The sequence below is a fragment of the Diabrotica virgifera genome, chromosome 5 (assembly GCF_917563875.1).
Source record: "Diabrotica virgifera virgifera chromosome 5, PGI_DIABVI_V3a".
Lineage (NCBI taxonomy): Eukaryota > Metazoa > Arthropoda > Insecta > Coleoptera > Chrysomelidae > Diabrotica > Diabrotica virgifera.
Window position 1 is genome coordinate 22,702,498 of NC_065447.1, and position 72,089 is coordinate 22,774,586.

General features: G+C 33.2%; 2 protein-coding genes and 1 long non-coding RNA gene across 3 annotated transcripts in view; 2 read left to right on the top strand and 1 right to left on the bottom strand.

The window, feature by feature from the left end:
* Positions 1 to 6,998: 6,998 nt before the first annotated feature.
* Positions 6,999 to 9,672, bottom strand: LOC114336285 (uncharacterized). The gene is made up of 3 exons (XR_007698209.1): positions 9,220 to 9,672; positions 8,967 to 9,161; positions 6,999 to 7,180 (listed from the first exon to the last, which is right to left on the bottom strand). It is a non-coding gene; the product is annotated as an uncharacterized LOC114336285 (long non-coding RNA).
* A 2,076-nt stretch (positions 9,673 to 11,748) lies between these two features.
* Positions 11,749 to 36,734, top strand: LOC114332984 (farnesol dehydrogenase). The gene is made up of 5 exons (XM_028282786.2): positions 11,749 to 12,051; positions 18,062 to 18,314; positions 21,591 to 21,799; positions 26,840 to 26,989; positions 36,556 to 36,734. Exons 1-5 carry the CDS (start codon positions 11,944 to 11,946, stop codon positions 36,595 to 36,597), a joined length of 762 nt encoding a protein of 253 aa, XP_028138587.2. The 5' UTR covers positions 11,749 to 11,943; the 3' UTR covers positions 36,598 to 36,734.
* Positions 36,735 to 53,971: 17,237 nt separating this feature from the next.
* Positions 53,972 to 72,089, top strand: part of LOC114332986 (farnesol dehydrogenase) — a 19,069-nt gene continuing 951 nt past the window's right edge. The window contains exons 1-3 of the mRNA XM_028282792.2: positions 53,972 to 54,249; positions 66,013 to 66,474; positions 68,510 to 68,656. Coding sequence (XP_028138593.2) covers positions 54,142 to 54,249; positions 66,013 to 66,474; positions 68,510 to 68,656 — 717 coding nt within the window. The 5' untranslated portion in view covers positions 53,972 to 54,141. The remainder of the gene's footprint in view (positions 54,250 to 66,012; positions 66,475 to 68,509; positions 68,657 to 72,089) is intronic.

Consider the following 72,089-nt stretch of genomic DNA (forward strand, 5'->3'; position numbering starts at 1 on the left):
TTATTTCCCACTCTATTTTCAAGTATATTCAAATGGGAAATAAGCCACAATTTTACCTAAAAATGATTTTATTAACGTTTCGACGCCCAAGTCGGGTGTCGTCGTCAAAATACAAAATAATATTAAATAAACAAAAATGTTGTTGCTTAGTAAAAAATTCTTCTAATAATTTATTTAATCTGACTCATTTATATCGGCAATTCAGACACGTATTATACATTTTAAAGTAGACGACTTTAAAAATGATATTGCCAATATTGATGAGTTGCGTTCCTGGGACGACTTTACTAAAAGATAGTTCATTCGATTACATGAAATCAATCCCAACTCAAGAATAGCCGCCACAAAAAATCATAGCATGTGATCTGTCTTTAAAAAGACAACCAAATGCAACGGTGGTACTGAAATTCTCGCGTTAGAGATTCCATAATAAATCACCGTTGCATTTGGTTGTCTTTTTAAAGACAGATCACGATTTTTTGTGGCGGCTATTCTTGAGTTGGGATTGATTTCATGTAATCGAATGAACTATCTTTTAGTAAAGTCGTCCCAGGAACGCAACTCATCAATATTGGCAATATCATTTTTAAAGTCGTCTACTTTAAAATGTATAATACGTGTCTGAATTGCCGATATAAATGAGTCAGATTAAATAAATTATTAGAAGAATTTTTTACTAAGCAACAACATTTTTGTTTATTTAATATTATTTTGTATTTTGACGACGACACCCGACTTGGGCGTCGAAACGTTAATAAAATCATTTTTAGGTAAAATTGTGGCTTATTTCCCATTTGAATATACTTGATTATAAAAATGCCACAAGAAAATAGCTTCAGAACAACTCTATTTTCATTTCGGTAATGTTCAATAATGTGCTGAACTTTGATGGACATTTATTTACAATTTTGGATATGTCTGTTTGGATATATTTATTTCCATGGCAACTAATAATTAAATTTATTTCACAAATCATAGTTCAAACAAATGAAATAGAAAATGTGGAAAAATCCCCTTACGAATAACTCACATATCCACTATTTCTGGCTGGGAAAAATTTTTCGAATAGAATCAAATTTTTCCCAGCCAGAAATAGTGGATGTGTGAGTTATTCGTAAGGGGATTTTTCCACATTCTCTATTTCATTTGTTTGATTTCGTACGAGTGGTCGTTAAACCAGTACCTGTGGATCTTTTGATCACTGAGTGTGTTTCAAAAATCATAGTTCGGCGACCCATTCTTGAATAATTCTGTTACTTGCCGACTAATAAATACTTTGAAACCTCAAATTAAACATAAAAATAACTGCAATATGAATTTAACGCAACGCCTACTTAGCAAATTTTAAATTGATAAGTTGTGTAATGTTTCATCTTACCTGCATCATTTTAGCTGTGACATAAAAATCATACATGGTGTATTTGAAACCCAAAAAATAGCTTATGCTATTTTAGAAAACTTCTAATAACTAAAATAACTTAATTTCAGTATGTATTTTTTTTTAATAAATATTGAGCATCATTTAAGCTGTGAGCCACTTTATATCGGTGAAATTAGGAAGTTAAGATGAATGTGAGATAAAGGGTTTATTTTGTGATTAAATAATGATCATTAATAAATAATACCTGCCGAATTACTGAAATGTTTAGACGATGAAACTCTACCTGTACTACTGGATCTGTTTAATGAAGTATATAAAACCGGAAAAATCCCTCAGGAATGGTTGGTGTCCACCTTTGTAACAATACCAAAAACAATATATGCCAAAGATTGTTCGGACTATAGGACAATATCATTAATAAGCCATACCCTCAAAATATTTCTAAAGGTGATTCATGGAAGATTATACAGAATGCTAAAATATGATATGGATGATACCCAATTTGGGTTCCGCAAAGGACTTGGAACAAGAGAGGCATTATTTGCGTTTAATGTCCTCTCTCAAAATGCTTTGATATGAACCTAGATATTTATTCCCGTTTCATCGACTTCGAAAAAGCGTTTGACAGGGTCCGACATGAAAAACTAATAGAATTATTGAAAAACAGAGATATAGACAGACGAGATTTACGAATTACAATAAATCTGTATTGGAATCAAAAGGTCAATATAAAGATAGAACAACAAGAATCCGAGAATACTGATATGAAGAGAGGGATAAGACAGGGTTGTGTTCTGTCGCCGCTACTGTTTAACCTATACAGTGAAGCCATATTTCAGGAAGCAGTAGCGGAATAAGTGATGGAATCTCTATAAACGGAAGAATCGTAAATAACATAAGATTCGCTGATGACACCGTTATAATGGCAGACACCCTGGAATCGCTACAAGAATTGCATTGCTAACTAGAAGTAACGATTATTGCATTCGATATGGACTAAAAATAAACAAGAAAAAAACTAAATTTATGATCGTCTCAAAAACAGAACATGGAAATGAAAGGTTAATGATAGAGCAAACCCAAATAGAAAAAGTAAAGACATACCAATATCTGGGAACCTGGGTCGATGACAAAAATGACCAAAGTAAAGAAATTAAAGTCCGAATTGAAACTGCAAGGCTAGCATTTATAAAAATGAAGACACTGCTTACAAACAAAGACCTTCAGTTGCCTCTCAGATTGAGGGCTCTAAGATGCTTTCTATATTGCTATACGGAATGGAAGCTTGGACATTCCAAAGACAACACATAAGAAGAATAGAAGCGTTCGAAATGTGGTGTTACAGAAGAATATTGAAAATTCAGTGGGTTCAAAGGATTACCAATGTTGAAGTGCTACGACGTTTAAATAAGGAGTTAGAAATTATGAAGAGTACAAAAACTAGAAAACTGGAATATTTGGGTCACATTACCAGAGGAGAAAAATACGAGTTGCTGCGAATGATTATGCGAGGAAGCATCCAAGGAGGAAGAAGCATAGAAAGAAGACGCATCTCCTGGCTGAGGAACCTTAGAGAATTGTTTAACTGTAGTTCATTACAACTGTTCAGAGCTGCAGTAAACAAAGTGATCATAGCCATTATGATATCCAACCTCCGATAGGAGAGGGAACTTTAAGAAGAAGAATGTATATTTCAAAAGTCTCAAATTGACTCTTTTGTTGGCCTCTAATATTAAACACAATTTGAAATACTCAGATTTAAACATTTGAAATAACAGTTTAAAATCTCTTGAAATGACACATACACAATCTATTACAAGGTTACGAATTACCATATACACACAAGACAATATGTGTAGTAATTCTACTAATAGGCTATATTTAAAAAAGGAAGACTACAATGAGAAATTAATCAACTTTTTTAACTTCCGTTTTACTCTTGACACTATGTTATTAAAAATAAAACTTAATGCAACTATTATTTTTATAATTAACTTTATTTATAATTAGCTTAATTATCTATCAAGGGCGGATCCAGGACCGATTTTCGGGAGGGGCCATGAACTAACTTTTTGGGGAAGGATACCGGGGTGTCAGGGAGTAATTTTTAAAAATTAGGGATACAATGGTGAGTTTGAAGGCAGTTTTCACACTTTTTTGAGTGCCATAAAGGCATTCAAATCTTATCGTTATTAAAGTCAGTACCGACTCATATACATTTCGTCCAAGTGCAGTTCTTTCAACAAGTTTAAACCTATTTTTCTTAATGCCTCTCCTACCAGGCCTTGTTCTTCCCTCTTTCTTGATTTTTACTAATTATTTTTATGTTCTCATAAGTGTCAATGAACTTGACAAAGTCTTCACGAATGTTGTTATTGTGTATGTATGTATCTCAAATTTAGAGAAAGCTGTTCCACGTGGGATCGTTTTGTCAAATATGACAGAGCAATAATTTGCACTTTGAACCTGATTCATTATTTGTTCACTTTTCTTCGCCATAACATGTTATCAATATATTTTGACTGGTGCTATTAATGTATGTTGCTCAGGAAGACGCTGTGGATAGGTGTTGTTTAAGAGTCTTATCTCCTGTGGCGATTTTAAATCTTAACAATTCCCCTCATTGCTAGGTCCCATCTTCGTTTAGACGCAGAAGTCCATCATCACGATGGCCTCTTAGAGGAATATTTTGTCGACCTCAGAACACTGTAGACTCTACTATTGGTCGTATATGTTCTTGAATTCCTAAGTAGAGCATATAGCTTTAGTGAAAACGCGCCATCGGGTTCTATTTTGCGCTAAGGCCTTCACCTCATTCCAAGACTTTCCTTGACCTCTTATCTCTTCCATGATGAATCTCCAAGTTTGTACTGGACGACCTTTTTTTCTTCTTCCTTGGGTATTCCACTCTAGGGCAGTCTTTGCAATACTGGAACTATCTTTTCGGAGTGTGTGGCCGATCCAACCCCTCTTTCTGGACTTTATTTCATTTTCTAACTTCTTTTGTTGGGTCAGGTTTAGCAGATCTTCGTTTCTGATGATATTTGGCCAGAAAATACGGAGAATTCTTCGTAGACAGTTGTCAATAAAGACCTGCAATTTGTCTGTAAGGGTTTTTGTCACTTTGCAGGTTTCACAACCATAGAGTAGAACAGATATGACATTTGACTGGAATATTCGGATCTTTGTCCTTGTAGTATACTCGCCAGACCTCCAAACAAGGTTGAGCAGGCTGAATGCTTGTTGAGCTTTTCGTGTCGTCATACAAATATCGTCTTCTGTACCTCCGTTTTCTGTTATGACACTTCCAAGATACGTAAAAAGTTTTCTAGATTTTTAATCTGCTTGTTGTCAATAGTATATAGATAGCGTGTTGTTCCTTCCATTTATTCTCATGGATGTGGTTCTATTAATATTGATTTTTAAACCTATTTTAATGGCTTCAGTGGAAAGTGTTTCCAATTGGTCGTCCCCATCTTGGAACCTTTGTCCGAACAGGCAGATATCGTCACAAGAATCTACAGGTCGAGCAAGTCTCGTAAATTTCACGATTGCGAGCCACGCTTCACGCAACCGTGTTTGCGTACTTGTGTTTCGAGTTGCGTGGTCGTGCGGAGTTATATTTACCAATTCGCGCAATCGTACTTGAGACGCTGTGTCAGGTGAGGTGTTTGAAAATTTGTGTAACTTGATTGCTTGATTCTGTAGTGTGAAGGTGGTTAAACTTTTGTTTTATTTTTTTTTGTTTTGTGTTTTTTGAAGATAACACAGAAAATACAAGAGGGCAGCATACTTTGCAAAACAACTGTTACAATTTGAAATCAACAATTTGTTAAGTTGTTGTCTTGCAGGTAAAAAAAGTGACTTTTTAAAAAAATTATATCTTGGAAACTAAAAATTATTTTTATTTATAATTGAAACATGTAAAAGTATAGTACTCTCAAAAAAATTTCAGCCAAAAATATTCATTTTTGTAGAGTTGACTGCAATTTTTCGACAACAGCCCTTTTTTGCAGTGAGCAGCATAACAAGTCCAGTCTCATCTGAAATCAAAGTTTCTTGTAGTTTATACCTCTGGCTAGTGAATGAACAAAGGATTTTTTATTAGATGAGGTCATTTTTGTTTTATAAAAAAAACTACTTTAAAAATGAGAAAAATTGGGGTCAAAAATGTGTTTAAACTTATGTAAAATCTTCAAATTTCATTTTTTTTAATTCCTTCGTTCATATTCTAGCCAGAGGTATAAACTACAAGAAACTTTTTGATTTCAGATGAGACTGGACTTAGTTATGCTGCCAATGCAAAAAAACTTCAACTCTACAAAAATGAATATTTTTGGCTGAAACTTTTTTTGAGACTACCTTAAGTACTATACTTTTACATGTTCCAATTATAAATAAAAATAAATTTTAGTTTTCGAGATATAATTTTTTTAAAAAGTCACTTTTTTTACCCACAAGACCTATGTAACCCCTTAAAAAAATGTTTGGAAGAATATGTTTGATGGCCAAGATGCATACATATATTTAGAAGGAAAGTTCCTGATTTCTGTAGTATAATACATAATACCGAAGAGGAAGTAGCCCTAAGCGCCGGACTCCACTTGCGATTTGTAGTTGTGAAGATTGAACACATTCTTTCAAATAGAAGTCAATCCATGATTATTTAGTCACAAATGGATTGACTTGTATTTGAAACAATGTGTTCAATCTTCCTGATTACAAATCGCAAGTGGAGTGCGGCAGTAATAACACCAAAATATTCCATATAGGTCCATACAAGGTACACAGACATTGAAAAATTCCTGGAATATCCCCGAAAACATGTTCCCTGAACATCCCAGGAAAATCCTGTGTCAGCATTTTAAACATTACCTGAATGTCTTATTGGAACATTCCATGAATGTCCACGAATGTTCTCTGGAGATTCAAAATATATTTTGTAGACATTCCCTGGATATACCAGAAATACAGTGATGAGCGCTCTAATAACCGGCAAAATAGCACAAAAGATGTATTAAGTAGTGAGATAAAAAGACATGAAACTAGTCGAGCTGGGAAATTTAGCGTTATTAACTTATACATTTAGATTGTATTGATTGTGTACCACCTTCAGACGTATCAGACGAGTTTGGAAACTACCACTGTCACAGTGACAGTTTTAGTTGACATACTCCTCCGATATGTGTAAAGGTGGGATCAATATAACGTAAATTTAAAGGTTAATTTCGCTAAATTTCCCAGCTCGACTAGTTTCATTTCTTTTTATCTCACAACTAAATATGTTGCCCATATTTTGCCGGTTATTAGGGCACTCATGACTGTACATCCTTGCTGATGTGACAATACCTCCTATCTGTTTTTTCATGAGTTTTGTATGAGTGATGGAAAAACATGTTTTAAGGTCACCTCCTGTGTTCATATGTAAGTTTTGACTTGTTTTGTAGTTCATAGATAGTTTAATTTACTACAAAACAGGTCAAAAAATATCATATGAAAACAGGAGGCGACCCTAAGACAAGTTTTTAGTCTCTCTTACAAAACTCATGAAAAAACAGATAGGATGTATTATTACATCACTGACGATATGTGGCCATACCAAATAATACATCCTTGATAAATATAAACATTTTTATTGAACAAAATCTTTTCATACATTTTTTTAATGCAATTTACTGATATTCCTAAATATTTCAAAAAAATGTGTCACATTTGCTTTGTAAACCTTTCTTTTGCCTTTCGTAGCCACATATTCCGTTTCCTTCCTGGTTTTTTGTAGACCACTTCTCTCAGCTGATTCTAAAAAAAATAAAATAAATGGTAATTTTTCTATCCTTTACAATTAACAATCAGAAGAAATATTATTTACAGATAATGATATGCATAATAATAATAGGTTTGTTCTAGCATCAGTTTGAAACCATCAGCGAATAGTGGACCAGCGCGAGTAGAGGGGATCGCACTGGTGACTGTATTATGTTCTTTTACTGACCAACTGTTTGCTGATGGTTTTTGACTAGTTTGACTGTTTGCTAGAACAAACCTAATAATAATGAATATTTTGTATTTTGACAATGACATCTGATGTGGAAGTCAAAACATTAATAAAATTATTTTTTCAAGTTAACTTTCACATGCGGGTCTTAAAATTGTACTTTTAATACTTATATCATAAATAACTATTAAAACTATCTTAAGAGGAAACAGTATCGATCAACAGGTAGCGAAAATGTGTTCCAAGATTGCGGCTGTAATTTTGAATATTTTTTCGAGATATTTGGCACACATATTCGTAATATAATAAAGAATGGCGGTACAGAGCCCAATTTGAAAAATATATTAATATGTGGAAATTACTCTCTAATTAAATACAATATAAAAAAATGAGCTTGTACCGCCATTAAGAAGAACAAAAAAATACACTTTCTTCAAATACAACTTTTTTATCCGATTTTGTGTTATTTTGGAACTACTAAAATTTTTTATTTCATTAGTAGTTCCAAAATTACACAAAATCTAGGCATCGGATAAAAAAGTTTATTTGAAGAAAGTGTATTTTTTTGTTCTTCTTAATGGCGGTACAGGCTCGTTTTTTAAATATTGTATAATTACAGAGTAATTTCCACATATTAATATATTTTTCAAATTGGGCTCTGTACCGCCATTCTTTATTATTTTACGAATACGTGTGCCAAATGCCTCGAAAAAATATTCAAAATTACAGTGACAATCTTGGAACACGTTTTGGCTACCTGTTTATCGCTACTGTATTACCTTAAAACATTGTAATTTGCTAAACCAGTATATTTTACTCTACTACTACTCTACTAGCTACCTCATTTTCCACTGTTTCTAAAGACTTGTTTACATGGGTAGAGTTTTGAGGAGAGTAGAGTAGCGGTAGTACTCTTCCAAAAATGGCTTGATACCATTCACATGAGGAGAGTACAAGTATAGTACTGATGCTAGTATAGTGAAACCGATTTTTGTATTTTTAAACACTCTTGATTATAAGTGCACCTTAAATTCTTAATTTTTTGCTTAAGCTCGTTTACTCCAAAGCCCCCTTTGCCATTCTTTCGACGATTTCATCCTCCGCAGCTTGCTGCAAACTTTTATTTCTGTAGTATACACTACCTAAATTCCATAAACACTGGTATTCGCCGTATTATAGCTCTACAAGTTTTAAAGTTTCATCTTCGGTGAACTTCATTTTCACTATTTACACAAAACACAATTCCAGCCAGAATGACAGCGCCCCCATGTACTCTCCTACCTACTCTATTCTGCCGTAATTGAGCGTGTTCCATGGGTAGAGTATGTAGCCGAGTAGACATTTTGGCAGTAGTGGTGGTCATAGAGTAGTTACTTTGCCATGGGTTGCTAGTCACTCTACTTTAACTCCAACTATACACTCTACCAGCTATTCTACTGTGCTGAGCATTTTTACAGGAAGAGTTACTCTACTCTATAAAGTACTTGCATCATTACTCTACCCGTGTAAACAAGTCTTAAATCTACTGAATGAAAATCTACTTAATCTTAATCTACTCTTAATGAAAAATGTCTAAAATCATTTACCCACCTAGTATTACTGTAGAATTTAAGACAGTCCAGTGCCTTATAAATAATTTCAATATGAATATTTTTTCCTTTAATTCTCCTTTGATACCACTCCATTTTAGATTTTGGGGAACTTATTTCATTGTGTTTATAGCCCATATTTATTGAAGGAACCCAATCTGGAGATTGTTATTATCGATTAAGTCGGCTGGTTTTCCTATAAGATTAAAATGTTAACATCTTCAAAAATCGTTACTGTTGTAATTGTAACTTACCAGATATAAAATGATTACAGCAGACAGGACAGGAAAATTTTCATTTCGCTAGTAAAACCTGTACATTGTATTGCATTTAACCATTGTTGTCTCTCAGATACCTTATTTAGTTCAGTTTAAAAGTGAACTTTATCACAATTACTTTGCATTTCACACTTCAAAACACAACACCAATGAAGCATATTATCTTTCTAAATTAATACTTCCAGAGAAAATGTTAAATTAATCTTTGTACAACACAAAATTACAAAGAAATACAACTAAAATTATCTAAAACTCATTAAGAACAGATAGAATAAGATGTATCTTTTACACCCAGTAGCCATATTGACATATTGATTTAATTTTGACAACTCCGCACGACCACGCAACTCGAAACACAAGTACGCAAACACGGTTGCGTGAAGCGTGGCTCGCAATCGTGAAATTTACGAGACTTGCTCGACCTGTAGATTCTTGTGATATCGTCGGCGTATTCTAGATCGCTTAGGCGTGTGGTTAACTATTGGTCGTAGTATTTCTTTATTTTCTTGTATCTGTTTAGATCTTTGAGACTCTATCTGGTTAATTACTGACTTTTGCGAGTTGCGATAACTTTGTAGAAAATCCAGCTCAACTTAAACGCACTCCTTGTGGTATGATGTTTGTCATGGGTTTTTATGGCTCCGTTTTTGCCCATGAGTTTGCCGAAAGATATTAAATGTTTCATGACAAGGCTTTGGGCTTTTATCCCTTTATTGTGACCATATTTTTCATTAGAAAAATAAAGCGCAATACTTGTAAAACAATGGCTTTTGACTGTGCGAAAATACCAACCAACTTCTTTGTTCAAGTGCTGGTGACCCAAGTAACGCTTCATTTTTTTGATGATGATCAACATTTTGATTTATAAAACATACTATTTCATTATTGAAGCTTCCGTTACTGCTTTTATTAAATTTTAGCCCAGGAAATATATGTATCCCTTGTTTTGCACATAATATATAGGGTGAGGCAGATAACTGGACTATTAGAAATATCTCGAGAAATAAAGGCAACAGAATCATGAAAATTTGAAATAAAGGGGTTTTGAAGGACGATCTATTAAATGAAAATATTTTCATCTCTTTGCAACTTCCGGTTATACCGGAAGTTGCTTATAACTTCGTTTTTTTAAATGGGACACACCGTATATTTTTACATTTTTGGATTCTCTTCGATGTCTTCTTTCTTAAAATATAAGGTTTTGTAATATTATACAGGGTATTTTAAAAGATAATTACGTTTTTTTTTATTAATTTCGTAGCAAAATTCACACCCTGTAGAATTGTAGTAGTTTGACATCTAAAACTCTACTATTGTTAAGAATCATTAGTATAGCTAAATTTTTAATTTTAGTATACAGGGTTGGTCGAAACTCGGAATGAGTATTTTCTGAGTTTTCTTAAATGGAACACCCTATATTTTTGTATTGTAGTGAAATGATATTTTATAGTACTTTTTTTATTTCTTAAGCATTCCCTATACCTAACTGCTTTAATTTGTGAGTTATTGGTGATTCAAGCTAAACATTAATTGCAACAAAAAATACGTAAAATTTTATTAGGTTGGCCGTGAAAATACTCAATCCCAAATAATTTTTCAGAAATAAATACATATTAATCCAGACCGGTCCTTAAAATTACCAATAATGGTTTAGCTATCGAAATACCTACTTAGTTAAGATTGTTGGCGCGATTAACAATTAAGCACAAATTAAAGCAGTTAGGTATAGGGAATGCTTAAGAAATAAAAAAGTACCATAAAATATAATTTCATTACAATACTAAAATACAGGGTGTTCCATTTAAGAAAACTCAGAAAATACTCATTCCGAGTTTCAACCAACCCTGTATACTAAAATTAAAAATTTAGCTATACTAATGATTCTTAACAATAGTAGAGTATATTAAAAATCATTTGGACTTAAGTAGAGTTTTACATGTCAAACTACTACAATTCTACAGGGTGTTAATTTTGCTACGAAATTAATAAAAAAACGTAATTATCTTTTAAAATACCCTGTATAATATTACAAAACCTCATATTTTAAGAAAGAAGACATCGAAGAGAATCCAAAAATGTAAAAATATACAGGGTGTCCCATTAAAAAAAACGAAGTTATAAGCAACTTCCGGTATAACCGGAAGTTGCAAAGAGATGAAAATATTTTCATTTAATAGATCATCCTTCAAAACCCCTTTATTCCAATTTTCATGATTCTGTTGCCTTTAGTTCTCGAGATATTTCTAATAGGCCCTTTATTTGCCTCACCCTGTATATGTGTTTGAAACTAAAAACATTTGAACTGCATTTATTTAAATTTTTATTTTTTTACATTCTCAGAGGGGGCCATGGGCCCCATGGCCCCCTCCCTGGATCCGCCCATGTTATCTATCTACTTAATTCATTTTCCAAGTATTCTGTCTCTAAATGTATTACCCTATACTTAAAATCCCCTCTTCGCATCTATCCATGCGCATAGAGTTTTCTTCTTATTTTATTTATATCACAGCAAATTAATCTTAACAAATTAACAACTATATTGTACTCGTAATATTGTTGATCGTGCAACTTCGCGCGGATCAGTGACCTAGACCCCACTTTTAATCCTGTTAAGCAAATTGTTTATCATCCAAACATTTTGTAATTTGTATACAGGTATAATAGTTTTATATAAGGACGTAATCCCTAAAATAGAGAAAAATGGTTCTTTCAATGGACAGATGGGTCGGCAAAGTGGCTGTTGTTACAGGAGCTAGTGCGGGAATCGGAGCAGCTATTGTCAAACAGTTAGCAGAAGCTGGTCTTCTGGTAAGTGTTACTTATCGTTATTAACCCTCGTAAGGCGGTGCTTAGATTATTACGTAAACAACGGTGCGGGGTGCATTTGCACCCCATCTGTATATCCATTTTTTTATATGTGAACGTCGGGGAAATTAATTTGACAGATAATTAGGACTTATTTATTATAGTACAAAACATAATTTTACAAAAAAAGTATCTACCCATTTCTTCTTAAAAAAAAATTATTATCTTCGCAAGACAAACACATGAAATTTTTCACAGAATGAGCAACACAAAGTTTTTACACGCAATATAAGGCGCGTTTACATGTATCCAGTAACTGGCGCCAGTCGCACTGGAACGACAGTGCTGGCATGGTAGTGGCATCATGTAAACGCTTTTTTGTTCCAGTCCAGCGCTGTCTGCCAGCGCTGTCTCGAATAGAAGGCTGGTCTATTTTTCATGCCAGTGGCCTTCGTCCGCGTCCCCTCTAACCCCGTGCCAGTGGTTGTAGACACGCGTTCCAGTCGCTGGCGCTGTCGTACCTGTGGTTTCAGTGGCCGTATTAGGATTTTTAATAAGAGTGCCAGTGAGATTGGCGCCAGTTACTGGATACGTGTAAACGAACCTATCCAGCGCTGTCTTAGTCAAGCACTCGCATTCCAGTGAGACTGGCGCCAGTTACTGGATACGTGTAAACGTTACTTTATGCCGGGACTTTTTTTTCTCTGACATAAGCAACATCGACCTTGCCCCGTAGCTCTGTTAGCTCCAGGTGGAACATCAGAAACGTCCAATTCAGGATATTATGAAATTTTCATCATTTGCACCCTACAGTCATTTTTCCAAAAAAAGCACGTAAACGCAAAGAGTTTTAAATGCTGTAGTGGGTGGAATACGTTTAGAATTGAATTTAATACGAATAAAAATGGACAAAAATAAAAAAAAAAGGTATTAAAAAAGATAGGTGGGAAAAACGAGGTCTGGGGTGCAGCTGCACCCCGCACCGCCTTACGAGGGTTAATCTTAAAACCTCATATTTTTTAATTTTTAATCTAGCATTATTGTTCCAATTATTAAATTAAACATTTACCCAGCAGTACCGGCGCTATTTATTTTCATAATATCTGGAGCCTAATCAATATGACTCTGCAAATACTTGACCTGGGCAATATGACCCGGCGCTAAGATCTGTTTGTTACGTTAATCACTATATTGTATTCTTGGACATCATATTTTGCTCGTATTAGTTATCTTATTTACTTAAGGGGGTAGGCGCAAAATCTTGGTCCTATGCTATTTAAATGCATTCATTTTTTTCAAGTTCAGAGAAAACTAATAAATATTTTTGAAAAATTTAACCGCAGAATGAAAGATTACATTATTTCCGATGGTCGAAAGTCCCTTAGAATAAACAAAAAGTTTCTTTATATAAAATTTTTTTTTAAAAGTCAGATCAGTAGACAATTACAATGGTTTTGAATCGTCGTCATGGAAACCAATATTGTCGTCGTGGTAAACCCATATTCAGGGCCCCCGCTATCATATGTGCAAAGTGTGCAATGCACACGGGCGCCATCCTTTAGGGGCGCCAAAACCCAGGGTAAAAAATTGTAAAATATTTGAAAAAAAAAACAAACAAAAAAAAAACAAAAATTAATTTTAAAACAAAAGTTGAGAAATTAAATAGGATTACGTATAAATAGAAGAAAAACATAAGAAAAACAGAATACTTCGGCCATATAATAATTAGAGGACCTATATTCCATCTACTTCGCCTTATAATACAAGAAAAAGTGGAGGGAAAGAGATGGATTGGTCGAAATTAACTTTTATGGTTGTGAAATATTAGATAAAGAAGACGAATGTATAATAAATACACACAAAATTTTATTAGTAGGTATATCATCCAGTTACTACAGATTCCTATATTCAAGACCATGTCGGAAGTCAGTCATTTTAATTTATTTTGTTATGATTTTATTATGTTTGTTTCATTTTGATATGTTAGTCTACAAATAATAGTCCATTTACTCACGGTTTTTGCTGTGAATTTTAAAGAACCGCTTGCATTGACATGAAATACACATTGGCATACACATAATACACATAACTATCAAGTCAAAGAAAAAAAAAGTGATATTGTGCCGATGTGTGTTTTTGCACTGGGTGTGGCTTCCACCCCTTCTCGGGGGGTGAAAAACATACGTTCAAAATAAGCCTGGAATTGGATAAACTGAGTAATTCTAAGGAACTTTGATTCTATAGAATTTTTTCACTAATACTTTTCGTAATACTCTTTTTTATCGTAAAAAAGTAACTATTTTATCGAAAAAAATGCTCTTATCAAAAAAATAGCTTACAAAAATTTTAAAAAATGGCTGGCATATGAAGTCTGTAAACCCAGTAGAAGCACAGTTGTAGCTAATGAAAAGTAGGTTCTTATTCTTCAAATTCCAAATCGAATATTTCAATGTGAAATAACCAAAAAATGAATTTCGGGAAAAGCTCATTAAAACTTCTTTGAAGTGTTTAAAACAAGCTTTATATTTGTTCTTTAAAAAAGTTTCTAGCATCAAAAGTAAGTAAGTTATGCTCAAAATAAAGTTGGTTCCTTTTTTTTGGTAAAAGAAATCTTTTGGACAAAATTTTTTTTATCTTGAAAAAATTGCTTTTTTTAAATAGCTTAAAAATTATTGGTGATACCAAAAATCCCAAGCAGTAAAAAATGTAGGTTTTTCTATTCTGAATATTTTGGATTTTTTGTTTTCCTGTAAAACAAAAATTTGTTAAGATATGGCTGTTCAAAATTTGCATACACCCGTGATTAACGACTCGTTCAAGCCTTTTTAACTAGAACAGCCTTTTTAAAAAAAGCACTTGGAACCGATGAAACTTAAGATCAATATAAACAATACATAAGTACATAACTTGTAGTGAAGTGGTAACGATTAATTTCATTTGAGACGCTAATTAGGGGGTGATTCTCATGATTTTTTTTTATCAAAAAAGGGCCCATCAATATTTTTAGCGTAACTTACTTAATTTTGAAGTTAAAAACTTAAAAAACAAAAAAAAAATGTTACACTTTCACTTTCTTATAAGCTTTATTTTTGGTAAAAACATTTTGTTCGATAAAATACTTACCGAACTTACTGAAAAAACTCTATAGAATAAAAGTTGCTTTAAATTAGTCATTTTATCCAAATCCTTTTTTTAACGTTTCTATGTTTTTTACCACCGAGAAGGGGTGAAAATCACATCCAGGGCAAAAGCACACATCCACATAATATCACTTTTTTTATTTGACATGTTAGGTATACTACATTCGCTCTCGCGAGATTTTTTTTGACACTGACGTTAGTAATTTCTTTTTTGAAAAATTCAGTTGTCAGAAGTGACTGGAAATTACTACAAAACCAACGCACCTACTCATATCCAATATTATTAATAGTAAACAGACATAAAAATAACATAAACCTTACGCCAATCAATATTTATTTATTTAAACCATTATAATGTATTGATAGCAAATAAGAAAATTATTTATTGTACAAAATAAAAATATTTTGTAGAAATAAACTTCACAAAATTTTATGAGATTAGTAGACACTCCCACTATTTCTAATAATTCTTCTTTTTTTAATGAAAGATTAAGTTGATTTGAGTTGATTTTAGCAGTTAATAGTGTGAGGTAGGAATTTTTGTGTTGTACGTTTCCTATTCCGAATGTCTCAAAAAAAATCTCGCGAGAGCGAATGTAGTATATGTGTATGCCAAATTCCATGTCAATGAAAGCAATTCTTTAAAATTCGGAGGTTTTGCAATGTTTTACCGTGAGTGATTGGACTATAAGTATGACTTCTAAAGTTCAGTTTTTTGCTTTATTTCAAGAACCTACCTACCTACCTACCTTCAAAAAATAAATAGAAAACATGATCCAAAATGCCTTCTTCTTCTTCTTAAGGTGCCTATCCGTTCCGGATGTTGGCGATCAGCATGGCTATCCTAACTTTGCTTGCTGCTATTCTGAATAGTCCGGTTGTCGATGTATTAAACCACTTTCTCAGGTTTTGAAGCCAATATATTCTTCTTCTCCCAGATCCTCTCTTTCCCAATACCTTGCCTTGAAGAATGAGTTGCAACAAGCCATATCTCTGTTCATTTCTCATAACATAGCCAAGATATTCTAGTTTGCGCTTAAGGGGCGCCAAAATGCCTTAAGGGGCGCCAAAATGCTTTTTTTGCACACAGGCGCCAGTTACCCTTACGGGGGCCCTGCCCATATTGAAAGTTTGGTTTTGACAACCTTGTCAAAGAATAAATTTTTGTATTTTCACTTTTAAATAAAAATTGATATTGTGGCTTTTTTCCAAACGTACGGCCCTAGAAAAAATATTGTTCCTAACTCATGCGGAAAGTGTCTTCCCCGTACTCGACTACTTGCCCGAACTCCGCTATCGCATCGTTCGGGTCAACGGCAGTCTCGTGCGTGAAAGTATCACTTTCCGCACTAGTTAGGAAATAGCTATTTGTATAACAAGGGCAGTTATACAGAAAGTTTACTGCCCGACGCGTAGCGGAGGGCAGTAATCATTCAAGGGAGGAAAAGGCACTTTACTCCCATGTTATACATATGATTTTTCCACCTTCCTCAAATAAGTCATTTTTCAATTTTACTTAATTTATTTATGTAACTAACCAACAAAATTTATTAGAACTAAAACTAACAAGTAGGTACAATATAACTGTCAACTGTCAAATATAAGTCAAATTATTAATGTAAACATTGTTAAATCAAAATAACAATTTACTGTTTTTTACCATTCTGCAAAATACAGGATGTTTTATAAATAAACGTTAAAATGTATAGATACTTACGTAATAGAAAATAGATATTGTACAGGGCGTCAATAAATTATATTTCATGAATGAAATACCATGACGTCACTTTTACTTTTCCTCCCTAGGGAGGAAAATATTTTCCTCCCTAGGGAGGAAAAGTACAACTTTGCTCCCTAAAATCAGGTCCGGAAAAGTATACTTTCGGTAGAGGTAGGTGGAAAATAACTATTACACGTTTACAGCACATAGAAATTCTATAAATAGCGAATGAAGCGTAATGACGTCCATCGAAAAAAATATAGTGTCGTTTCCGCCAAAGGTGCGTATACGCACCCATCGTATAAACATGCAATTATAGGCCTTATTTTTAAGAATAAGTAAATAAGTTTTAGAATACTAAAAATTTCAACATATTTATATTTATAACTACAACATACAAAATATGAATTATGTTTATAATTAGTTTCGGAAAAAAATTGTGTATGAAGATGTGCATAAATCATTAAATTTTGTAAAATTATAATATGTAATCTTAAAATATTTAAAAAGTAATATTTTTGTTAGAAGAAAAAGGGTACTATATACCTCAATCTATTGAGATGGTATTTAAACAAAAAGAAAACATTAAAAAATTATCCTCTGGCCAAAAAAAATTAACAATGAAGGTTGCGTCTATGCACCTTTGGACGTAAATGGGTTAAAGTTCCATCTCCTATCGGAGGTTGGATATAATGGCTATGGTCATTGTGTTGGCTGCTGCTCTGAGTAGTCTGTAATGAACTACAGTTAAACCATTCTCTAAGGTTCCTCAGCTATGAGATCGTTTCCTTCTTATGCTTCTTTTTACTTAGATCCTTCCTTGCATAATAATTCTCAGCAACTCATATTTTTCTCCTCTGGTTATGTGACCTAAATATTCCAGTTTTCTTGTTTTATACTTTTCATGATTTCTAACTCCTTATTTAAACGTCGTAGCACTTCAACACTGGTAATCCTTTGAACCCACTGAATTTTCAATATTCTTCTGTAACACCACATTTCGAACGCTCTATTTCTCTTATGTGTTGTATCTTCAATGTCCAAGCTTCCATTCCGTATAGTAATATAGAATAGCATACCGTACATAATATAATAATGTAATATATAAACTTTTAATCGATAGTTTTTTTAAACGATCATCTTAACTTTGTAGGTTGTGGGAATGGCAAGACGAAAGGAAAGAGTAGAAGAGATGGCAAAATCGCTCGGTGAAGTAAAAGGTAAAATTTACGCATACAAATGCGACATTACAAACCAAACAGAACTGCAAGACGCTTTCAAATGGATAACTAAAAACGTTGGTCCTGTTGCTGTATTAGTAAATAATGCAGGCGTTCACTTCAGAACAAGTTTGGTAAATGGGAATATAGATGCAATAAGAAAAACGGTTGACACTAATGTTCTAGGTAAGAAATTGTATTCTTATGTTAAAGAATTTTTTCTCGCCCCTCTGTATATCATGAAAAAAAAATTGCTACGGTTTAATTTGCGTCTTACAAATCTTCGAAAGAGAAATATTTAGAATTTCGAACAAGAGAGCATTCTTTAATAATAGTGCAGTCACTGAAGGTTTTCAACTCCGATTTCGTTGAACCTCCATCGATTTTCATGAAAATTGGTGAGTAGTTAGAGAATACCTCAAGGAACAAAGGTGACATGATGCCAACTTGCGCTTTTACCCTGGGGGTGGTTGCCACCCCTTCTCGGGGGTAAAAATTATTTTATTAAAAATAATAAAATAAATCGATAAAGGGACAAATTCTAAGCAAAATTTGTTATATAAAGTTTTTTTTTGTTTTGGTTCTGGCCTTGGTTTAGAACCTTTAGCCCCTTATATAATTATATAAGTGGCTAAATATTATTAATATATTATATTTATATTATATTTGTTATAATATAATATAATTATTTATTATATATATTTTATATTATATTTATTAATACAAAGCAATACTTTTTGAGTTATTACAGATCAAAGATTTTATTTTTTTTTTGTAAAAAATAAATGTTTTCACTTATATGTCAAAAACTGTAAGCTTTGACAAAAAATTTAATATTACCAAAATTGAAGATAATAAAAAACTGAAAAAACTCCCCACTTAAAAAACTAAACTAATGTTAAATGAAAGTGAGTTATGGGTAATAATTGAATGTATATTTTTTCGACCAGTGCTCAAATCTAAGTATTCAAGGTTAAATAACGGGAGAACCATGCATTTTATAAAATATACCTGCAATACACTTGTCAAAGTACTTTAAAATACCTATCAAATGAGCTCCAGAAGAAGTTAATGGCATCAAAAGTGAGCAAGTTATGATGAAAATAAGAGAACCCTTTCGATTTATTTAGGAAAAGTGAAAAATAAAACATACGCTATTTCCACAAAAATTAAAATTTATAGTAATCCTTACAAGAATTTTATCATATTAGCATAAGTAATGAATATTACAATTTTTACCGGTTTAGAATGCATATTTTTGAAAAAAGATACAATTCAAAAAAATCAGAATTTTTAAAATTATCATAATTTTCATTTTCTTTTGATAATAACTCAAAAAATACTCAATATACGTAAAAATTATATATAACCAAATTTTAGTCTTTTTTGTATCAAATAGTTTACCGTTTTTACTATTTCTCATGGGTAAAAAATAACCGAGATAGAAACGTTTAAATCTTAAATTTTGTTGCGAGGACTATGTAACCCAGGCAATTTAACCTTTTATTTAAAAAAAAGTAAGGGGTTTAGAAGTATAAATTTGACGTGGTTTAATAGCCGTTGGAATTAACTTTCAATTGGTTTTTAGTTGAACCTAATGTCGTAAAAATTGACAGAATTATTTAAAAAAACAACAACATTTTTTGAAAAAATTTTTAAAACATAAATTTTGGATAATTTTTGGAGCATAAATTTTGTACTTTGACAAATATTTAATAAGTTTATGTTATAGAATGCATTTCCATTTCATTTTTCATTTCATATTTAAGCGTGAATACTTAGATTTGTGTTCTCGCCGAAAAAAATATACAGTCAATTACCTATTATTCACTTTTATTTAACATTAAGAGGTTTTTATAGTAAGAGGTGTATTTCACTTTTTAAAAGCTTCAATTTTGGTAATAATAACTTTTTTGTAAAAACTTGTAGTTTTTGTGTTATTTATGAAAAATCGGTTAAAAACATGCATTTTTCTCAAAAAAATTAAAATCTTTGATGTTTAATAACTAAAAAAGTATTGATTAATTTTAATAACTTTGTATAACAAATTTTACTTAGATTGGTACCTCTATCGAATTAGGGGGTTATTTTTAATAAAATAATTTTCACCCCCGAGAAGGGGTGGCATCCACACCCAGGGTAAAAGCGCAAGTTGACACCATGTCACCTTTGTTTCTTAAGATATCTTCTAACCACTCACCAATTTTCGTGCAAATCGATGAAGGTTCAACGAATAGCTCATAACCTCCTTCAGGGACTCCACTATAATTGTTTATTTATAGTCTAAATTTACTCACTCCGTGACGTTACAACCATTCGTGAGTTTTTTTTCGACTCAATTTTATGGACTCATATCTCCACTCTTCTCTGTTTTGAACAATCTCTATCCAATTCTCCACGCCCATAGCTTTCAGGTCTCCTGCTATATTATCCCGCCACCGGAGTCAGAACGTCTTCTGAGGTGCCCTGCCCATTGGAGTCTTCTGGACTTTATTTCTTTTATGATGTTGCCGTCTGTTGGCCTTTTGAAGGGCATAAAGGTATCTGTGGCCGGCTTGTATCCTATTCTTCATTTCTTGTGATCCATTCCATTGTTTTCTTCAGTTATTGTTCTGACCGATCCTGTCTCTGTTTTGGTTATTGTGGCTCGTATAAATATATTTCGCTTTATTTTAATTGATTAGGAGCCCCATCTTCCCTGCTTCTTTTTCGAACCTGACGAAAGTCTCCTTCATCCTTAGTCTGGCGTTTCCCATTAGACCGACATTGTCTGCAAATTCCAACCGTAAGTTTGGTTTTTCTAGATGAAATACTGTAGTGGGTTTTTGAACGTTAAGTTTGGTTTTTCTCGATGAAAGTCTGTAGTGACAGATCGAAAAACTAAAAAATACGTGCTCAATATTTTTCAAAAATCTATCGAATGATATACAAACACGACCCCCTACGGAGGTGGGGTAGGGGGTTATTTTAAAATCTTAAATGGGAACCCCATCTTTTATTGCAGATTTGGATTCATTACGTAAAAATAAGTAACTTTTATTTGAGACATTTTTTCGAATTATGGATAGATGGCGCTATAATCTAAAAAACGATTATTGGAAATGGAAAATTTAACTAAAAATGGAAAGTTTTCACTAAAATGGGAAACTTTACTTAACTTTTTTTGGTTTTAGGACCTACTCTTCACAACCCAGCTCGAATGACTGCACATTTAGCATACTTTGATCCTATACTAATAGTAAATCGACCCGGTCTAAATCCTCATTGATAATCCCCAACTATTTTTCTTCTCTGTATGCTTTGGTTCTTTCTAGCAGGATGTTTGCAAGGAATTTGTAGGTGGTATTTAGGAGTATTATTCCACGCTAGTTAATGCTTTGCATTTTATTTTGTTGGGTTCAAAGTAATTGAAAATAGAGTGTACTAGATTTAGTAGTACATATTAATTCGCATTCATTTTAGCTTTGTGTATCGCAACTAGAGAAGCCATCAACATTATGAAGGAAAATAACATTGATGGACATATTTTCAATATCAACAGCGTCCTGGGACACAGTATTTTTCCATTTCCCAACCTTGATATATATCCAGCGACAAAATATGGAGTAACTGCTATAACAGAAACGCTGAGGAGAGAATTAATGGAACTTAAATCTAAGATCAGAGTAACGGTAACTATAAATTTCAATAGTATTTACTTACTTCCTTACTAAGGCCGTTCTCTTATACTTTACAGTGTCGAGGTAAGTGGAGAAATCAGACGTCTCCATGCCTTTCGGTCAGTAGCTAGTCTCTGAGCCTCTCTCCACCTAATATTTATTTTTGCGCAAACTTTTCCAATATCCGTGTTCCATGTTCTTGCTGACCTACCTCTTCGTCGTTTGTTGTCGGATTCAGCTTTCCATACCCTCTTTACAGTTCTGCCTTCACTCATTATTGCCATATGTCCGAACAACGAAAATATTTTCTTTTCAAGTCTGTCTAAGGTCATTCCGATACCGCACCTTTGACGTATTACTTCGTTTCTTATACGATTACGTCTGATCACACCGGTTACCGCTCGTAAATATCGCATTTTGCATGCTTGAATTTTACAACGGATGTTGTCGTTCACTGTCCAAGCTTCACTACCGTAGAGTAGCATTGGCTCGTATACAGTTTTAAATACTTTCATTTTTGTCTTCAGGCTTACTTCCTTCTTCCTAATAAAACTTTTATTTACTGCATAGTATAATTTTGTTGCACTCATTACTCTGCTATTTATTTCTGGTTCTATATATCCTTGTCCATTTATTGTTGATCGTAGATACTCGAAGTGCTCTACTTGTGTAATGGTCTCATTATTTAGCTTTACATTTATATTTTCTTGGGTTTTCGATATTACTAAAGCTTCTGTTTTTTCAATATTTATTTTCATCCCGAATTTCTTAAAAGCTTTATTCCAAACATTCACATTTACTTGCAAGCGTTTTATGATTTCGCCACTAAATTCTAATAGTTTAAATAAAAATCAATAATCATAATAGGTATACCTAATTCGTGTTTTTACACAGTAAATGAGTAATTAAAAGAGTTGTCTCGTAAAAAAAATGATGACAAAATAGACATATATAATATCTGGCTAAGTTTGGCAACAATGTTAGTCCAATGTCCTGTTTGATTCCTCCCTATTAAATTTTGGACAAAAACAAATTATGTTCGTTGGAATTTTGCCACGTTGAATAGACGGGAAGTGAGGTGCAACATATAGACCTCCATAGTCTCATTTAATTCAATATTCGTATGGTTTGCAAGTAACAAAACTACGAAGGCGTAACGAGAAACTTGGTCTCATTAAAAGTTTTATTTTCTTAGGAAATGAATCTTTGAATTAATTTAGGCAGATGTCGCTACGACATCCTTATCGAGTTATTTTGTCGTGATTCGATACTAGTAGGCTCTGTTTATTTCAGATTGTTCAGAGATATTCATTTATATACTCTCTGATGATTTATAATAAGAATGAAACTAGTAAAGGTGTCTATGCTGCTTTCTGAACAAACTGAAATATAATACGTCTCTTGTTTTAGTTTCACGGCGCAATTCTTTTAAAGATATTCTTTACAATAAACAAACGTCCATAAACACCCAAATGATGTTCATAAGTTAATAGTTTTATAAAAAAATTTAAAAAATCAATCTAATAGCACATAAAACAACACCCAAAAATGTTAATCTACATCCTATCAGACTGAAAACAATGGAAACCTTCTCTGGTAATACCTCCAAGGCTTCTACAATTTGCAAGCCCTAACTGATGCTAAGACTAAGGAAGATGAGGAAATTAACAATTTATAATTCACGTCCCATCTGCTCAGCGCGGTAAAGTTCCAACGAGAATGGTTCCCTTCGTACTCCAATCAGAGTAAACATGTAAATCAAAAATGAATAACCATTTTCAATTTCGTTGCAACACGAAACTAGAGCCGCATTATATTCTAGTTCAATCAGAGAGTGCAGCAAGCACCTCTACCGGTTTCGAAACTTATTAGTCTCTCATCAGGAGGCACATATGCTGCTCTCTCTGCACCCAACTAGGACAAACCCCGGCGTGCAGTCACGGATTGCAACGAACGAAATGACAGGGATGCCTAGCGGCAACTGCTAGCAAAAAAACTAAGTTTTCAATCTAATAGCACATAAAACAACATCCAAAAATGTTATTCTATATCCTACCAGACTGAAAACAATGGGAACCTTCTCTGGTAACACCTCCGAGGCTTCTACAATTTGCAAGCCATAACGGATGCTGAGACCAAGTAAGATAAGGAAATTTTACAATTTATAATTCACGTCCCATCTCGGAGGTGTTACCAGAGAAGGTTCCCATTGTTTTCACTGTGGTAGGATATCGAATAACATTTTTGCGCGGGCCAAAATGACATTTTCAAAATATCTCCCGGGCCGGAAGACTATACAGTGTACCTAAGCTGTGCACCCCCCAATCTTTTTGGTAGTTTTTCCCCCACTGCCCAAGGAATTTTTTGACGCAAATGCTATAAGTATCATTTTAAAGAATTTAGACAAAGAAGTTTGACGAGGAAGAATTTTTCAACGGGCCGGCTTTTGCCCATCCCTGTGCTAGGGCATCCCTGCTATTTGGTTCGTTGCAATCCGTGACTGCACGCCGGGGTTTGTCCTAGTTGGGTCAGAGAGAGCAGCATATGTGCCTCCTGATGAGAGACTAATAAGTTTCGAAACCGGTAGAGGTGCTTGCTGCACTTTCTGATTAAACTAGAATTAGTCTAGGGCGCATCTGTTTTGAGATGGACGTTGAGAGTTGACTCAAATTTTTTTGCAGAAATTGCTTAAAAATAACTCCTATAATAATATTTGAGCTATCCTCCCATTCAAAATGGTCCGGAACATTGTTTAAATAATCAAAATGTCAAAATATGAAGGAAAAATTCGATTTTTTTATTGGTTTTTCGATTATAACTTTAAAACTGTTCATTTCTGAGAAAAGTTGTACTAACATAAAAGTTGCGTAATTAAATTTTCTACAATATAGAAATGGTAAAGAATTTAAAAAATAGTCACCCTTGTTGCAAAATAGCAATAATTGCGAAAAAAACCATACAAAAACAAGTATTCGCATTTTACGTTTTTCAACCATTTATGCCACACTTAGGACCTTCATATTTTACCCAGAAAAACTTTATGATAATACTAAAATAACACTGTAAATTTCATTAAAATCAGTTTAATAGATTTTTCAAAATAAATTTTGCAATCCAGCTTTCGCAAAAAAAATTCATTATTTTTAAATGTTGCAGGACTGAAACAAAAAATAGATAGCAAATTGAATTTTTCTTTGCTTATAGGAGTGTACTGTACCTTTCATTTGCAATTTGCAAAATTAAAATCCATTAATTACCACGGCGTCAGGAAATTTTTTAAATAAACATTAATTTTTGGTGCTACGCGCAGGACAGCGGTGTTCGATTCACACAAGTTGATTTCCACCAAAATTTCTTCCAATCTTTATCTAATATATTATTTTCTTACTCTATATTTTGTTGTATTTTAATATTTTAATTCCACAAAAATCAAACTAATTTTATTATTGTTTGTGAAATATTGTTTAAACAATTGCATATGTTTAAAAATAATATACTTTTATTCTCTAATTTAAAATATATGAACAAAGAAAGTTTTTGCAAAAAAAAGTGTTATTTCAAAGGATAAAGTATGTGTTTTTATTTTGCAATAAACAAATTTATTTATTTATATCGAAATGTAATAAAAATTAAAATGTATCAATCATTATCAAAGGTCATTGGAATGCCCAATCAGAGCAAACTATCCGCTGTCCTGCGCGTAGCACCAATAATTAATGTTTATTTAAAAAAATTCCTGACGCCGTGATAATTAATCGATTTTAATTTTGCAAATTGCAAATGAAAGGTACAGTACATTTCTATACGAAAAAAATTTTCAATTTGCTATCTGTTTTATTTTCAGTCGTGTAACATTTTGAAAAAATAATTTTTTTTACGAAAGCTGGATTGCAAAATTTATTTTGCAAAATCTGTTAAACCGATCTTAATGAAATTTACAGTATTGTTTAACTGTATCATAATGTTTTTCTGGGTGAAATATTGAAGGTCCTAAGTTTAGCATAAATGGTTGAAAAACGTAAAATGCGAATACTTGTTTTTGTATGTTTTTTTTCGAAATTATTGCTATTTTGCAACAAGTGTGACTATTTTTTAATTTATAACCAATTCTATATTATAGGAAATTTAATTACACAACTTTTACGTCAGTACAACTTTTCTCGAAAATGAATACTTTTAAAGTTATAATCATATAATCACAAAACGAAGAAAAAAATCGAATTTTTTCTTCATTTTCTGACATCTTGATTATTTAAACAATGTTCCGGACCTTTTTGAGAGGGAGGATAACTCAAATATTATTATTTGAGTTACTTTCAATTAATAACTGCAAAAAAATTTCAGTCAACTCTCAACGTCCAAATGTACTAATATTTTTACAGATGCGCCCTGGTCTAAATATGATGCGGCTGCAATTTCATGTTGCAACGAAATTGAAAATGGTTATTTATTTTTGACTTACATGTTAACTCTGATTGGAGTACGAAGGGAACCATTCTCATTCTCGTTGGAACTTTACCGCGCTGAGCAGAAGGGACGTGAATTATAAATTGTAAAATTTCCTCATCTTCCTTAGTCTCAGCATCCGTTATGGCTTGCAAATTGTAGGAGCGTCGGAGGTGTTACCAGAGAAGGTTCCCATGGTTTTCAGTCTGATAGGATGTAGAATAACATCTTTGGGTGTTGTTTTATGTGCTATTATATTGAAAACTTAGTTTTTTGCTAGCAGTTGACGCTCTAGGGCATCACTGCCATTTCGTTCGTTGCAATCCGTGACTTCACGGTGGGGTTTGTCCTAGTTGGGTCAGAGAGAGCAGCATATGTGCCTCCTGATGAGAGACTAATAAGTTTCGAAACCGGTAGAGGTGCTTTCTGCACTCTCTGATTGAACTAGAATATGATGCGGTTGTAGTTTCGTGTTGCAACGAAATTGAAAATGGTTATTCATGTTTGATAATAGTTTTATATGTTTAAATGATCGTCCCAATTTTTAACTTAGTAGTCATCATTAATAAAATTTTTGTATATATACTGGAATTTTTTTGTTTTTAGAGCGTGAGCCCGGGTGCAGTTGACACTGAAATCTTTGATAACATGAGAGATTCTCAGTATTTCAACGAAGTGTTGTCAAAAACTATATTAAACCCTGAAGATATAGCAGATGGAGTATTATATGCACTCTCTACACCACCTCATGTGCAGGTAATTATAATTTTGTCTTTGGTATTTATTTCCTTCTCCTTATTCATTCACAATGTCCTTTTAGTCTTTTTTAGAATGTTGGTTACTATCATAGTTATCTTATTTTTATTCACTGCCACCCTAAATAGCACGCCTGTACCAATACCATACCATTCTTGCAACTTCTTCAACCATGTTGTTAGATTTGTACGAGAGAATGGAATTTTCCATGATAGTGTAGAAGTATATATTTTGTATACTTTGTTTATTCTAAATGTTAACACCTTATTAATAATCCAATATTATCTGTCTATTAAAAATGTCTTGATGGGCCCCTAGGCGAGAATCTATTGCAACTGGCTGAATGGCTAATATCTGTCACTGAAAAAATCATAAAGTATTTCTTCGTCTTGGACTGCATTTGCCGTTAATTTTCCGTTGCATAATATTTTGTAGCTACCTATAATTGGTATCTCTCACAACATGTCCGAAGTATCCAGATTTCTCATTTTGATGCATGTTATAATCTCAGTATTCTTACTGAAACGTTCTAGTATTGTGGAGTTTTGAATTTTCTTGCCCCAAGAAACTTTTAAATTTCTTCTCTAGTACCACATGTTGAAAGTTCCAAGGCGATTTAGATCACTTTTATTCACAGTCTAAGATTCAACACCATAAAGTAAGGCCGAAGAACACGTAGCAGCGAAGTAGGCGGATCCGTAATGTCAATTTTAGGTCTCTGTTATACAGGCTGTTTCATTAAAAATTGTCCATATAGTAACTGGAGAAACCTTAGCACAAAATACGAAGATTTAACCTAAAACACTTAAATAAAATGTGGTTCCTTACTGAGTTACAGGGTGTTTTATCTAAAAATTTAAATCTATTTTTGCTCAGTATTTTAAAACTATTTGACGTATCCTTTTATACTTTGCGGGAAGTATAGGTACTGTACAAACTACTAAATTATGTTAAAAAAACGTTTCTGGCTGTTCCCAGAGGCGTACGATGGGGAAAGTGAATGGTTCACCCTTTCCAAATTCTACGCCACTGGCGGAATTGCTATTTTAGTTTAATTTTTGGAATCTCCAATATTTTCTATGAAAATAATATCCTCTTCATTCGTAACGATAAAGTCATTAGTTTTCAAGATCTTTGAAGTTGAAAATGAAACGACACGGTTATTTTGATTAATATTTTTATCCCTTCATTTTTAATTTCAAATATCTCGAAAACTAATCATTTTATCGTTACGAATGAATAGTATATTATTTACGTAAATAGTATTGGAAAATAAAAAAATTACACTAAAATAGCAATTTCGTCAGTGGCGTAGAATTTGGGAAGAGTCAACCAGCCACTATCCGCTGTCGTACGTCTCTGGTTGTAGCTAGAAACGTTTATTTATCTTAATTTATTAGGGTGTACAGTGCCTACACTTTCTGCCAAGTATGATAAGGACACGCCAAATAGTTTTAAAGTACTGGCTACAAATAATTTTTAAATTTTAATCATATGAATCATATCATAAATTAATCAAAATAACTGTGCCGTTTCATATTTAACTTCAAATATCTCGAAAACTAATGACTTTATCGTTACCAATGAAGTATTATTTACGTAGAAAGTATTGGTGCAGGGCCCCCGTAAGGGTTACTGGCGCCTGTGTGCAAAAAAGGATTTTGGCGCCCCTTAAAGCATTTTGGATAAACTTTCGAAGTTTATTATAAACTTTAGAAGTCATATTTATTTTATAGTCCATTCAATCACGGTAAAATATTACAAAATTTATGAATTTTAAAGAACCGCTTGGATCGGTATGGAATTTGACATACACATCATAGCTAACATGTCAAAGAAAAAAGTGATATTGTTCCGATTCTGCTTTTGTCTTAAATATAAGTTTCACCCCTTCTCGCGCGGGGGTGAAAAAACATACGTCCAAAAAAGTCTGAAAATGGATAAAATGACTAATTTTAAGCGACTTTCGTTCTACAGAGTTTTTTCACTAAGTCAATACTTTTCGAGTTATTTGCGGATAAATATGTTCATTTTTCACCAAGAATAAAACACCTTAGACGGTTTTTCGCAAATAGCTAAAAAAGTAAGAACTTTATCGAAAAACATATTCTTAGCAAAAATATAGCTCATAAAAAAGTGAAAAAAATGTACAATATGAAGTCTGCATGTCCAGTAGAAAGCAGAGTTAAATCTAATAAAAAGTATCCATAAAGAAGCTTTATTTTTATTTTTTTTATGTTTATAACATTAAAAATAAGGACGTTACTCTCAAAATAATGTTGGTTCCCTTTTTTGGTAAAAAAATCGTGAAAATCACCCCCTAATTAACATCCCAAACTACAAGTTACTTTATTTACTTATGTATTTTTTATATGATTGAAGTTTTATGGGTTCAAAATGTGTATTTTTGAAAAGGCTGTAGTTAAAAGGGCTTGAACGAGTCACTAATCACAAGTGTATGCAAATTTCGAACAGCCATATCTTACACAATTTTTATCTTATAGGAAAACAAAAAATTCAATATATTCAGAAGACCCAAACCTACATTTTTTACTTTTTGAGATTTTTGAATAATAATTTGTAAGTTTCTTTTAAATGGAATTTTTTTCAAAATTAAAAAGTAATTCTTTAAAACCAAATTTTTCAAAAATGACCTTTTTGAACCGATGAAACTTAAAGATCACATAAATAATACATATTTTATATAAAGTAAATGTTAAAGCCATAACGATTAATTTAGGGACATTTCCCCTTCATTAGGGGTGATTTTTACGATTTTTTTTATTAAAAAAGCGACCAACTTTATTTTGAGCGTTGAACTTACTTACTTTTGATGCTAGAAACTAAAAAAAAATAATAAAAACATAGCTTTTTTTAAACACTTTAAAGAAGTTGTAATGAGTTTTCCCCCAAAAAATGCTTCATTTTTTGGTTATTTCACGTAGAAAAATTTGATTTGGAATTTGACGAATAAGAACCTACTTTTCATTAGCTACAACTCTGCTTCTACTGGGTTTACAGACTTCATATATAAAACATTTTTTTCACTTTCTTGTAAGCTATATTTTTGCTAAGAAAATTTTTTTTCGATAACATACTTACTTTTTGAGTTATTTGCGAAAAACCGTCTAAAAACGTGGTTCTTTTGTTGAAAAATGAACATATTTACTCGAAAATAACTCTAAAAATATTGAATTGGTGAAAAACTCGATCGAACCACGGTTGCTTAGAATTACTCAGTTCATCCAATTCCGGAATTATTTTGAATGTATGTTTTTTACCCCCAAGAAGGGGTTAAACTCACTCTCAGGGCAAAAGCCCTGGCACATCAGCACAATATCACTTTTTTATTTGACATGTTAGCTATGTGTATGCCAAATTTCATGTCAATACAAGCAATTCTTTAAAATTCACAGCAAAAACCGTGAGTACATGGACTATTATTTGAAGACTAAAATATCAAAATGAAAAAAATGGAATAAAATCATAACAAAATAAATTAAAATTCCTGACTCCTGAGATGTTCTCGCCATAAAAATCGGCAGTAACTGGATGATATGCTAATAAAATTTCGTGTGTATTTATACCTTCTTCTTTAGGTGTCGTGTCCATGAAAATTTTTTTCGACCAATCCATCTCTTTCCTTACACTTTTCCTTGTATTATAAGGAGAAGTAGATGGTATTTAGGTTCTCTAATTATATCGCCGAAGTATTCTGTTTTTCTACTTGTTTTCTCCTGTTTATACTTAGCCTATTTATATTTCTCAACTATTATTTTAAAATTAATTTTTGTTTTTTTTTTGCAATTTTTGACCCCGTGTTTTGGCGCCCGTCCCTAAAGGATGGCGCCCGTGTGCATTGCACACTTTGCACATATGGTAGCGGGGCCCCTGTATTGGTGAATCTAAAAATGGCACTAAAATAGTAATTCCTCCAGTGGCGTAGAATTTGAGAAGGGTCAACCATTCACTATCCCCTGTCGTACGCCTCTGGTAGTAGCTAGAAACGTTTGTGTACCATAATTTAGTAGGGTGTATAGTAGTCGCACTTTAAGTATTTTTTTAAGCTCCATTTAATTTACAATCTGTTATCACTCGTAACAATAAGTAAATTTTATGACAATTATTAGAAGAACAAATGACATGTAGGAATTCTCTCCAGTGAGAGGCTTCCTTTAACATATAATTAACAAACAAAGTTAATAATGTAGTGGTAAATGTTAATTAATTTTATTTAAATCTGTTTAATAAGTCTGTAGGCTTAAAACGCTTTAGTCGACGCACTTCATCGTTGACATTAAACAGTTCGCGCACTAAGTGATTAGAATGAGCACTAGTTTTGTTTTTGTATTTTTCACTGTACTTTGTGACTTCAGTTTTTACGGATTGAACTTGTAGGTCTTTTTCTATTATGTTGTTCGAAACATACCACGGAGCACTCACTATAATTCGAAGAACTTTGTTCTGGAATCTTTGTAGGATTTCTAGGTTTGAATTACTAGCAGAACCCCATAATTGAATTCCATACGTCCATATTGGCTTCAGTACGGCTTTATATATTAAGAGCTTATTTGTGAGATTTAATTGTGATTTTCTGCCAATAAGCCAGTAAAGTTGTCTTAGTTTGAGACCCAATTGTTTTCGTTTTGTAAATATATGTGTTCTCCATGTTAATCTTCTGTCAAGATGTAAACCTAAATATTTGACTTCATTTCTCTGACTAATCATTTGATTATTTAATAACACTGCTGGACATATACCTCTTCTTAGTGTAAAGGTAACATGGGTTGATTTGGTCTCATTAACTCAAATTTTCCATTTTTTTAACCTTGCTTGGATATTATTAAGGCTGGCTTGTAAGTTTCTTGAGGCAGTTACTGGATCATGATGTGAGGCGAGTATTGCAGTGTCATCTGCGAAGGTTGCTGTTATTGTAGTTCTTGAAGTTGGTAGATCTGCAGTAAAAAGCTGGTACAGCATTGGTCCTAACACGCTACCTTGCGGTACTCCTGATTTTATTTGGTGTAATTCTGAATATTCTGAATGGTATTTAACTGAAAAGAATCTGTCAGATAAGTAAGAATTTAGAAGTTCATAATACGGATGAGGCAATAGGTTTTTTAGTTTATAGAGTAGGCCTTTGTGCCAGACTTTATCGAACGCTTGGCTTATGTCAAGAAACGCTGCTGAGCAATATCGTTTATTTTCAAAGTCGTTGCTGATATGTTTTACTAGTCTATGGACTTGCTCTATGGTTCCATGTTCTTGTCTAAACCCAAACTGATGTTCTGGTATGAGATTTTTGCTATCTAGTATTGGCTTGATGCTTTTAATTATTAATTTTTCCAGCACTTTGGAAAGCACAGGCAGTAAACTTATTGGCCTATATGATGTTAATTCCTCTAGTTTTTTTCCTGGTTTTGGGATCATAATTATAACTGCCATTTTCAGTTGTTGCGGAAAATAATTTAATCTTATTATTGCATTAAAAATTTGTAATATTGCCGTTACTCCTTTCTTTGTTAATTTTTGTAGTATCCTACCCGTTATCAGATCATAACCAGGAGCTTTTTTAGGATTAATTTCTTTCATTATTACATCCTTAACTTTTGGCGCCCGTCCCTAAAGGATGGCGCCCGTGTGCATTGCACACTTTGCACATATGGTAGCGGGGGCCCTGTATTGGTGAATCTAAAAATGGCACTAAAATAGTAATTCCTCCAGTGGCGTAGAATTTGAGAAGGGTCAACCATTCACTATCCCCTGTCGTACGCCTCTGGTAGTAGCTAGAAACGTTTGTGTACCATAATTTAGTAGGGTGTATAGTAGTCGCACTTTATGTTAAGTATGAAAAGGATATGTCAAATAGTTTGAAAATACTGAGCAAAAATAATTTTTAAATTTTTAGATAAAACACCCTGTAACTCAGTAAGGAACCACATTTTATTGAAGTGTTTTAGGTTAAATCTTCGTATTTTGAGCTAAGGTTTCTCTAGTTACTATATGGACAATTATTAATGAAACACCCTGTATAATACCTTGGAGATCCTTCTAAAAGCGGCTCTGGCCTGCTCAGTTCTGGACCTAATTTTACCGTGACTCTCTGCATTACAATTTAACTGTTATCCAAGGTAAACAATTTGATCAACTTGCTGAGGTACTGTATACATATAGACGGTTTTTTATTTTTTTGTTTACTTCTTGCTAGTATTTTGAATTTCCGTTTGTTCAAATCTAGACCTGTTTCCTTACAGCTCTCATTATTTCCTTAAATGTCACATAATATTCCCTCAAAGTTCTGGCAAAATGCATCATACATTAGTCGAAGCAATGAAGCACTGAACCTCCGAAAAAAAGAGACAGACAAAAAAAGACGGATCTTAATAATTCTTTTTGCATTCAATTCGTGAATGCGCCAGGACACTTTGTAAGCCCTAGCTATGATAAAATATTGAAAAACTGCATACAAAAATGCATTCTTAAAATGCATCTCAAACAGACAATTAAAAAATTCCAGAACTCGTCAATTATCGGCGAAAATGAGTTCAATTTTGTTACTGGTGGGTTTTTGGGGTCGCTGAAAACGAATATGACATCGAAAGTGATCTCCGCAGTACCTGGTGCCCAGGGTACCTACTGTTTACCTCGTCTTGTGGAGTTTTCGGCAAATTCATTAAAACATTAGTCAAAAATCATTACTCGGGGTTTTGGGGCCGCTAACGACGAATATGACATCGGAAGTGATTTCCGGAATACCTGGTGCCCAAGATACCTACTGTTTACCCCGTCTTGTGGAGTTTTCGGCAAAAAATTTATTAAAAAATTAGTCAAAAATAATTACTCGGGGTTTTTTGGGGTCGCTAACGACGAATATGACATCAGAAGTGATCTCTGGAATACCTGGTGCACAGGGTACCTTCTCCTTTTGGAGTTTTCGGCAAATTCATTAAAAAATTAGCCAAAAATCATTACTTGGGGGTTTTTGGGCCGCTGACGACGAATATGACATCGGAAGTGATCTACGGAGTACCTGGTATCCAGATTGTCTATTGTTTACCTCGTTTTCTGGAGTTTTCGGCAAATTCATTAAAAAATTAGTCAGAATTAATTAGTCGGGGGTTTTGGGGTCTCTGACGACGAATATGACATCGGAAGTGATCTCCGGAGTACCTGGTGCCCAAGGTGCCTATTGTTTATCTTGTGACTAATGATTTTTGACTAATTTTTTAATGAATTTGCAGAAAACTCCAGAAGACGAGGTAAACAGTAGGTACCCTGGGCATCAGGTACTCTGGAGATCATTTTCGATGTCATATTCGTCGTTAGAGACCCCAAAAACCCCCCAAGTAATGAATTTTGACTAATTTTTTAATAAATTTGCCGAGAACTCCAGAAGACGAGGTAAACAGTAGGTACCCTGGGCACCAGGTACTCCGGAGATCATTTTCGATGTCATATTCGTCGTCAGAGACCCCAAAAACCGCCCAAGTAAGGAATTTTGACTAATTTTTTAATAAATTTGCTAAAAACTCCAGAAAACGAGGTAAACAGTGGGTACCCTGGGTACCAGGCACTCCGTAGATCACTTCCTATGTCACATTCGTCGTCAGCGACACAAAAACCCCCCGAGTAATAATTTTTGACTAATGTTTTAATAAATTTTTTGCCGAAAACTCCACAAGACGAGGCAAACAGTAGGTACTCTGGACACCAGGTACTCCGGAGCTCACTTTCGACATCATATTCGTTCTCAGCGACCCCGAAAAACCCCCCGAGTAACAAAATTGAACTCATTCCCGCCGATATTTGACGAGTTCTGCCTGAATAAAAATGGGTATAGGTAATCGATTTTGGGAAGAACTATGACCTTGAAAATGTCACATGGAATATAATGAAGTATCTCATTTCTTACTGAGACTCTTTAAAGTCTTTTACGTTTTACAGTATTTTAAAATCGAAAATATTTAGTTATACAGGTATTATTAAGGTATTGGATTTTGACAAGAGCTATGAATTATACCGATCAAGTATACACTAGTGTATGTGAAATTTTCAAGGACACAGCTCTTCACAAAATCCATTACCTATACCACAGTAAAACCACTCCTCTGTCGGCGCTTTAATCTCAAGAAGTAATACCGGCAGTACGCAATTGGTAATTCACCAGTGGTGGATGCGGGTTTTCCCTGTTAAAATCGCGGTCGCCATGCGCGACTACAGATTTTACTTCCAATTTTTCGAAAAGTGGTTCTACGCCTATACCTTGGGTAAAACGAGGGGTAATAATAGGCGGTTTAAGCGTAGCACTGGAGTGGCCCTCTTACCTTCTTTGTATACCGTTGGCCCTGGACATAGCAGAATACCTCGCTATAATCCCAAAGCCGCGTTAGCAGTATATAACGGAAGACTATTATTATTATCTTTAATTTTTTACTTCTTCTTCTTCTTCTTCAAGTGCCGTCTCCTAATCGGAGGTTGGATATCATCATCACTATCTTTACTCTATCCACCGCTGCTCTAAAGAGTTCTATAGAACTGCATCTAAACCAGTCCCTTAAATTCTTTAATCATGACACTCTCCTTCTTCCTATACTCCTTCCGCCTCTTATCTTTCCCTGTATTATCAGTCTTAGCATTTCATATCGAGGTCCCCTCATTACGTGTCCCAGATATTGTAACTTTCTTATTTTTATTGTGTTTATTATTTCGCATTCTTTACCCATTTCTCGCAGTACTTCCGTGTTCGTTTTCCTCTGTGTCCAAGCATTCTTCTGTAACACCACATTTCAAATGACTGTAGCTTATTTATGTGTTCTTGCTTTAATGTCCAGCTTTTAAGTCCATATTGTAGTATCGAGAACACGTAGCATCTCAAAGCTCTTGCTCTCAGTTCTAAACTAAGGTCTTTGTTGCAGAGAACTGTTTTCATCTTTACAAACGCATTTCTTGCAATTTATATCCTGGTCCTTATTTCTGTTGTTTGATCATTTTTCTCTGAAATCCAGGTTCCTAGGTATTTGTATTTATCAACCCTTTCTATCGGCACATTTCCCAAATGTATGCTTGTTTGTATGTTTGTTTTCTTAGTTATTATCATGTATTTGGTCTTTTTTATATGCATTTTTAGTCCATATTCTTTACAGAAATTGTTTGTTTTGTTCAGTAGTAGTTGGAGTTGTTCAGCAGAGCTTGCTATAATCACGGTGTCATCTGCGTATCTTATGTTGTTAATAGATCTTCCGTTAATTATTATTCCTTCACTTTGAGATAGCAATGCTTCTTCAAAAATGGCTTCACTATATGCATTAAAGAGTAATGGAGACATAATACATCCCTGCCGAACTCCTCTCCTGATTTCAATTTCTGGACTGGGTTCGTTATCTATTACAATTTGTGCTCTTTGATTCCAGTAAAGGTTTGTTATTATTCGTAAGTCCCTTTTGTCTATGTTTTTTGTCTTTAGAATTTGGACTAATTTTTCATGTCTTACTTTGTCAAAAGCCTTCTCAAAATCAACGTAACAATTTTTTACTTAAAATGTGCTAAATAATTATTTCTGCTTTTAGGTTCACGAGTTAACGATCAAGCCAGTGGGGGAACAGTTTTAAATTTATATATTCTTCAAATATTTTTAAGTTTATTTGCATTATTTATCATCAATATAATAACACTACTTATTCCATAAATGTATTTCTTAACAAGTTCAAAATGTTATAAATTAGTTAAATAAATAATTTCAAAATAATCTGTTTTTATTATGTAATTGCATTTTGATTTACATTGTATTTGATTTAGGGTCGCTTGTTCGAACGCTAATCAACATTGATCACTATCAAATACTTAATTACTGTCACAAATGTCAATGTCAACTTTGGTTGGGTTGCTGAAAACATAGTTAATTATAATAATGAGATTAGTTAGTCAATTAACATAACAATTATTAACTTTTACATTTAACAATTATTAATTTCATAATTGTCATCAATAATTATGTTTTCGGCAACCCAACCAAAGTTGACATTGACAGTTGTGACAGTAATTAAGTATTTGATAGTGATCAATGTTGATTAGCGTTCGAATAACCGGCCCTTAATGAATAAAATACGTGTACCAATTAAAATACAAGCACAAAATTCAGATAATAATGGTTTTCTTATAATAATATTTTGTAGAATAATATTATGTAATTAGTTAATTACAAATTATGTAGCGATGTTCAATCAACGACAGAAAAACTTAAAATACATAATCTAGCAGAACTAATTAAAATAATAAAAAATTATTATTTTGTTGGCATCTAAATATTGGGACATTAAATGAATATTTATATTTAAAACTGAGTAGCATCGGCTTTTTTGGACTTTATAACAGCTCAAATTCGGTTGTGCATTGACTAGACCAGTGGGGTCACCAATTATATTTCCTGAGGGTCCGTTTCGAAAACCTATGACACTCCCGGGATTCGAAGTTATCACTACCTACCTGTCTGGTTGTTCCAATTCGGTAAACAAATCAGAAGGGTGAAGTGCGAAATTTTTAGGCAGACATTATTTTTACAGCTTTTTAATAAATCCTTTTTTGCTCCCAAAAATATGTTTTTAGCATTTTTGGGTCAACTTAAACAAAAAAGATTTTCTGTCATTTTTCTCAAAACTTGATAGATTTTAAGTTTTAAGCGATTTATAAACTGAAAAATGCGAAAATAAGCATTTTCGAAGCTTGAAAATTCATGTTTACATTATTATTTTTGCTGTTGTCAAGTGCCTAAATTGAAGTTTAAACATTCAATTTCAAGATTCTGATGAGTTATCGGGGTTTATTTCAATTTCGACCGTTTGTTTTTATTGGCGTATTTAATTAGCACATTGGCAATAATTAATTGAATAAATAAATAAATCATTAAGAAAAAACATGTTAATAATAAATTATAAAATTTTAATAAATGTGAAGTATTTGTTGGGTATTTTTTGCATAAGCACGTATAATATGTATAATAAGTGCGACAGAGACGCACCATAAATTGCGATGTGCGGCGACTTGTCGAGTGGACTCGCATAATTAACAATTAAAAAACAACGGTCTATATTGAAGTAAGTCCCGATTACTCGTTAGAATCTTGAAATTGAATTTATAAACGTCAATTTAGGCACTTGGCAACCTGAAGACTAATAATTTACATGAGTTTTCAAACCTCGAAGATGCGTAGGTATTTTCATATTTTTCAGATTTTAAATCGCTAATAACTCGAAAACCATCAACTTTTGAACAAAATGACAAGATACCCTTTTTTAAATACAATTTTCGGGGCTAAAAGGTAATTTTGAATTTGTATAAAAAGATTGTTTTGCCCGGCATGCCGGGCCCCTTCTGATTTGTTTAAGGGGACATTTTTCAACAGGAATCCACAAAAAAAAAACAGAATCAAAAAATTTGTCATTTTTTACAAAATTAAATTATCAGTGAGAAAAATGACATTTATTTTTATGTACAACCTTTCTGAAGTTTGGAGTGAGTTTGGTGCAATTTATTCTCATTGGGGAGTTGAGATATTCATCTGTTAGCTGAGATCTGTACCGATTTTTAATAAAGTTCATTCTTGATAAAGCGGCTTCGCACACATAAGTTGAGTCAAACATAATATACAATTTCATGGCCAAACATTTTGCCAAACGCTATTATATTCTGAATTTAATGACGGTCCGCACAAAAGTAGCTCACGGTTCGGATGCGGACCGCGGTCCGCTAATTGGCGACCGCTGGACTAGACTAACAATTTGCACTATTTGGGGGTAAATTCATTCTAAATCTGCTCTATTTTGGCTTTTACGTGTAGGTACTCCATTGTGGGCTGTTCTTTAGTATCTCTTTCATTTGATGATATACTGTTTCAATGACATTTAGGTCAAAACTATTAGGTCTGGATCCCGCGTATGAAAAAAAAGTTGATTAATAGCAAGCTGAAAATTTGTTAATAGCTTAAGGGTGTCTAGTCGAATAAACTTTGATATGTGTGAACACTGGAACAGGGGTAGTTTTAATTGTGGAACAGGTTAAAAATTTGGAACGGTCACAGCACGAAAACGGCACATTTATTTTGTCCGACAGAACATACTTAAACTCTTCGAACAGAGATTAAACTCTCATGCAAAAATCAGACTGCTATTTATCATCAAATGGGCGTTTTAATGAGTGGAACATGTAGAATATGTCAAATGACAGGAATTATGACAGGTAATAAATAGCAGTCTGATTTTTTCATAAGAGTTTAATCTCTGTTCGGAGAGTTTAAGTCTGTTCTGTCGGACAAAATAAATGTGCCGTTTTCGTGCTGTGACTGTTCCACATTTTTAACCTGTTCCACAATTAAAACTACCCCTGTTTCAGTGTTCCCATATATCAAAGTTTATTCGACTAGACACCCTTAAGTTATTAACAAATTTTCAGCTTGCTATTAATCAACTTTTTTTTCATACGCGGGATCCAGACCTATATTAGAAGGCCAAAAAATGATGTTTATATTATGCTTTCCAAACCAGTTTTTTGTGGTTCTGGCCCTGGTACAAGCTACTTATTCCTGTTGAAAAATATAATTCTCTCCAACAGTTAATTTTACAATGCGTTGTAGTAGGCTGTTTTGAAGTATTTGTGCTTTTTCTCATGAGGATCTTTCAGTGCGTCACAGTTTTTCGATTTCTTTCTAACGCATTAAATTGTATGTGACAGAAAAAAAAACGCACGTCGGTGATTACATTTCGTCGGTGACATTTATAACATTTATTTTAGTTGTCAATAGATGGCGCTATAATCGAAATAAAATAATTTGCGAATTATATAATATATCTACGAATATAATCTGAACAATTTAAAAGACTATACAAATCAAAGAAAATACCATTTTGTAAATGCAATAAACACAATTGATTTGTTTTTATGCCAAATTGCAAATAAAATTTGACAACTGTCAGATTTAACTAAAATGTCATGTCACTAAAATGTACATTATCATGGACTTACCTTTTTTTCTATCATTTGTGACGCACTGAAAAATGCTTATGAAAAGAAGCATAACTCTGAAACTGCCATACAACTCCATCGTATATTATTTGTATACAGTATACATAATATTACAAAAACGGAAAATGTATTACACAAACTACTGATATTCATACTTTTGGTAGATAATATTGCCTGCAAAATTGCTGAATAATCAATTTGAAGAGATACGGAGGCTGGAAGTCAATCAATGTAGCAAAGAGATATGTAGAAAATTTTTTAAAAAAACAAAATTTTCATAACATCACAGATTGAAAAGGGTCGTAACTAAATTAATATTTCGAAAACTATAATAACTACTGATACGTCTGATAATACTAATTTAAATACTGTTACATAAAATACTGTTAAATACTACATTAATATTATTAGGGATATTAAGTCAGGGCCCCCGTAACCGGGCGTGCAACGCGTGCGGCGCACGCGGGCGTAACCCCAAAGGGGCACCAAACCGAAGGTTTGGTAAATAAGAAATATTTATATTAAATGAGATAATCATTTTTTATGAACAATTTTATTTATTTCATGAACAGCTAGAGAAATCTCAAAAATCAAAAATTGTGTTATTAGATAAAAAATAATTATTACTTTTCCTGACCTGACTGTAGGGAGCAAAGTCGTACTTTTCCTCCCTAGGGAGCAAAGTCGTACTTTTCCTCCCTAGGGAGGAAAAGTGACGTCGTGGTATGTCATTGATGAAATAACTTATTGACGTCCTATACATTATAGGCCTTGGGCCCGCATATACAATTATTATTTATGACCACACCGTTGAAACTTTTTGTACTTGTTATTTGGGTGGAGTCGGACAAATTTTGAGCTTGGCGCATTATGGTAGTGGGGCGTTTGTCTGTCAAGCGGTGACGAAGTTGTCAATTTTATGCAAGAAAAAAATTTATTACCACATTGGTCATTCTATTTTAATCAATGGATTTTATCATATAAACAACGAAAACAATTTTGTCGGACAAAAATATTGGGGCATATGACGCGTCGGACACGCTAAATATGTCAAATTTATGAAAATAATAAATTTATTACCACATCGGTAATTTTAACGGTATCTATCATAAAACCTTTTTACAATAATGTGGTAACCTTGTCGGACAATTTTCACGGGGCATATGCGCAGTCGGACGCACCGAAGATGTCAATTTCCTGAAAATTTTTTATTTATTACCACAGATGTCATTTTTATTTTGTACTGTTCTTTTACATGTGTAATGCATATTGGATCACTTGTCGGACAAAAATAATGGGGCGTTTTGGTACAATTAAAAGAAGAAGTAATTTTTATGCATACAGGGTGTTTGGTAAAGAATGGGCCATAGCTTAACCTCAGGTTCCTGAGGTTAAAATAGGCCGATTTAAGCTAACTTACCTTAGTACAAAGTTTATAATAGCCGAGATACAGGGTGTCAAAGTTAAACTTTTTTTTTATGTATTATTTAATATTTCCTGATAGGTATGAGATAACAACATGAAATTTTATATTTGGGGGTTTCTTGGGTCGAGAAATCTAAATTCCTTACCAAAAATTATGCATTGCCCAGAGGGCGCCACATATGCCTTTCAGCACTCATTTATTACGTTCAATTTTTTTTATCCCTCACTCTGTATAATTTTGACATTAAAATTTTTATTTTCCTATTAGTTTTACTTAATAAAGGTATACTTCTTTCATCTTCCTAAACTCAACCGTTTTCGAGATAAACGCATTTTAAATATGCGATACACCATCATTTTTAGCATAATATCATTGAAGTTACACCCGAAAAATAACTTAAAATTTATGAAAATAATAAATTTATTACCACATGGATAATTTTAACGGTATCTACCATAAAACCTTTTTACAATAATGTGGTAACCTTGTCGGACAATTTTCACGGGGCATATGCGCAGTCGGACCCGCCGAAAATGTCAATCTCCTGAAATTTTTTTATTTATTACCACAGATGTTATTTTTATTTTGTACTGTTTTTTTACATGTGTAATGAATATTGGATCACTTGTCGGACAAAAATAATGGGGCGTTTTGGTACAATTTAAAAAAAATTAATTTTTATACATTTTTGACTTCATATTAAATTACGTATTTTTCGGCTCATATTACCCGTATGCGCGCCAATGGTGAATATTAAATTCTTAACTGTAGTTAAAAATGTGCAATAACTACCTCTTAAAACCCACCAAATTTCATTTGCATATCTCAACTGGTTTTAAAGCAATAAATAAATCGTCAGTTTGTCAGAAAAACTTCAACACCCCCTATTCGGAAACGATGCATTTGTGGACATACGTTTTTCTCGTAAAGCAAACTGACTTTATTTTGTCATGCACAATTACTCCTTAAAGTTTGCCATTTAAAAACACACTTTGTCTATGAAAAACATGGCTAGTTATTAAAGTCCTTAACTTTTTTATTATCCAACATAAACGAATGAATGAAAAAACTGAATGTTGAGAAGGAATGAGGCTATAGTTAGGTTTTAATTTTAGTATTTTATAGATGCTAGAATATTCCACGGGGTGATGCGAACTTTGAGAAAAAACATTTTTCCCTTTTTAAATAGAAATTGAATAAAATTTCTGAGATCGGTAACTTTTGAATGGTATATACAATTTTCAAAATTACAATGGGATAAGACAGGGAGATTCCCTGAGTCCTCTGTTGTTCAACCTGATCATGGACGAAATAATAAAAAAAGTAAGAACAAAAAAAGAATACCAAATGGGAGAAAAACCACTTAAAATAATCTGCTATGCAGACGACGCAATACTAATCTCTCAAAGTGAAGATGATTTACAACGTATGCTGCACGAATTTAATATAACCGCTAGAAAATTTAACATGTAAATTTCTCTAAAAAAGACTAAATGCATGGTTATAACACCAGATCTAATAAGGTGTAAATTAGAGCTGGAGGGTCAAATAATAGAACAAGTCATGGAGTTTAAATATCTAGGCATCACACTATGCAGCTACGGAAAGCTCGAAACAAAAGTGGAAGATCAGGTGAATAAAGCAAACAGAGCCGCAGGTTGCCTGAATGAAACAATATAGAGAAATAAAAACATCAGAAAAGAAGTGAAAGGCAGAATTTACAAAAGAGTCATCAGACCAATAATGACATACGCGGCAGAAACACAACCTGATACAGAAAGGACAAAAATAATGCTATAGAAACAGCAGAGATGAAAACATTGCGAAAAATCGATGGTAAGACGCTGTGGGATAGAGCTAGAAGTGCAGATATATGAAGGAGATGCAAGGTGGACAACATTAATAACTGGGTGAAACAGAGGTGTAACCAGGATGATCCTAAGGGGGAGTTACGTCTACTTGAAGGTATCTGGGGGTATGGAATAATAATTGTGTTAAGCGTATAGAGCTCAAAGTACACCCAAAAGGGGGGTTATAACCCCCAAAACCACCCCCTGGTTACGCCTATGGGGTGAAAAGCAGAAGAGTAGAATAGAACGACCACATAAGCCGAATGACAACAAATAGAGTAGTAAGGACGGTCAGAGAAGGTTCCCCAATAGGAAGACGATCAGTGGGAAGACCACGAAAAAGGTGGAATGACAACTTACTGGAGGCACATTGAAAAACAGACAGAGTAATGTCTATATAAAAGGAAGAAGAAGAAGAAGAAGAGAAGAATTTTCAAAATTAAACATGCTTTGGAAAGGTAATGTTCAGTACTAAAGGAAGCTGTAAAGTCGGACTTAAATTTTCTAAATTTTTGGGAGTTTTGGGGACGAGAACGAAAAACAGACTCTAAATGGGACGTAAAATCCACACCCTTGGACCAAAATGGATGGTTGACATATATCTCTTTTCCTATATTTTAAGACTGGATTTGGCCCAATTTTTTCAATTCAGTCACATTTAGAAAATCGAAAATTTCTTGTATAATATAGTGTCGCATGTACGGGAACAGCCGTTCTCTGGGATATAAAAAAATAATAAGCATCAAGGAGACCAAAGCGAACTATAAACAATTTTTCTCGGTTAGATCTACATAGATCAAACTGAAAATTTGTAGAAATACACCTTATAATATTTATAAGGACGTAACGTAGAGAACATTCCTTCTTCTTCTTCTTTCTCATAATCCTTAGTGCTCTTCAGGGCGTCGGATGTCGGGTTCCGCCTTGTAGAGAACATTCTAAAATTTTTAAAAAAATTTCCGAAATTTTCCCTCTTGTCGGAAAATCTTTTTGGAAAATTTTGTGTACAATTCTTTGTCATGCCCTTTTAAGTGTAGTACTTAGCGTGTGTACCAATTTTTAGCTAAATCGATTCAAAAGTAACCGAGAAACACTGTTTTAAATTTTTTTTTGATAATACCTCTTCGTCGATAGCCTAAAAGAATTAAGATTTCTGTTAGTTTGCCCCAACATTTTTGTCAGACAATTATATTTTTTGTTTAAGAATATAATTACTTGTAACCTACTACTTTTGTCGGAAAAATGGTTGTAAAGATAAGGGATGCACGAACCCAGCATAATTTGAAAGTATACTTTACTAATAAAAATAAATTTTTTGTCCGACTGTCGAGTTGCCCCAATATTTTTGTCCGACACTTCGATTTTTTGATTAAGAATATAATTACTTATAACCTACTAATGTTGTCGGAAAAATTGTTTTAAAGGTAAGGGTTGCACGAACCCAGTAAGGTTCAAAAGACAGTTTATTAATAAAAATTAAATTTTTTGTCCTACTTTGGATTTGACCCAATATTTTTGTCGGACACTTAGATTTTTTGATATGGAATATAACTACTTATAACCTGATATTTGTGTCGGAAATTCTTTTTTATTTCGAGAAAAAAAAATACAGAACGATGTCGTTGTTCAAGGAGTATGTACACAAATTATCAGATCACAATTTTTCTAAAATTTTCCCTCTTGTCGGAAAATTTTTTAAGAAAATTTTGGGTTCCGATCTACGTCATACCCTTTTAAATGCTTTACTAAGTGTGTGTACCAATTTTCAGCTAAATCGATTCAAAAGTAACCGAGAAACACTGTTTTAAATTTTTTTTTGATAATACCTCCTCGTCGATAGCCTAAAACAATTAAGTTTTCTGTTCGTTTGCCCCAACATTTTTGTCAGACAATTATATTTTTTGTTTAAGAATATAATTACTTGTAACCTACTACTTTTGTCGGAAAAATGGTTGTAAAGATAAGGGATGCACGAACCCAGCATAATTTGAAAGTATACTTTACTAATAAAAATAAATTTATTGTCCGACTGTCGAGTTGCCCCAATATTTTTGTCCGACACTTTGATTTTTTGATTAAGAATATAATTACTTATAACCTACTAATGTTGTCGGAAAAATGGTTTTAAAGGTAAGGGTTGCACGAATCCAGTAAGGTTCAAAAGACAGTTTATTAATAAAAATTAAATTTTTTGTCCTACTTTGGATTTGACCCAATATTTTTGTCGGACACTTAGATTTTTTGATTTGGAATATAACTACTTATAACCTGATACTTGTGTCGGAAATTCTTTTTTATTTCGAGAAAAAAAACTACAGAACGATGTTTGTCGTTGTTCAAGGAGTATGTACACAAATTATCAGATCACAATTTTTCTAAAATTTTTCCTCTTGTCGGAAAATTTTTTAAGAAAATTTTGGGTTCCGATCTACGTCATACCCTTTTAAATGCTTTACTAAGTGTGTGTACCAATTTTCAGCTAAATCGATTCAAAAGTAACTGAGAAACACTGTTTTAAAATTTTTTTTTGATAATACCTCCTCGTCGATAGCCTAAAAGAATTAAGTTTTCTGTTCGTTTGCCCCAACATTTTTGTCAGACAATTATATTTTTTGTTTAAGAATATAATTACTTGTAGCCTACTACTTTTGTCGGAAAAATGGTTGTAAAGATAAGGGATGCACGAACCCAGCATAATTTGAAAGTATACTTTACTAATAAAAATTAAATTTTTTGTCCGACTGTCGAGTTGCCCCAATATTTTTGTCCGACGCTTTGATTTTTTGATTAAGAATATAATTACTTATAACCTACTAATGCTGTCGGAAAAATGGTCGTAAATAAAAAAATTTCAGGAAATTGACATCTTCGGCGCGTCCGACTGCGCATATGCCCCGTGAAAATTGTCCGACAAGGTTACCACATTATTGTAAAAAGGTTTTATGATAGATACCGTTAAAATTATCGATGTGGTAATAAATTTATTATTTTCATAAATTTGACATATTTAGCGTGTCCGACGCGTCATATGCCCCAATATTTTTGTCCGACAAAATTGTTTTCGTTGTTTATATGGTAAAATCCATTGATTAAAATAGAATGACCAATGTGGTAATAAATTTTTTTCTTGCATAAAATTGACAATTTCGTCACCACTTGACAGACAAACGCCCCACTACCATAATGCGCCAAGCTCAAAATTTGTCCGACTCCATCCAAATAACAAGTACAAAAAGTTTCAACGGTGTGGTCATAAATAATAATTGTATATGCGGGCCCAAGGCCTATTATTTTATCTATTACGTAAGTATCTATACGTTTTACCGTTTATTTATAGAGCACCCTGTATTTCGCAGAATGGTAAAAACAGTAAATTGTTATTTTGATTTAACAATGTTTACATTAATAACTTGACTTATATTTGACAGTTGACAGTTATACAGTACGTACTTGTTAGTTTTAGTGCTCTAATAAATTTTGTGAGTTAGTTACATAAATAAATTATAAATTATATAAAGATTCCTAAAATTTGATATTTGATGGTTGTATTCTAGATAATGCAGATCTTTTTATGAAGAATAAATTTTTCTCGTAAAATTAATAATCAAACCGTTTCCCATATGGTTCCTAGTTATGTAGACACCCTATATAAAATTTGTTTGAAAACTTTGAAATGACAAAATATTATTTAATTGTTTATTTACTTAAACGTATATTTTTAATTTAATATACAGGGTGCTTCATTAATGTAGCAAAAAAATTTAAGGGGAAAGGCGCAAAATGTCGCCTGTCAAAATTTTCAATGTGTTTTAAATGTATTGACTTTTTTCGAATCCTGAGAAAACTAATAAGTATTTAAATAAAAAATTAAACGCAGAATGAAAGATAACGTTATTGCCGAGGGCCGACAGTATCTTAGAATAAATAAAAAGTTTCTTTTGAATTAAATATTTGCAATTAACCCGGGAACAGTCGCGCCCTTTTCTGTCACGTAATCGGTCGCGCGTTAGATTTTATCTAAAAAACGAATTTAAATACCAATTTACAACAAAGGACATCGCACACATCTTATGGAAAATATAATGTCACTCAAATACAATAAAATTTATACGAATAGATTCGTTTTAAATTAACGGTCAAATCTTATCATTGCTCCAACTCCATATTTTCAATAATAAGAGCAGAAATTGATATAAATAAATCTGAAATCAAATGGATACGTACATAAGTTAGAGAGAGAAAAAATATTTTATAATACCCAAATTGTCGGTACTCCATAAATCAGCGGATTGGTTTCACTAATCCGCTTAGGCCCAGCGGGGTTTAAGCTCTTTTGAATAGCACCCAGAGCAATAGTGATTGTAACTGACAGTTTTACTGACTCCAAAAGTGTGATTTCGATAAACTTTAATTGCAATTTGCGCCGTAATTAATCATAATTAAGAGTTGGCGCAATGATAAGATTTGACCGTTAATTTAAAACGAATCTATTCGTATAAATTTTATTGAATTTGAGTGACATTATATTTTCCATAAGATGTGTGCGATGTCCTTTTTAGTTTATAGTATTTTTATTTACTTGTTATGTTAGAAATATTATTTCTAACAATTATTAGCTAATTATTTAGCTATTATTTAAAGCTAATTAATTCTCACGAAAGCCATAAATTCCAAAAAAAAAGAAGATGAAAAAAAAAAGAAAAAATACCCACGCATTACTACACCCTTCCTCGAAGCACTTAAATGTTAGATTTTTTTAACGGCGCGACTGCTCCCCGGTTGAAAATCACACTTTCTCTTTTATTTTCACCCCTGTAAGCGCCGGACTCCACTTGCGATTTTATAGTCGCGCGATTGTTTTGTCGCGAAGATTGATTATTACATTGTTTCAAATACAAGTCAATCCACGATTATTTAGTCGCAAATGGATTGACTTGTATTTGAAACAATGTGTTCAATTTACAAAACAATCGCGGGACTACAAATCGCAAGTGGAGTCCGGCGCTTACTTATTAAAATAAACATTAAAGAAGTTTTCAGGGATTTTCGACCTCAGTAATAACATAGTCTTTCATTCTGCGTTTAAATCTTTCAAAAATATTTATTAGTTTTATATAGTAGATTTAAAGGGCGCTAAAATATGCCCCGCACGCGGGCGCCAGTCTGCCTTGCGGGGGCCCTGTATTAAGTAATTGTTATAATTCTATAATTAATATTCATAAGTAATGTATTCATGAGAGCGAGTGTTATGTTGCGTGTAATTTATAATAAAAAGTGCATAGCTAATGTATCCATTAAGATTCTTTTAACATAATAAATAAACGCCTACAGAAAAAATATTGTAACAAGTAACACGATCCAAAAGTGATTCTACAGGATTCGCAGGATTCCACGATTATAAAGCTTTTATAAGAACTGTAATTCATTTAATAGATTTTTAGAAAAAAATTAAGGCATTTTTCAACAAAAAAATTGCAAATAACTCGACCGGAAAGCATTTTATAGAAAATTACCAAGAGAGAAAGTAGATATTCATTTCGACGAGATCCGCATAAATAGTATATTGTACAAGTGAGAAAAAAAAAACATATTTCTCACGAGCGCAGAAGTTTGTTTGTCGCAAATCAAGCGAGGGAGAAATATGTCATTTTCTCATGTGTTGTAGACCGTACTTTTTCTATGGATGCGGTCTTGTCAAGAGTTCAAACTTTAAAATTAAATAGTTTAGGTTCTATTAGGTATATTATATACATCTATATACAGGGTGTTTCATTAATAATTGTCCATATAGTAACTGGAGAAACCTTAGCACAAAATACGAAGATTTAACCTAAAACACTTAAATAAAATGTGGTTCCATACTGAGTTACAGGGTGTTTTATCTAAAAATTTAATAAGTATTTTTGCTCAGCATTTTAAACCTATTCGATGTATGCTTTTCGTATTCGGCAGGAAGTATAAGTACTGTAGAAACTACTAAATTATGTTAAACAAACGTTTCTGTCTATTACCAGAGGCGTACGACGGGGGAAAGTGAATGGTTGACCCTTTCCAAATTCTACGCCACTGGCGGAATTGCTATTTTAGTTCAATTTTTGGATTCTCCAATACTTTATATGAAAATAACATACTCTTCATTCGTAACGATAAAGTCATCAGTTTTCGAGATCTTTGAAGTTAAAAATGAAACGACACGGTTATTTTGATTAATGTATTGTGTCGCTTCAGTTTTAGTTTCAAATATCTCGAAAACTAATCATTTTATCGTTACGAATGAAGAGTATATTATTTACATAAGAAGTATTGAAAAATCAAAAAATTATACTAAAATAGCAATTTCGTCAGTGGCGTAGAATTTGGGAACGGTCAACCAGCCACTCTCCCCTGTCGTACTCCTCTGGTAGTAGCTAGAAACGTTTATTTATCTCAATGTAGTAGGGTGTACAGTACCTACACTTTCTGCCAAGTATGATAAGGATACGCCAAATAGTTTTATAGTACTGGGTACAAATAATTTTTAAATTTTAATCATATGAATCATATCATAAAATAATCAAAATAACTGTGCCGTTTCATATTTAACTTACAATATCTCGAAAACTAATGACTTTATCGTTACCAATGAGGAGTATATTATTTACGTAGAAAGTACTGGAGAAACTAAAAATGGCACTAAAATAGTAATTCCGCCAGTGGCGTAGAATTTGAGAAGGGTCAACCATTCACTATCCCCTGTCGTGCGCCTCTGGTAGTAGCTAGAAACGTTTGTTTATCATAATTTAGTAGGGTGTATAGTACTCGCACTTTCTGCCAAGTACGAAAAGGATACGTCGAATAGTTTTAAAATGCTGAGCAATAATAGTTTTTAAATTTTTAGATAAAACACCCTGTAACTCAGTAAAGAACCACATTTTATTTAAGTGTTTTGGGTTAAATCTTCGTATTTTGTGCTAAGGTTTCTCCAGTTACTATATGGAAAATTATTAATGAAACACCCTGTATATATAAAAGAAAGTCGAGGTTATGTTAGTTACACCATTTATAACTCGAGAACGACTGAACAGATTTTTATGAAATTTTACACGTATATTCGAGCGAACTGGGAATAGGATAATATGGAGTTTCATACGCGTACGTCATAAGGGGTGTTGCCCCCTGATATATTTTTTTAATTTTTGGAAAAACCGTTTTTTACTCTTTTTATGAGATGTAAAAGCAAAAGATACATACAATCCTAAATTTTCAATTTTCTATCTCAGACCGTTATTTTTTAATAGCCATTTAAATATTTGACATCTATAAAAGAAAGTCGAGGTTATGTTAGTTACACCATTTATAACTCGAGAACGACTGAACAGATTTTTATGAAATTTTACACGTATATTCGAGCGGACTGGGAATAGGATAATATGGAGTTTCATACCCGTACGTCATAAGGGGGGTTGCCCCCTGATATATTTTTTTTGATTTTTGGAAAAACCGTTTTTTACTATTTTTATGAGATGTAGAAGCAAAAGATACATACAATCCTAAATTTTCAATTTTCTATCTCGGACCGTTATTTTTTAATAGCCATTTAAATATTTTACATCTATATAAAAATTCTCCGGTCGCAGTGTTTGTTACCATACCCCTCCTAAACGACTTGACCGATTTTTATGAAATTTTGCAGGTATATTGGACTGGACTAGGAGTAGGTTGCTGTCTATATTTCATACCCGTACGTCATTAGGGGGTTGCCCATGACGCCGTAACTCTCACAATAATGACGTGAAAAATATGAAATTAAGTAGGTAGACTCCTTGCTATTTATTTTTATTAAACTATATTTTCTTTTATTTAATTTTATTATTATTTTTTAATTAATTTATTATTTTTATTTAATTTTTTTAGCTTTATTTAATTGTATTTAAGTTAATATGATTTTATTTATTTGTATTTAATTTTATTCAGTTTTAGTTATTTTTACTTGAATCTCCCAGAACCCAATCATAAATAGAGGGTTGTTTTGAATGTACATAGATATAATAAAGCTGTTATATTCATTATAAGATAAACAAATTTAAGATTGTAACTGTTGCACTACAAACTTTATTTTGTTACTTCTAACTAAACTTTATTATTTCAAACATCAAGTGTAATTAATTAAAAATAATAATAAAACCTCATTCACATCGAGCATTTTTTGTTTATTAATTACGAATTCCTTTTGTTTATTTTAAGTTTATTGTATACAAAAGTTTGTTTTTATCTATTGAGGCAGTACGAAGTCTGCCGGGTCAGCTAGTAAATTGAAATAAAATAGGGGAGAGTTGGATAAAACGGGATAGTCGGATAAAACGGGATACCTAGCCTAGAGACCCAGCTAGTGCTGATATCAATCGAACAAAGACGAAAACTTGTTCTCAGTCGCCATTTTAACATTCTCAGTTTGTTTTACCTCGATGCCAATATTTGATGAAAAGTTGTTGTGTTTAGAATTGTTTGACTCTATTTTTTTGGTACTTTGTACTTTTAAGTGCGTTGTTTTCTACATTATATTGCCTACATATCTAAACATATAATTCCGGTGACTATTACATTTAACTAAGCACTCATTAACAAATATTCTCATGTGTAGTCTATCTAATTTTAGTTTCTCGTTTAGGCAGGAGCCATTTTTGTTTTAGAAAATGTCTGAGTTGGACAAAACGGGACACTTATAAGTTGGATAAAATGGGATACAGTTTTTTATGTCCCGTTTTATCCACCTATTTATTTGTTGGCCTATTAATTTTTAAATAGCGATAAAGCGTGTTCTCATACTGCAGAAAAGAACAACATCTTTATATGTGACTTTTGTTGTGATATACGTACCTAGTCCTAAATAAAAGGTCTTATTTGTCATTTTGCAATAAAACATAAAAAAGGCCTATTTTTAAGTTTCTGACTACTGAAGATACCTATTGTCTTTTCAAAGGTAAATTTTGCTTTGCAGTCTTATATCTACTTAGATATACTTCTTAGATAATTTTATGCAAAAAATTAAATATTGTGAACCTATCCCGTTTTATCCAACCGTGGTATGCTAAAACAGGATGTGCAGGACTTAATTAAATATTTTTTTACTATTTTCCAGTCATTAAAAATAGCTAAAATAGTTATTTTCCTAACAAGTGCAGAAAGTTATTCTTTTCCGCACGCGACTGCAGTTTGCCGAACGACGCGAAGCGGGAGTTCGGCAAGCAGTCGAGTGCGGAAAAGAGACTTTCTGCAAGAGTTAGGAACAATACTTTTTCTAAGAGTCTTTAAAAAATAACCAAATCTTAATCAATTAATTTAATTAATATGAAAATACATACACAAATTAATTCTTTGACAAGGTTGTCAAAACCAAACTTTCAATAGGTCTGTTCGTACAGGAATCGTACAGAATTCGTACTGTATTATAATTACTTTAAAGCCATATTAACATATCTAAATTAACACGCGTGCGGAAAAGTAAAACCGCGTGCGGAAAAGTAACACGTGTGCGAAAAAGTAACACTCGTGCGGAAAAGTGAAACTTTCTAAACTAAAATCCGTGCGCGAAAGTAGACATTTTTGCACGCTCGTAGAAAAATATGTTTTTTGTGTGCTTCAATAAATTTTATACCTATAAAAAATAATAATATGATAATTTCTTTAACATTTTTTCCGTAATAAAAATAAACAAGAATGGTATCCCGTTTTGTCCAACTCTCCCCTACATATACATGTAGGTATTTAATATTCTTAAAATTTATATATTTTATTTATTTAAAATTATAATTAACAGTTATATTTGAACAGTTTTGAAAGGTAATTCATGGTAAGTTTTGCTTCAACACATTTTGTTTGACAAAAATAATTGTGTTTGTATTGTGCATGTTACCATGGAAACGGTGATCATATGTAAAGACAACCCGTGAGAAAAATATTTCTCACTGCAATGGCCGAGTTTTCTCACTGCGTGAGAAATTGTTCGGTTTGAATGTATGTAGAGAGAGAAGTTGCACATTGTATAGCATTCATAGAAAAATAATTTAATTCAAAGTGATAGTTATTTGTTAATATTTTGAACTTGAAAAATATGTCAAATCGTATAAAAATGGTTTGGTGCTGTAAAAATACAAAAAAATAGTCGGTATATTCCGTTTCTACGCGTCTTTTTAGAATGCAGTCACTGAAGCTGGATATGAGATTATTATGTACTTCCGATGTCGTAACTTTTTTTAGTTATTTTTGAAAAACTTTATTAATACATGCATTTTATTCACAAAAAATTAAAAATTTTGATCTTTAATAACTTAAAAGTATTGATTTATTTTTATGAAAATTATTATTTAATTTAACATGAAATAGCACATTTTGCTTAGAATTCGTCCCTATATCTATTTATGGGGTTATTTTTAATAAAATAATTTTTCACCCACAATAACGGGTGACATCCACCCCCAGGCAAAAAGCGCAAGTTGGTACTATGTCACTTTTGTTTCTTGTGTTATATTCTAACTACTCACCAATTTTCATGAAAATCGGATGGTTTAACGAAATCGGATGTGAATACTTCCTTGCCTATTAAGAAGCGTTTCAAATCTGCAACACAAATATTTTTCTGTTTTGACCGCACAACGCAATAAAAAATGCATTGTTGCATGCTTCTAACCATTTTAATACTAGTGATTATGGAGTAGAGTACCTACATAATTGGAAATTACGTAGGTACGCATATATTTTTTAATTGCATTTCCTCTTGAACATATTGCGCAATTATAAATATAAATAGGATGCTTATTGAGATTTAAAAGCATATAAAAGAGAGGCAGATACTCCTCTTACTGCATTTTGTTAATAGTCCCACGATGGTTCTTTCTATGGACAGATGGAAAGGCAAAGTAGCCGTTGTTACTGGTGCTAGTTCTGGAATAGGAGCAGCCATTGCAGAACTATTAGTGGAGAATGGACTTTTGGTAAGGGTAGTGAATATTTAATTAATACAATTAATGTTTTTATAATCTTCCAGAGTACTTATAATATTATAGTGTTGATTTCGCTTCATATACCACTTAAAATTGTCGAGGTATTTTTTATTGTTCTTATGTTTCTTATGAATACTGATAAATTGAAAATCACGCTTAATCTAACTCTTGAATTTGTTTATGATTACGGGTGATTCCATTTTAACTCACTCAATTTTGGATCAAAAAACCTTTTAGATCGCCGATTTGTCTGAAAATTGGCATATAGCATCTGCGGAATGTAAAAATAAGACATTTATGGTCGAATTGTCTTCATCTTCTTCTTTTTTCTTTCAAAATGTTATTTTAAGCGATTTTACAGTGATTGGTATTTATTTAAACAAATTTGCATTTTATATCGTAAAGTATAAATGGAAAAAATAATATCTTAATAGAAGGGATTGAAAAATGTCATTATATGGCATTATAACAAGTTATTTTGATTCAAAACAAGTTTTTGATCAAATTTGATAGTGTAGAAAACGTTAAAATACAGTTTTTTACATTTTCCTCCATTCCCAAAATACATCATATTCGATTTGGCTAAAAATTTGCCCACAGATAGCCAAACATAGGAGTTTAAGTGGTTAAATGAATTTGAATTATTTTGCAATAATAAAAAAGTTACGTGCAATATCATAGTCAAAAACGTAGGCGCCTACTGTAAGTACAATTAACCTGGAAAATATCAACCTCACGACAAAAATTGTTAAAATAAATCTGTAATAATTGTAAATATGATTTATTTGGAACAATTTCAGTTCCTACGATTTTTGTCGAAAAGTTCGGAAAAAATGAGCAGATATTGAGCAAAAACGGTTCTCCTTTAACATCAAGATGGCGGCTAACGTAATGGAGGAATTCATTTGCGATTTTAAATTTAGGCTACTATTAACCCCCCTAAAGATTAGAAAAATAAAATAAAATTTTGGGCAGCTCGGTATGCAAGGTCAAATGCTATCCCGACTGGACTAATATACTTTTGAGTGTGATATTATTCCATGTAACCTTTTTTGTATTTTAAAATAATTCAAATACTTTTAACCACTTAAAGTCCTGTTTTGGCTATCTGTGGGCAAATTTTCAGCTAAATCAAATATGATGTATTTTGGGAATGGAGGAAAATGTAAAAAACGGTATTTTAACGTTGTGTTCACTAAAATTTTATTAAAAACGTGTTTTGAATCCAAATAACTTATTATAATGCCTTATAATGATATTTTTGAGTCCCTTCTATTCAAATATTATTTTTTCCATCGACAATTTATGATAGAAAATGCAAATTTGTTTAAATAAACACCAAATCACTGTAAAATCGCATAAAATAACATTTTGAGAAAACAAAAGAAGAAGAAGAAGAAGAAGAAGACTTTCTAAACTTAAATGTCTTATTTTTTACGTCTCGCAGAAGCTATACACCAAGTTTCAAACAAATCGGAGGTCCAAAAGTTTTTGCCTCAGTGATTTGACATGGAATGTATCTTACTAATTTAATTTTACTTCCATGGTGATGTTGTTTGCTTCGGTATTTGATTGTTCTTATTTCTGTGCCATACTCGAATATCGTACGCTGGCTATATACTCTGGGCTAATTAGCAAAATACAAGGAAAAGTTATTTACCAGCAATTTTATTGCTGGAATCGAATCTCATTATTGTATGTATTAATAATATAGGTATGCAAAGTCCGCAGATAGTGTGCTACTTTTTTTATAAACAAAATGGCGCCCGAAAGTCGTGTTTTTTTAAATTTTTGCTCTATAACTCCAAAGATTTTAACTTTACACCAAAAACACCTAAATAAAAATTCACCGCCATTAAATTCTGCATAGAGACGTGTTTTTCCCGATTCATTTCGACGAAAACTTTCCCTGGAAAAAGCGGGTTTTTCCAACAAAATCTTTAATTTTCAACTAAAATTTTAGATAAGTAATTGTTAATCAATCATTAAATAACTTGGAAATGTAAAAGCACTTTTCGTATAGATTATAACTTTAGAAGCAAATGGAAATTGAATGAACAGTTTAGCAACAATTGAATTGTTAATTAAAAATTTACGGTCGCTATAATAACGACAATAATTATGCTGCATAAGAATAACTATGATTTTTTCATAAAAATACACTATACCTATCTAATGTACTTTACAGAATTAAAATTGGAATATTTAAGCGGCCTCAGAAATATTTTAAAATTATAAACAATTTTTTGGCTTATAAACAAATAGAATATCTCGGGAAATATTAAACTAAATTAAATTATGAAAACGGCATTCGAAAATCAGTGGCAGGACGCTTCTTTTAAAAGAAAAAATGTTTAATTATTCCGGAGATACAACCGTTCAAAGTTCACCGGAATTTACAGCAAAGATATAAACAATAGGATCATAATGTTCAAACCATCACCTTTTAATTTTTGTCCTCTTTCGCCACAGCAATTTTCATATCTTTAAAATACTTATATCATATATTATTATAATAAAAACTATCGATAATACGTGTGAAAATTGCCAAAAATAGCAAAATTCCAATCAAAAATTAGGTTGGAGAAAATGTAACCCTCAAAGTTCAAAATCGGTATACGTTAAAAAATACATTTTCTCGGCTTCCCATGGATCAATTTCCTTCATTCTTTTCTTATTCCCTAATAACTCGAGTAGGGCCATCGAAATAACGCATTATTAAATGTCAAACTTGCTTTTGTTATGTTATAATAGATTAATTTATTTATAAGAACAGAAAACTACATATTTTTCCAGTTGTAGGCTTTTTTTAGATAAACTTACTACAAGTGTACCTTTTAAAGTTAAAAACATAAATATTCTCATTTGAAAGCTGTATAATTATTTAAACAAATTAAAATTTTGTGTTATAATAAATGAATAAATTAATTTATTATAACAAAACAAAAGCAAGTCTGACATTTAATAATGCGTTAGTTCGATGGCTCTACTCGAGTTGCTTGGGAACAAAAAAAGGATGAAGGAAATTGCTCCATGGGAAGCCGAGAAAATGCATTTTTTTAACGTATACCGATTTTGAACTTTGAGTGTTACATTTTCTCCAACCTAATTTTTGATTGGAATTTTGATATTTTTGGCAATTTTCACACGTATTAGTATTATCGATAGTTTTTATTATAATAATATATGTTATGAGTATTTTCAGGATATGAAAATTGGTGAGGAGAAAGAGGACAAAAATAAAAAGGTGATAGTTCGAAAATTATGATCCTATTGTTTATATCTTTGTCGTAAATTCCGGTCAACTTTGACCAGTTGTATCTCAGGAACTACTCATCATAATTAAACGTTTTTTCTTTTAAAAGAAGCGTCCTGCCGCTGTTTTTCGAATACCGTTTTTTACAATTTAATTTAATTTAATATTTCCTGAGATATTCTATTTGTTTTTAAGCCAAAAAATTCTTTATAATTTTAAAATATTCCTGAGGCCGCTTAAATAGTCCAATTTCAGTTCTGTAAAGTACATTAGATAGGTATAGTGCCGTTTTATGAAAAAATCATAGTTATTCTTATGTACCATAATTATTGTCGTTATTATAGCGACCGTAAATTTTTAATTAACAATTCAATTGTTGCTAAACTGTTAATTCAATTTCCATCGGCTTCTGGAATTATAATCTATACAAAAGGGGCTTTTACATTACCAAGTTATTTAATTATTTATTAACAATTACTTACCTAAAATTTTAGTTGAAAATGAAAGATTTTGTTGGAAAAACCCGCTTTTTCCGGGGAAAGTTTTCGTCGAAGTGAATCGGAAAAAACACATCCCTATGCGGAGTTTAATTGCGGTAAATTTTTATTTGGGTGTTTTTGGTGTAAAATTAAAATCTTTGGAGTTATAGAGCAAAAATTGAAAAAAACACGATTTTCGGGCGCCATTTTGTTTATAAAAAAAGTAGCACACTATCTGCGGACTTTGCATACCTATATTATTAATATATACCATCATAAGATTCGATTTGAGCAATAAAATTGCTGGTAAATAACTTTTCCCAAAAATGGCCTATTCTCCGATAACAGCCCAGACTAACACTAATTTTGTTGACAGCAGCTCGGAAAAGGGATGCAAAGGATCTGTTAAATCTTACTCTCAGGTTCCTAAGTGTAAAGACATTAGGTTTGTTTCAACTCGATACAAAACCGTTCTTGAACGGTTACGAGTATGCACAGTAACGAAAAATGTGTTACTGCGCATAATTATTCGTTATTGCGCATGCGTGTAACGATTCAAGAACGGTTTTGTATCGAGTTGGAACAAACCTATAGTGAAGCATCGCACCTTGCCAGGCACATTGCTGCGCAATTTAATGCATTTAAATAGCATTGCACATCACGAAGCATCGTACCTCGTCAAGCTCGCTACGTTTTGAAGAATAAAATAATTTGTTTTCCAGGATGCGATGTGCGAGGCAATGTGCCTGGCGAGGTGCGATGCTCCACTGCGTTTTTACTCTAAGCCATCAAGTTTTTCTTTGTCCTGGCCCACTTCCTTCGCCTATCTTGACGTGTATTATTAAATGAAGTATATTATATCTTTCTGGATGACGCATAATGTGGATAAAATACCAAAGTTTTCGAATTTTAACTGTTTTGCCCCCTTCCGTAAATTTTCCCATTCGCTACTGAACAACCTAGTTACAAATTATACCTTCACATATATTTTAATGGCTTCTAGTTTTCTAAAAATTGTACCCGTTAAAGCCTTATTCTTCGACACCATATAAAAGAATAAAGAACAGATAACATCTATATATATCCCGTTCACAGCGTAATACGCCTTTGGCTTCCCGTTCGCTAAGCCTGTCTATTCTGCCAGTCTTCTTGAGATAGATTTCTTGCTGACATTGCTTTTGATATTCCTTAGATCCATGTTGTTGGTGGTCGCCCTCGTTTTCTTTTCTCTGGTGGTACCCATTCTAATATCTTTTTGGGTAGTCTTTCTTCCCCCATACGTCTAACATGTCCGTACCATATTAGTTGTTGTTTTTCGATGTCTTCTATAATTGATCTTTGTACTCTCATTTGTCTTCTGATGTCCTCATTTTTCACATGTTCTAATCTAGACTTTCCCGCTGCTCTCCTCCAAAAATCCATTTCAACTGCCAAAAGGTTACCTTTAAGTTTTTGTGATAACTGCCACACTTCTGAGCCAAAGACGATTACTGGTTTTAATGTGGTATTATATATTCTTTTTCGTTTCCGGTCTTATATTTTTTTGCCATAATACTGAATTCAACGCACCTATAACTTGTTTTCCTTTGGTTATTCTGTCTTTTATGGCTTCATCACTTCTCCCTGTCTTTGTCAGTTTTACTCCCAAATATGTACTTCTAAGTCGAGGTCATCTGCAGTATTTTCTCCTCCTACGCAAAGATATTGTGTTTTTGGACATTTACTTCGAGGCCTCATTTTTTGTGCTCTTCCATTAGTTTTCCACCCATATACGTCTTCTTTGTCTTGGGCAATAACTACCTGGTCATCTGCATAGTGCAACGTATATAACGTTTCATCCCCAATAGATAGCCCCATCCCACAGAAAAAAGATAACATCTTACTAATTCAATTTTTAGTCTCAAAGTTATATTGATTCCACATAAGATTTTCTTTATCTTTAAAAATGTAACTCTAGCCTTCTATACCTATACGTATTCTAATTTCTTTGTTCATCTCTGTTCTCATTTAGATTACAACCAAGGTAAGTCACACTGTTGGCTCTCTAGTTGTAGTTGTTGCCCATAAGCTGTACCACTTTTGGTTCTGTTGCGCTTCTTCCTTGTCTAAAATCTGCCTGTTACTCACCAATTATATTTTCCATTCTTTTTTTAAGTATATTCTTTATATGCCATGTTAATATTGTGTATATGTCGCGTCATTTAGAATATGCCCTGTACTTTTTGCATTCGATCTTATTTCCTTTTTTGTGAATGAGACATATTTTTGCTTCCTATCATTCTTTTGGTAATTGTTGGTCATTCCATATTTTTCGATTAATATCTGCATTTCTTCATGCATGCAATTTCCTCCTTGGTCTCCTTGGTTTCGTAAACTGTTTTATTTTTTGATACATTATTTTCTTTTCGTTTTCCTTTTTCATGCCTGGTTTTTACCGTTTCTTTGTCACTTTCTATTTTATTTGCAAGTTTTTAACTGTTTTGGCCTAATTGGCTCTTAACAAAGATGTTGATTCTTGAGTACTTGAGACATGTGATGAGAGGGCAAAAATACGCATTATTACATCTTATTATGCAAGGCAAAATCCGAGGAAAGCGAAATGTGGGAAGACGAAGAACATCCTGGCTTAAGAACTTACTTACTTTTTATAAATTGAAGAGTCTCAGATGCAGAATCCACCAAAAATGGTAAATAGTTATTTAAATCTGAGACTATTCGTGTTGAAAGTTCTTTCTGGTACATCCCTAATCTGCGACTTTTTCAATTAATAAGACCGCAGACGACGAATATAGAAAACAAAAAGGAAACGATCACATTCCGTTTTCATTCGTCTAGGAAAAAAGGACAGAAGAGGAACTTTCAGTACTCAAATCCGAGTAAAGATAGAAAAATAATAAATGATGGTTTTGCTTGTTTTCGATTCAGAGGGATGCACACCCGCTGGACAGGCTGTTTCTACCACTGCAGGCGTCATCAGCAGCGTTCGTTAGCGTGCACTCCTCTAAATCGAAAAAGAGCCGGACCATCAATTTAAAGGAAATCTGAAAGATAATTCAAAATCCCCATTAGGACGCGATACAGCGACATCTCTTAACAAATTGAAGAGTCTCAGATGCAGAATCCACCAAATATGGTAAATAGTTATTTAAATCTGAGACTATTCGTGTTGAAAGTTCTTTCTGGTACATCCTTAATCTGCGACTTTTTCAATTAATAACACCGCAGACGACGAACATATTATTAATTGAAAAATTATCGGTTTTATTAATTGAAAAAGTCGCAGATTAAGGATGTACCAGAAAGAACTTTCAACACGAATAGTCTCAGATTTAAATAACTATTTACCATTTTTGGTGGATTCTGCATCTGAGACTCTTCAATTTGTTAAGAGATGTCGCTGTATCGCGTCCTAATGGGGATTTTGAATTATCTTTCAGATTCCCTTTAAATTGATGGTCCGGCTGTTTTTCGATTCAGAGGAGTGCACGCTAACGAACGCTGCTGATGACGCCTGCAATGGTAGAAACAGCCTGCCCAGCGGGTGTGCATCCCTCTGAATCGAAAAAAAAAACCATCATAGTTATTTTTCTATCTTTACTCGGATTTGAGTACTGAAAGTTCCTCTTCTATCCTTTTTTCCTAGACGAATGAAAACGGAATGTGATCGTTTCCTTTTCGTTTTCTATATTCGTCGTCTGCGGTCTTATTAATTGAAAAAGTCGCAGATTAAGGATGTACCAGAAAGAAATTTTAACACGAATAGTCTCAGATTTAAATAACTATTTACCATTTTTGATGGATTCTGCAACTGAGACTCTTCAATTTGTTAAGAGATGTCGCTGTATCGCGTCCAAATGGGGATTTTGAATTATCTTTCAGATTCCCTTTAAATTGATGGTCCGGCTGTTTTTCGATTCAGAGGAGTGCACGCTAACGAACGCTGCTGATGACGCCTGCAGTGGTAAAAACAGCCTGTCCAGCGGGTGTGCATCCCTCTGAATCGAAAACAAGCAAAACCGTCATTTATTAAGAGAATGGTTCGAATGCAGTAGTGCAGAGCTATTTAGAGCGGCAGTCAACAGGATCCGCATTGCCATGATGATTTCCAACCTTCGATAGAAGATGGAACTTAAAGAAGAAGAAAGATGTTGAATCAAGGCAGTCTCTGGTATTTTTAAGCTATGAAATCTGCCGCTTACCAGGACTCCGTTTTCCTTCAATCTTCCCTGAGATGATCACTTGCGCGAGGTGATACCTTTCGTTTCCTTTTATGTGTCCCAAGTAGCTAACTTTTTTTAAATTTTTATGATCTTTAGCAGCTCCTTATCTATATCAATTCTACTCAGGACATTTTCGTTGTTGGAGTGGGTTGTCCAAGATATTTTCAAGACCCTTCTAAAACGCCAGAATTCAGAGACTTCTAACTTGTTCATCAAGTTAAACATGTTGAGGGTCAAGGTTTCCGTTCCATACAATATTATAGACCATCGGTGGCCAAGATCCTTGATAGTCCGAGCCATTTTTCAAAATTTGAAATTTTTCGCGAGCCGCAATTAAACAATTATCTAAAAAGTGTAAAAAAGGTATTCAATTTTTCTCTAACTGTTTGGATTTCACGAATTTTAAAGTGAAATAAAATGGTTGACATCATTGTTTCAAATATACAAATAATTCTACAAGCAGCCTTTACTAACTTAGGATACTTCGATTCTTCATCATCCTTCCATATTCTTCTGAGATGGCCTATTGATCTTCTATCGCCTCTCAAAAAACACCGTTAAAACTCTGTCTTCCTCTGATCTACCACATGACCTGCCCATCTTATCTTAGCTTTTGTATGTCTGACGATGTTTTCAGTACCACTCTTCTACCAATTCATCTCTTTGAGGACCAAATATCATTCAGACGACTTTGCTTTCAAATACCAGCAGCTTATTTATTTCCTAGTAGCTTATTTATTTAATCTGTGACAACACAGCCGATCTTCAACAACTTGTTACTATAATCGGAGAATACATTAAGAGAATGGGATTAGAGATTAATACCAAAAAGACCAAATTCATGATCATCTCCAGAAACATGGATTCACTTTAAAACTCCACCATAACACTGAATACCAAGTCCATTGAAAAACTGAGTAAATTTAAATACCTGGGATCGTGGCTTTTTGAAGACTGGGCATCGGACAGGGAAGTAAAAGGTCATATTGAGTAAGCTCGACAAGCTTTCGTAAAATTCAGGAAGGTACTGACCTGTTCAGAGTTCGATCTTCAACTGAGACTAAGGTTTACTAAGTGCTACGTATGGTCGGTGCTGCTATATAGCGTAGAGGGCTGGACACTCAAAACGAGGGATATAAACAGATTAGAAGCTTTCGAAATGTGGCTTTATCGCCATATCCTAAAGATACCATGGACAACGAAAGTCACAAATGTAGATGTCCTTAAAAGAATCAACCAAGAACGCCAACTTTTCGAAACCATCATGAAAAAGAAAACTGTGTATCTAGGTCACATCATGCGAAATGAAAAACAACAGTTCCTCCAACTTATAAACGAGGGTAAAATTGAAGGCAAGAAAGGAATGGGACGCAAGAAAATGTCCTGGCTCCGAAACAATAAGGCAATGGACAGGGATTAACGACAATCAATATCTGGTACATATTGCAAGAAACAGAGAGTTAATGGAAAATGTGATCGCTAACATCCATTAGTGGATTTGCATCTGAAGAAGATTTATTTCCCACTGATGTAGAGTCCAAGTTTCACTTCCATATTTAACAATTGGATAATTGGGTATATAGTCTTAATTTAGATTGTTTTTTTAACAGCTTAAATCTTAGTAATGATGATAGGGAGTTATTGCTCTATTCCACGCAGCTATCCTTGCTAGGACCTCTTTTTACAATGTGATTGTCATCTGTGATTACCGTTCCAAGATATTTAAACTCTTTTACTACTTCGAAGTTGTGGTCATTAATAGTTATGTTCCACCTAACTCTTGGTCTTAGATTTTGGGTTACTAGCATGTATTTCGTATTCTCTTCATTTATTCGAAGGCCCAGACTAACTGTTTCTTCCTCGAGTTGTGAAAACACCTCTCTCACGTCTCTTGCAGAATGATCGACTGCACCTATATCATCACCAAAGGCCAACAATAGATCTGATCCTCGATTCGCAAATCCTCCTGTCGTCAGCTCAGATGATATTTTACTTATTAGATATTCTAAGGCCAAACTGAATAGCAACAGTGATAATGGGTCTCCTTGTCCAAGCCCTGATGTTACGCTTAGTCTTTTATATTTGTTGCCACATTTTGAAACACAAAAATTAAAAGTAATTTTGGGACATTTATTGAGAGCCACAAATAATCCTTCAAAGACCCACATGTGGCTCGCGAGCCACAGTTTGGCCACCCCTGTTATAGACCATACATAGCAATACAGAAAACGACATCTACGGCTGATATTAATGCTACTGATACAAAATAAGTTCTTCATTTTGATAAAGCTGCGTTGGGCAACCTCAATCCTCGCACTTACTTCTTGTTTAAAATTAAGTTGATTGTTGAACCAGCAGCCAAGATATATGTATTGGTCTAAGTATTCAAGCTGTTGGTGGTTCATATACATATATTGGAAGGGGTAAATTTTTGTTCTTTAATATTTTCATAACTTTGGTTTTCGCAGTATTGATCTTCATCTCCATTTTTTCACAACTTTCAGTGACCCGATTTAACAATACCTGGAGATTATGGTCCGAATCAGTCATTAAAATTTAATAGAGGCTGTTATTTAATCGTTCAAATTCAAATTCAAAATATCTTTTATTAAAAAATAGTTATTTTCCTAACAAGTGCAGAAAGTCATTCTTTTCCGCACGCGACTGCAGTTTGCCGAACGACGCGAAACGGGAGTTCGGCAAGCAGTCGAGTGCGGAAAAGAGACTTTCTGCAAGAGTTAGGAACAATAGGTTTTCTAAGAGTGTTTAAAAAATTACCAAATCTTATTAATTTAATTAATATGAAAATACATACACAAATTAATTCTTTGACAAGGTTGTCAAAACCAAACTTTCAATATAATTAGTTAGCATGGCGACGATCTTGGTTTCCATGACGATGATTCAAAACGACTGTTATTGTCTACCGATTTGACTTTCGAATATTATGTCAAAATAATTTTATTTCACCGAATTGTCGCTTTAATTTCATTAAAACAGGAACACAATAAAATATATTTGAAATAAATTAGTAAATAATATCTAAATATTAGTTTATTGCATGTATTATAATTACTTTAAAGACATATTAACATATCTAAATTAACACGCGTGCGGAAAAGTAAAAACCGCGTGCGGAAAAGTAACACGCGTGCGGAAAAGTAAGGCGCGTGCGGAAAAGTGAAACTTTCTAAACTAAAATGCGTGCGCGAAAGTAAACATTTTTGCACGCTCGTAGAAAAAATTGTAAACAACACACTTATAGCAAATTGTCACAATTGAATAATAAGTGTCTAATATACATACAAAATTACAATTACAACTACTATGAGTTAAAAGTTAAAATGTGTGATTTAAAAACTCATACACAGAATATATTTCTAAATCCAATAAAATGCTTTTTATTTCAGTTCTAAATATATCAAAATTCTATTGCAATTTAATTCTAACAGCTAATTTGGTAAAAAATTTTATACACGAATATGTAGGTCCTCTCTCTGTTGCGACTAGCCTATGTATAGGATCGTTGTTCGTTTCTCCTGATACCTTGTGGAGAGTGCGATAGAGCATTCACAAATATTACCTCCGAGTACCTAGACTTTAAACACTATCGGTGATAGCAAACAACCCTGTCTGATACCTAGTTATATTTCAATTAGCTTTGATGTGTTACCATTGGTCTTTATGATTACTGTCTGATTCCAATAAATGGCTTCGATAATTTGAGAATCTCTTTTTTCGATTTTTTCGATCATATTATATTCCCATGAAATTAATTTGAATAAAAAATTATTTATAGGTAGTAGGTGCTGCTAGAAGAAAAGAAAGAATAGATGCGTTAGCTCATAAACTTCAAGGCAAAAAGGGGAAGTTGTACTCAGTCAAAGCAGACATGACCAAAGAAGAAGACATAAAAGAAATCTTCAAATGGACTTCGACAAATGTTGGTCCTGTAGCTATCCTAGTCAACAATGCTGGTTGCGTAAAACACGTAGGTCTAATAGATGGTGACACAGAAGCTTGGAAAGCCACTATTAATGTTAATCTGTTAGCATTATGCATAGCAACAAGAGAGGCAATTAGTATCATGAAAAAGAATAATATTGATGGACAGATTATTCATATAAATAGCGTATTCGGTCATAAAGTAAGTAATTTTCCACAAGTGAACGTGTATCCAGCAACCAAACATGGAGTGACTGCTTTGACAGAAACATTAAGGAACGAACTAAACGCATTAAAGTCAAAAATAAGAGTGACCGTAAGTAACTAATTATAAACTTAGTATAAAATAATTTCTTCTTTTTCTTCGGCTTTTTCTCATTATGCTTTCACCGTTTTCGTCCTTCACACCACCCTATTCTCCCAGTTACCTTCTCTGATGCCTCTATCTATCATAGCATTTCCTATGTACCCTATTATGGAAGGCCTTCCTCTCTGCCTTTTTTGCTTCTTCTTCTTCTTTACGTGCCATCTCCGCGACGAAGGTTGGCAATCATCATTGCTATTCTCACTTTCGACACTACAGCCCGAAAGAGTTCAGTTGAGCTGCATCCAAACCATTCTCTGATATTTCTCAGCCAGGACATTTTTCTCCTACCTATGCTGCGCCTTCCTTGAAGCTTTCCCTGCATAATTAATTTTAGGAGTTCATATCTGTCACCACGTGTTATATGACCCAAGTATTGAAGTTTTCTTATTTTGATGGAATCCAGTATCTCCCTGCTGTTCTGTATTCTCCTTAGTACTTCCTCATTGGTTATTCTGTCTGTCCAGGAGATTCTCAGCATTCTTCGATACAGGAGCGTCATTTGAAATTTTGATAGGTGGGGCAAGCATTATATATACAATACATTATATATGCAAACATAATACAAAATTGATCTATTTTTTGTAAATTTCAGTCATTTTCAGGGTCAGGGGGGGCAAATGCCCCCCCCCCGAACACTCAAATGACGCCCCTGCTTCGATACGTCCACATCTCAAATGCTTCCAATCTATTGAGGCATTGTTTATTGAGAGTCCATGTCTCCACACCATACAAAAGAACAGAAAATACATAACATTTTAGTACTCGCTTTCTAAGATCTAGGCTGAGGTCTCTACTACACAATATTTGTTTTATATTAGTGAATGCACTTCTAGCCTTCTCTATTCTAATTCGGATTTCTTTGGTATAATCGTTTGTTTCACTAATGTTCGTCCCTAAATAGTTATAATTCTGAACTCGTTCTATCGTCTTATTATTTACGTGTAGATTGATGTTTCTAATATTTTTCTTTGATATAACCATGAATTTCGTTTTCTTTATGTTCAGTGACAGACCAAATTCTTCACTTGTTGCAACAACCTTATTTAAAATTCTTTGTAGATCTGTAATAGATTCTGCTATTAGTATTGTGTCATCGGCGTATCTAATTTCACATATGGGTAGGCCATTTATTTTTATGCCTGCTACTTCATCTTCTAATGCTTTTTTGAATATATCTTCTTAGTAGGCATTAAACATTGATGTCTAACGCCTCTTTTGATTTTTATTTTATTCGTGTTTAAATTATTATTTATTCTTATGACATCTTCTTGTTCATAATACAGATTATTTATTATTCTTACATCCCTAGTGTCGATGTTCTTTGTTCTCAGTAGTTTTATTAACGGATTATGTTTCACCGTATCGAGTGTCTTTTTTGCGGAGGGTCCCAATCCAATATTCTTTTCGGACACCTGTGTTCTGGCATTCGTTGTACATGCCCATACCACTAAAGGCTCTATTGTGGTTACAAATTTTTTGTAATTAAGCATTCTACTTCCATTCATACTTCTATATTGTTGTTAACATTGGCCATAGAACCTAAGGTTCCTAAGGGAACTAGAACTGGTACACCTATTTATCTTCCAGAGATAAATCGACTCTATCAATTGCGAATTTCTAGCACCTGTCATAGGCGTCCAGTTTGGATAGGGCAACGGTTATTTTACATAACTTTTTGTCTTTAACTTCTAAGTATTTTTGACACTGGATTATTAAATTCTGAGGTATTCTAGTACTAAAAGTTACTCTTGCTTTAAGTCGGTAGGATGCATCGTTTTCTAAAAAAATCGATTTGAAAATTTTTCGTCTTTTGAATTCGAAAAAAAAAATTTGAAACGAACCCTCATCCTTTTTCCGGACTTGGGACCGCCAACACCGCTACTGAGCAACTCAGTCTACCCAACAGCAATGCACGCGGAGTGTGTATTTTAACTTCTATTGTATCTTACTAAATATTTCGTTTTAAATATTGATTTCATTTTAGAGCATTAGTCCTGGTTTGGTTGAGACAGAAATGGTCGACGAAGTTAAAAATTCTGATTATTTTGAGCAACTAAAAAATTCAATATTAAAACCGGAAGATATAGCTGATGGAGTTTTATACGTCCTCTCTACACCACCACATGTACAGGTAAATATCACTATTGGTAGAGGAGCCAAAGCGGGGATTTTTGCAGTTACTTGAGCGCGTCAGAAAATCACATGGGGAGAAACCTTGTATCCTGTAAATGTACCACTACCATATATTGGATCTTAATGCAGGGGAGTTCGTTAAGGGGGACCCGAAAAAGATCTATCCTTAGAAAAACTCGAGATCGTCAGATTAAGATAAGGTATGTTTGAATTAAGTTATGTATAAGAAGTTATACATACAGGACAGTGTTTATTTTAAAAATCTGACGATTTGAGCGGAGCGTACGGAAATGGGCGAATCACAAAGTTTCACAAGAAAAAAGCGAATATTTCGACAAATAAACGTCAGATCTAAAAACTAAAAAATCCGTTTTCAATGTTTTTCAAAAATCTATCGAATGATACCAAACATGACCCCCCACGGAGAAGGGTAGGGGTAAATTTAAAATACGAACCCCGCGATATTTTGCGAAATGAAGATCAGATCGAAAAAGTGCAAAATACACGAATTTAATATTTTTGAAAAATCTGTCGAATGACACCAAAGACGACTCCCCACGGAGGTGGGGTGGGGGGTTACTTAAAAATCTTAAATAGGAGCCCCTTTTTTTATTGCAGATATGGACTCCTTACGTAAAAATATGTAACTTTTATTCGAGACATTTTTTCGAATTATGGGTAGATGGCTCTATAATCGGAAGAAACGATTGTTCGAAATGGAAAATTAAATCAGAAAAAGAATGTGTGTGTACTTTGTACGCACTTAAGAAGTTATATTTCTATTATATGATTTTTAAAAAATAAATATACTTTAAACAGTTTGTTTTAATTTTTTTAAACACCAAACTAATTTTGTGCTTACCGCTTTCAAAAAAATAAAAACAAATATAGGATTGCTCCGGATGCGAACTCAAGATCTCTCGATCTCTGGCCGACTGCTATACCAACTGCGCTACGAGGACTGTGTTTATATCGGTTCGGACGTATCTAATGACAATTCACGGTAACAAACAGACAACAATAAAATGTTTTAATAATACTCATCTTACTCCTGAGCAAGACAAATCCAAAAACACAAAAATTATAATATATTTACTTAAAACACTAATATATTCTTTTCACACCTTTTCTTGCACTGATATATTTATACATAACTTGAAAGATTCAGCAACTAAACGCCATACTGTCTGTGTGCGCATGCGCGCAGTATTATGAAATTTTACTCTTAATCGCGCCTAAAGAAGTATAATTTCAAAAAATGGAAATGGGTCCCCACTTAAATGAAAAACCTTACTTACATTTTTTTGGTTTTAGGTCCTAATATTTAAAACCCATTAGGTCCCCATAACCTCAAAGAAAGACGCAAACTTCAACACTCAGGAATATATCAAGAAAACAATCACGAATGTAAACTCAGAAACACTACCAAAAATAGAAAATTATGAAATAGAAGCAGCACTATCACAATTAAAGAACAACAAAGCACCAGGACCAGATGGAATCCTTGCTGAAATGTTGAAAGAAGGGAAAGAAGAAATCTTACAAACATTAAGAAATCTGTTTAATCAGTGTCTACATAAAGGAGAAATACCCGACGAATGGAACGAAAGTCTTACAATCCTGCTATTTAAGAAAGGCGACAGAAAGGACATAAAAAATTACAGACCCATCTCACTGCTGTCGCAAACGTATAAACTATTCATGAGGATTATGAACAACAGACTAACATAAAAATTGGACTCGTATCAACCCGTAGAGCAGGCAGGATTCCGAAAGGGATATAGCACCACTGACCATCTTCTAACAGTTAGGACACTAATAGAAAAAGCTAACGAATACCATATAGATCTGCACTTAGCGTTCGTTGACTACGAAAAAGCATTTGACAGCGTGGAAATGTGGGCAATAGAAAAAGCTATAAACAACTGTCGAATAGATTCCAGATACAGAATGCTAATACATAATATATATATAAGAAAGCAACAATGACAGTACAATTGGAAGAAACCACAAAACCCATACCAATTAACAGAGGAGTGCGACAGGGACTCCTCTATGCTATTTCTCCTAAACTATTTACATTAGCACTGGAAGATGTTTTCAAAACAATGGAATGGACAAACATGGGAATAAACATAAATGGAAAGAAACTAAACCACCTAAGATATGCAGACGATGTAGTAGTCATAGCATCAAGTTTTGAAGAACTACAAACCATGCTAACCGAACTAGCAAATGAATCCGAACAGATAGGTCTAAAAATGAATTTTGCCAAAACAAAAACAATGACAAACACACAAGACAATAGAAACGTAATACTAAACGACACCACAATAGAAGCGGTTAATGATTATATATATTTGGGACAGATTATAAAAATAAATAAGGAAAACCAAACAGCGGAGGTAAAAAGAAGGGTCAGATTAGCCTGGGCAGGATTTGGAAAATTAAAATGGGTCCTAAAGAATAAAAAAATACAACAATACTTAAAAACAAGAGTGTTTGACCAGTGCATACTCCCAATTCTCACATACGCATGCCAAACATGGACCTTGACCAAGGCAAACATGGATAAAATAATAAAGACACAAAGAGCCATGGAGAGAGCAATGTTAGGAGTAAAATTGACAGACAAAAAGCAAAACAACTGGGTCAGAAATAGAACAAAAGTCAAAGACGCAGGTCAACATATAACCAGGCTAAAATGGAGCTTCGCAGGTCATAACGCTAGACAAACGGAAAATAGGTGGAATAGCACGATACAACAATGGAGACCATGGACAGGAAAGAGAGCAAGAGGACGACCCCAGATGAGATGGGGAGACGACATTAAAAAGATAGGAGGAACGCACTGGAAACAGAAAGCACTAAACAGAAGCGAATGGAGGAAACTGGGGGAAGCCTATGTTCAGAATTGGACGAATTAAAGGGCAAAAGAAGAAGAAGAAGAAGGTCCCCATAACGCTCGAGTAACTGCAAATTTAGCATACTCCCCCCCCCTAATATACTGTTTTCACCCATTTTACAACATTGAAATTTAAAAAGCATGAATTATTCATATCTGTCTGTTCATACACATAAATTCTCCGTAAACATTAATACCCAAGGTTGTATTAATGGTGAGAAATTTGACCAAGGACTTCGGATTCTATACAAAAACTCCGATAAAAGCTATAGATTAAATTAAGGTGATACAGTAGCAATCAACAGGTAGCAAAAACGCGTTCCAAGATTGCAGCTGTAATTTTGAATATTTTTTCGAGATATTTGGCACTCGTATTCGTAATATAATAAAGAATGGCGGTACAGAGTCCAATTTGAAAAATATATTAATATGTGGAAATTACTCTGTAATTAAATACAATATTAAAAAAACGAGCCTGTACCGCCATTAAGAAGAACAAAAAATACACTTTCTTCAAATAAACTTT

Excerpts from the sequence above, each read along its gene's own strand:
- LOC114332984 (XM_028282786.2), top strand. The coding sequence starts at position 11,944 with ATGGTTCTTTCAATGGACAGATGGGTCGGCAAAGTGGCTGTTGTTACA. Across the intron at positions 12,052-18,061 it reads TAGCAGAAGCTGGTCTTCTG|GTTGTGGGAATGGCAAGACG; the intron begins GTAAGTGTTACT and ends TTAACTTTGTAG. Across the intron at positions 26,990-36,555 it reads CTACACCACCTCATGTGCAG|GTTCACGAGTTAACGATCAA; the intron begins GTAATTATAATT and ends TTCTGCTTTTAG.